The following is a 72,089-nucleotide window of genomic DNA, read 5'->3' on the forward strand; positions in this document are numbered from 1 at the left end:
CACACTGAGAAAATTGCAGGAGATATTTCCCGGGATATTGTTTGGGCTGAAGAGTTTCAGTTGTGAAGAAAGACAGGACAGAGTGGAGTGTTTGTCGCAGTGTAAAGGAGATGTAGACAAGACATGATTGAGTTAGGGTATGGACAGGGTTGACTGAACGAGTTTCCCATTGATGGAGGGATCGATTAGCAGGGGCCAGAGACTTAAGGAGAAAGACAGAAAGCTTTGAGAAGATGTGCGGAAAAGCTTTATCAGCCAGTGGGTGGTTGGAATTTGGAATACACTGTCTGCATATTTCAGAGCGGCAGAAACCCTTATAACCTGAATAAATATTCAGATATGAACTTTTGAAGCCAAGACATTTAAGGCAGTGGGGTAAGCATTGTGAAATGGGATTCAGTTAATTAGGCAGTTGTTTTTGACAAGTGTGGCCACATTTGAAGGGCCTCCTTTGACACTCTTGTCCTCAGTAGTATAATGGTTAGCTGCCCCGCCTGTCACAGGGCTCAATTTTCTGCTGGGGACAGTGTAAACGTTTTAAAACTGTCGCTCCATTCCCAAGTGCGGGTACTGATACTTGTCGTTCCATTCTCGATGGGGCATGTTACAGGAAGGACAGTGCTGCCTGAATTAGTGTGGGAAAGGGCTGCAACTCTCAGGGAGGCAGAGTGTCAGTGAACAGCCAAACACGTGACTTCTGCAAACTTCACCTTGTGACTGCGTTGGAATGAAGAACGTTTGACAGACTTGTTCCGGATTGAAGTGTTTACTAGAAGCAGGAAGCCGAGGAAGAAACAACATAAACGCATTCAAATATGAGTGCAGAAACATTTCCCGCAGCACGAATGAAATTGTAAAGGACAGATTAGCGTTTCAATACATTGAATTTGGGTTCATTTGTTTTGATGAGGCTGTAACCAGGGTATAAAGCCATTAAAAATGATACAGCATTTGCTCAGTATGATGGAACATTGTCTCAGTAATTCGCACTGCTATTCAGTGTGACGGTTAGGTTGATTGGCAAAGTTAAATTGACCTCTCGTGTCCAGGACTGAATTAAGTAAGTTAGGTGAATTAGCCACGGGGAAGGTGGGGATAAGGTCAGAAGTCACAGGACGTCAGGTTATACTCCAACAGGTTTATTTGAAATCATAAGGGGGAGGGATTCCCCTTCTTCAGGTGAAATATCAGGAAATAGGGAGGGGAGCTGGATCTGGGTGAGATGCTCTTCAGAGAGTCGACACTGGCTCGATTGACTGAAATGCTCTTTCTGCAATGTCGTATTCCATGATTCTATGAATTGATAATGACGCTATTTACTAGGGTTAGCCATTAGAGAAGATGCTGATGGAGCTGTACTGAGGATGAGATTTTATTCACTTGTCTTCTTTAAAAATTGAGAACCATTATCCCTGAACCAAGGAAGACTTAATTGGATTTATTCAGCTTCTGAAATGTTTGGACAGAGTAAATAGGTGGAAAATTCCCTCTTTCAAGTCAGTAAACATCGAGATGTCAGGCATTCAAAGCCTTTGATAAAAACCTTTGAAGGACAAAGAAATGATGAGAAATGAATCGCTGTCACTCCGAGAATCTGTTTTTCAAAATATTTGGAAAGGCACATTTGGTGACATACAAGGAATAAATTTCACAAGGAGAGAGACAGCGTGTGGCTAGGTGAAGGTGTAGGGTTGGGGTGTAGTCGGTCAGAAGTTGCAGGGAAACAATGTCTAAGTTGGTTGTCTTTAAATGTAAAGAAATTTCTTTCATGTGTGCAACTGAATAAGATTCGGTTCCAAAACTCTGCATTTTGAAAGATTTGGCATAATATTCCACCTAAAGCATTGTAAATGGAACTGAGTGGAATTTTATTTATTGTGAACGGAACATAATGCATAGGAAGTGACCAGTTGCTTGGAGATCGACTTCCTGCTTTCATCACATGCGTTAAGGATGTGAGAACAAACACCATGATGTTTGATCCATTTAATACTCAGTGAAATCTGCCAAAGCAACGAGCAACAAAACTGGTGGGTTTTCTTTTGCGCTTTAACCCTTTGTTTTTCTAAGCAGTATTTTCCTTAAGCTGAAATAAAGTCAGAGCAAATTTGAATACAACATTAATCGTTCCAATGAGATATATCTAATTAACTTCTGATAATTACAACGAACATTGTGAGAATTCAGCAAAATTAAAATGAAATGAACAAATCAGCATTTCTTGCGATTTAATCCAATTCATGTTCAGCCATATGAGAAAGGCCATTGAGCGACAACATCGCCTTTATTTCACTCACCATGGCTGCTTCTTCACCTGAGAGAGAAAGTGACTGAAGTAATTATGAGTCAAATGTAAGTGTAAATATGACGGAAAATTCTTGTCCTGTTTCATTCTGACACAGTTCTGACTCAATGTATTAATGACAGCTATTCATTCTGATCAGCATGGCTATTTATTGGAATTTGCTGTTATTATAATTCTCGTGAAAGCAGTAACACAATGGTGTGGATTCGACTCCGCTCTGGAACTTTCTCATCCATGACTTTCAGCACATGTAACCTGATGAGGTCACATGTCACCCCATTACAAAATGTGCAGAGGAGACTGTGAGATTACGGTGCTGGGTTATTATACCGCTGTACTCCACATTCATGGGTTCGAGTCACACTCTGGTTGCTAACTTTACGCATCGCGGTTTTCCTTTGCACCTCCCACGTCTGGTATACACTGGATCGAGAATCTTGTTCTTGCCCTTCACTGCAAAGGAGATTCACAAATAATCGACACCACATGAATGTCGAAATGAAGAGTAAGAGCAGTCATTCTATTCAATTGTAGATGAAATTGGTGTAATGAGAAGGAAAGCATTTTTCTTTCCGCCCGACATTCCATCGTGTCTTTCTATGATTATACATCGAAACAAAGAGAAAAAAATAACAAGAGATCGGGAGCACAAGTTTATCCAGTGGGGTTGTTCATGAGTATTTTAACCTGATACTTCACACAAAAATCTGATCAGTATTTCAAACAGTCACTCGGAATTGGAACCGCAGAAAATTTCTCCAATGAAACGAACCTTTCATTCTTTCACAAATTTCTGCTGTGTGTGAATCATACAACGATCCATCATCCAGCGTGATCATTGACGTTGCCAACTATATAAGATCGAGCAACTTCCTTCAGCAATCACAGCTTCTGTACACAGCCACCTGTGCTGTGCCCAGTATCATTTGTTGCCCCCAGGTCGCAGCACATTTTTTCTTCCTGAGTTTATGAGCTTTGTTCCTGATCTGTCTGATCTGTTTAATAAACCTTTTCTGTCACTTCATCCCATCCCCTCACACTTCTGAACTTATGAATAAAATAAGGCGTTAGACGAAAAGTTAAACCAAATGGAAGTATGCTATTCAGCCCAAGGAGTCTGCCCCACCATTCAACGAACTCGTGGATGATCTGATTTGGAGATGCCAGTGTTGGACTGGGGTGTTCAAAGTTAAAAATCACACAACACCAGGTTATAGTCCAACAGGTTTAATTGGAAGCACTAGCTTTCGGAGCGATGCTCCTTCATCAGGTGATAGTCACCTGACTATCACCTGATGAAGGAGCGTCGCTCGGAAAGCTCGTGTGCTTCCAATTAAACCTGTTGGACTATAACCTGGTGTTGTGTGATTTTTAACATAGTTGCTCTGCTAGTCTTGAATCCCTTTCTGCTCACTTAGCTCGACAAAGTTTCATCATCTTTCTGATTAACTATCTGGCACAGTTTGAAAATACCCAACCACACAGTCTCAACAGCGGTTATTGGAAAATGCCACAGATTCTTTGACCCCTGAACGAAGGAATTACTCCTCAGTTCTGAATTGAATGGGCAATATCTAATTCTGAGATTATGACCTCTGGTGCTCTCCTCAGAGCACAGAGCAAGCCACCTGCCCGTATCTACCCTGTCAAGGTCCCATTTATAATTGTTATTATGTGATTATAAAGTTCCCCTCCTCGTCCTTTGTTTGAAGGAGAATAATCCCAGCCTCACCAATCATTTCACGAAGTTCTACTGTATACAGAGTTAGCAACATGTTAGTAAGTCTGTGCTGTACCTTACATATTATTAAGACAGGTGGAGAAATTTCGGCGAGGAAACGGGTTGATATTTCAGGCGCCGACGGGAATTGGAACTTGAAATCAGAAAGTGATTAGAATTGGATTGACCCACAGGACCAAATACAGCGAAGATAACTCTGACAAATGAGAATCTAATCATATTTGATTGACATTCAATGGCTTCAATGTAACTGAATTCCTCCGTGTTATCGTCCTGGAAGCTAGTATTTAGGAGAAATGGAACCTGACCGCCCATACAAAGAAGTTGAAGACAAAAACCTGTCCGTGGGTCGACTTTGTTTGATTATTAACTCAACTCTTGTCTCCGTGAAGCCTACATCGTCTGCAACACACAAATTAGATGTTGAACAGAACTCTCTCCATTTGCCGAGGGGCGTGTAGCTTCAATACCACTGAAGGAACTGGGCACCCTCCACGACAATGCAGTCACTGAACTGTATATTGTTCAACACCTGAATATTTCATCCATTAACTGCTAAGGCACAATTGTAGCAGAGTGCACCACATAGAAGATTCACTGGAGTAAGTCATCTAGGCTTTATTGACAGAACCTTCAAAGCTCAAATGTTGTACTGACTATAAGGACAAGGTTGAAGATGCACTGAACCTTCACCATTTGCAAATTACCCTCTAAGGTACATACCAGCATGACCTGGAGAGGAATGAGTGGTAAATTCATTGAGTGGTGCAGTAGTTTGATGGGCAAAGATTGATACTTCAGCCCTCTATCTTTCATCTTTCAATGTTTAAAAATGTAGATTATTGCATGGACCAGACTTGTGCTCGTTCCTTTAGTTGCTTCCTAAACTGGCAGTTGCTAAAGATCGAATATCATCCACAGTCTGTGGTCAACAGCAGAAAATATCCAAAAAACATCCCTAACAACTTATCTCCCTGTCTAACATTCTTCAGGGATCTGTGAATGTCCACTCCAAGATCTCGTTGTTCCTGTACACCACTCAGAATCCTCACTGTTATTGTTACAACTCCCCAAATTCACTACCACTCATTGGTCTGGATTCAATTCCATTCACTATTTTTCCTTTCCACCTGATGGATACATCCCTGCGGCCCCTGACATTACCCATCATAGTCAACTACACGACTATGTATCATCAGTAAACGTCTAAATCATTACTCCCAAAAAACAGTTTGAATGATTGATCTACATCAGGAAACAGTGGTACTTCACTGGGAACAAGCATCCAAACATGGTTCCTTGCTGCATGGGATGAACAACTGCCATGTTCCAATCTCCAAGGGTTGCTAGCCCAGTATCTCACCACTACATTTGCAGATGACACAAAGATTGGTGGAGTAGCCAGAAAACAGAGGGGACTGTCAAAGAATGAAGGGGAATATAGATAAACAGAAGAGTTGAGCGGAGAAGTGGTAAATGGCGTTCCATCCAAGCAAATGTGAGGTGATGATTTTGGGAAGTCAAATTCCAGAGCCAGGTATACGATAAACGGAAGAGCCTTGGGTAAACTTGATGATAAGGAAGATCTGGGAGTTCAGTTCCTTTGTACCCTGAAGGTGACTGCACAGGTGGATAGAGTGGTCAAGAAGGCATATGGCATGCTTGCCTTCACCGGATAGGGCATTGAGTATAAGAGGAGGCAAGTCCTGCTAAAATTGTACAAGAGTTTGGTTCGGTCGCGTTTAGAATACTCTGTACCGTTCTGGTCGCCAAATTACCAAAATTATTTGGACGTTTAGGAGAGAATGCGGAGAAGGTTTATGCAGATGTCGCCAGGTATGGAAGATGCAAGCTCTGAAGAGAGGTTGAGTAGGTTACTTCTGTTTCATTAGAAACAACGAGATTGAGGGGACCTGATTGAGGTCTACAATATCATGAAGGGTGAGAGAGATAAGCACAGACAGGATGGATAGAGATAAGCTTTTTCCCAAGATGAAGGATTCAATAATGAGGGGTCAAGCATTCAATGAGAGAGTTGAAACGTTTAAGGGAGATAGACATGGAAATTATTTTACACAGAGGGTGGTAGGTGCTGGAATGCATTGCCAGCAGAGGTAGTAGAGGCAGACATGGTAGATTCATTTCAGGTGCGCCTGGACAGATGCACAAGTAAGTGAGGAGCAGAGGGATATGGATGCTTAGAAATTGGACGACATGTTTAGATAGTTTATTTGGATTGGCTCAGGCTTGGCCGTCCAAAGGGCCTATTGCTGGGCTGCACATTTTCTGTATTCTTTGTTATTCTTTGTTCACTACACGACCAACTGTGCATTACAGGTGAAGTATTGTTACTTCTGCAATCATAATTACTTATGCAAGGTAAATGAATTCACAGCAGTGCACAATTGTTTCAATCAAGAGCTGAGTCCACAAGAATGATACCTATGTGAAGGAAATATATAATTGTTTTCATATTAGCTAAAATGTGCATACAAGAATGAAAGGTGCCTGCAAACAATGGTAGATGGTACAGACAAATAGTTAAGGTGCCGTGAGGATATAGGTTAAGCCAGATATGCTTGTACAAGCAGTAGTTACAAGCATTTGTTTCCCATTTCTGCAAAAACAGAAAACAAACCCCAATTAAAAAGTCGTAAGATTCAATATGTTTGGGGAAAGGGAGGAAATGTCACAAGTGGGTGAAATAGATCGCAGTGAATGAGGATATACCTAACAGTAGACCACAGCCAGGATGTGGTGAAAAGGCCAAGTAAAACCTGTACTTTGTTATGCACAACGCCGGATAAGGCAAGAGAGAAGCAATAGTAATGGGCACCGGGTTTGGAGTAGTGACTCCTATGTACTTGCTAAACTCTGCGTGTCTATTTCAGGCACCACGATTGCAAGCATATAATAAACATACTGATTGCTTCAGATCTTGTCTCGCACTGAGATTATTGAAGTTTCTCACAACTGGGGGATTGTCCGGGATATTCTTCCATCCCCGGGAGGAGTGGCTGGCCCTGGACACTGGGAAGATGCCCACCATTCACAATTGAGGAGCAGTTTCTGGTCCCGGTTTTGTCCGCTCCCTTGGGCGACTGGTACGAATCGCACAAGAGAGATATCTGAATCAGACAGTGAAAGGAGGTCGATAAAAAAACTTGAGAAAAAAGGGGCCAGGCAACTCTGTGCACAGACAACGTCAGAAAACTGACTTTTAAGTATTGCCTTGGTGGCCGGGAAAAGGGGTATTTAATCGCTGAGGGACTGGTGAGGGCCCCGGGAAATGGGGGGTAGACAGAGTAAGTCGAACTGTCACGGAGTAAAGGAAGAAAACGTCCCTGGTAACATTCCTCCTGAAAGTCCGTTGGGGAGGATGTTGCGGGAATGGACAAGTAAGACTTGTACAAGGGAAAAAGATAAAAAGAAAATGATTAAATATTTTTGTTTAGTATGGACCAAAGAACCAATTCTTCATCCGGCTGTCTTCTGGCCAAAGTATATTCGGATGACGATTGTGTATTTCAGAATTTAGATTTGCATGCGAATAAAAAACAAACTTTTAGTCAAGAGGAGGCGGACTATGTGTCCTGTTGGAAGGGCAGTTTGGGAATGATGGTAGTAAAGACAAAGGATTCCCCCTCTGCCCCACCCAGTCCCTGGGATCCATTTGCCTGCTTGCACTCTCCCCCTCCCCGCCCCCCCACGTACCATAAAATCAGATGAGGTGAAAATGGGGGAGGAGGAGAGACAGACCGACAGGGACAGGTAATGGATGACCCTCAAGAGGAGGACGAAGGGGCGGTGGACGGGGATGTTGTTTTTCCCGACCCTCAATCCTCAGCAAAAGAAAGGGAAGATAAAGTAGATGTAGAGAAGGCCTCTGGAGTATCTGAACCAAAGCCTAAGGGGGAAAAACAAAAGCAAAAAAAAGGGGAAGAACGGGAGGTACCAATAGGGTACAAAGAGGTTGGGTTTGTAAGTGCCCCCTTCACCAGTGGGGAGGTCAGAACGTTTAAAAAGGAGATGAAGGTCCTGGTTGAGTATCCGGTCAGGTTGCCTGAAAAAATTGATCAATTCTTGGGGCCCTGTCTGTATACGTGGACTGAGTTAATGTCTATTTTGAATATACTATTTACTGGGGAAGAAAGGGGACTTTGCCAGGAGCAGCCATTAAAATATGGGACAGGGAACTTCCCATTGGGGATGGGGATACTGGACAGGAAGAGACGGAGTTTCCCCTCAGAGACACCCAGTGGGAAAATAAAAACCCAGAGCATAGGGAAGAAACGAGGGAATTGAAAGACCTGATGCTAAAAGGTATAAGAGTGTCAGTTCCGAAGTCACAGAATTTGAATAAAGCCTTTGAAGTTACAGAGGAGAAAGATGAGACTCCCTTAGCTTTCTTACAAAGATTAAGAGACTCAATGCAGAAATACTCTGGAATGAATCCTGAGGACCCAGTGGGTCTTTTCAAAGTACATTTTGTGACAAAGGTATGGCCAGACACAGAGAAAGACACTGAAGATAGAAGGGAGGAGCGAAACACCATTAGATGAATTGTTAAGAGAGGCACAGAAAGTGTAGATTGGATAAATTACATTTTCTATAATCAACAGAAATTTATAAATTATACAAGTGATGCAGTTGAAGGAATATCAGAACAGCTTGATGTGACAAGTAGGATGGCATGAGAAAACAGAATGGCCCTTGGTATGATTTTAGCAGAAAAAGTCTGTGTGTGTGTGATGTCAGGAAGAAGCTGTTGCAACTTTATTCCTAATAACACTACACCTGCTGGTTAAATTACTCGGGCATTAAGGGGATTGACTGCCTTAGCAGAGTAACTGGCTGAGAGTTCAGGAGTAGACACATCTCTCACGGGATGGATTGAATCATGGTTTGGAAAATGGAAGGGGGTGGTGGTTTCCATCCTTACTTCCCTGATAGCAATAGTCGGGGTATTGGTAGCCATTGGCTGTTGTATCATGCCCTGTATACGAGGACTTACCCAAAGACTGATTGAGACAGCTTTAATAAAACAAATGCCCCGAAAAGGCAAACAGGCAGAGGAACTTTGTCGATTAAATAATGAGGGATGAGTGAGACCAAGATGGATGAAATCTCCGGAATGATGCTTGTGAATTTTGGGGGCAATGCTTAAAAGAAAAGTGCAGAAGATAACAAATGGTAATTAAAGAAAAAGGGGGAAATTGTAGGATCTAGGTAAAGCAGTGTTACTTCTGCAATCATAATTATTTATGCAAGGTAAATGCACTCACACCAGTGTATAATTGTTTCAACCAAGAGCTGAATCAACAAGAATGAAAATTATGTGGAGGAAATATATAATTGTTTTAGTATTAGCTAAAATGTGCATACAAGAATGAAACGTGCCTGCAAACAATGGTAGATATTACAGACAACGAGATAAGGTGCTGGTGGGATGTAGGTTAAGCCAAATATGCTTGTACAAGCAGTAGTTATAAGCATCTGTTGCCCACTTTTGCAAAAACACAAAAGCAAACCCCAATTAAATGGTCATAAGGATCAATATGGTTGGGAAAAGGGAGGAAATGTCACAAGTGATGGATTTAGATAGAGGTGATGGAGGATATACCTAACAGTGGGCCGCAGCAGGATCCGGTGAAATGGCGAAATAAAACTTGTACATTGTTATGCACAAGGCCGGATAAGGCAAGCGAGAAACAATAGTAATGGGCACCCGATTTGGAGTAGTGAATCCTATACAAGATATGTATTTGCTAAACACTGTGTGCCTTATTCCAGGCACCACGCTTGCAAGCGTCCAATAAACATACTGATTGCTTCAGATCTGGTCTTGGACTGAAATTATTGAAGTGAGTGAGCTGTGTTTCTCACACTCTGTAATTTAACTTTACTGTGCTTTCTATTCACTCAAGTTCTCATATTAAATGCTCCTCGTTTTCTTCTTAACTTTGAGACAAATCTCAAAATTCCAGGCACAATAAAAGCGATATGAATTATAAATTATTATCTGGGCAAGAGAACCAATAAACAGCTATATTGACCTCTTGAACATCCGAGATATTTGAATGAAAAAGCAATGCCTTTCAAAAAAATCTTTGGATGTCTGTATCCTTTTTCAATTCATTAATCCTGCAAATAGCTTATAATTGTCAATTGATCTCTCTTAATGAGTATCTAATCAATGTCATTGCAAACCACCGAAAAAATTGAAACTTTTATTTGTTGAAATGAAAAGATTCATTCTCAATTCGTTATTAAAACAATAAGTGAACCATATTTTACCTGTCCACTAAGGTCAAGTGACCTATCGCCCATAATTGAACATTCTAAATATTCCTACAGCTGGAGAAATCGGAGCTAAAAAGGCCAAACTAAATCAAACATTAGACAAAATAATCAGGTCTAGAAAACTGTGGAAAGCCCAGTCAAAGAGGTCACAAAGGTTCGAGAGATCCAATCACAACCAGCCCGATAGTTGTGCTTTGGAGAGTTTGAAGCAGACTTCCTGGCACCTTGACTTGCATCCAATGTCTGAGCGTTATACACCTCGCTTGAAAATGACGACAAGTGAAGGGTGTTTTGTACGAAACCCATTGAATGCTTAGAATCCAGAATTTTGGTAAAATGTTGTGAAACATTTCCCTGATCATGGAAATCAGCTCAACATTATTGAAGTCAAAGTACTCCTAATGGTCTTCAAGACCACCTAATTACTGTTCGGTGAAAAACACTTTGTACGTGTCTAATTGTTCTCAGGTTTAATTATCACAGCAAACATCACAGTCTCACCAGATCCAAAGATATGTAAGAGAAACCTTATTATAATTTAAACACGAGATCTTTTCCAGACCCATGATGACACCTTATTTCTTCTGACTGAGGATACTACGAGTAACATTTATCGAGATGAAGCTAGTCCTGAATATAGGATTTTTTTTTCTGATAGATTTCCAATCCAAAACTTATGATAACAATGTAATTGTGGCTCATTCATTGTCAACAGATTCCCATTAAACGTATTTATCTGTTTATTCAGAGACACTATTGAAACAAATACGTTGATAAATGCTGTTGACTGTATGTTTCTGTAAAAATAAACCTTCCTTATTGACTTATTTTCTTTATAATTCTGACTCAAATGTCTAAATATTGATGATATGAAAAATTGCATGAATTAAATACAATGCAGAATTTGTTCTTGTTATATATTATAGTTCTCCAGAAGAAAAGTAGAGAAACCAAGTATAGAAATCTTGAAGATCTGAGAATTTTGAATGACAAACCATTTCTGATCAACATCCACTGAATGTCTAATGTCTTTCCATATCATCATGCCAGAATTTGCAGTCTCAGCTGACAGATTAAGAAATATCTAGTCAACATCAAAGCAAATCCATTTAGCAATATTGAATCATTTACTTTGCCAAAGTTCTAAAATTAATTATCAATTCATTGTCATTCCAAAAATCACACAGCAATTCAGTTTAGGTTTTGTAACAAACATCGTCAAATTCACATTTTAATTTATTCCAGTATTTCTTAGTGTCAATATTAAAAAAAAGGATAGTAGTTCCCTTATTCCAGGATAACACAAACACAACCTAATTAATGATTCCCTATCCAACACTCAAAGATAATATCTGGTCCCTTCTCATTTGAATGTTCACAGAAATTATTGGATTAATATTCGTCCTTACATATTAAGAGACGTCTGATTATTTTACACTCCAACAAATGCTGTTCATTTTTACACATGACGGGCAGCTATATGAGATTTCTAATCATTTTTAAGTTTGCTATGAAATGTTTCTAAGATTAATTGTTGCTTATATCTAATATTTAAGAATTGATCAATTCCAGTATATCCAGCTTTAAGTGTGAAATTAAGGCTCAGTAACGTAAACGTATTGCATTGTACAGAAACCAATGATAGCGAATGGTGATTTTTATTTCAATACTTGAATCTTAGTTAATTTGCTGTCCTGGGCATGGCTTGCCCCAACCTGGAATAGAATGGTCCATATTGGCTCATACAAAATGCCTGACAATCAAAAACAGGCAGCCTACCTTAGAACTAAAATACAAGGTGTCAGGGGGTGATAAACGACACTAACATTCTGTTCCAGCCTTAAATTAAAAGAAAGCACACTACCAATTGACCTACTCCAACGCCAGGACTACAGCATTCCAGACATTTCTTAATAAGAGCATGCCGACATGCAGACAAATGACCAATCCTGATCTTCATAAATGAAAGGATTATTGTCGCAGGAAATGAATACACAGCAGCTGCAGGGTACAGCCCAGTTACCTCACTAAGCAGCTATCATGACAACAGAAAAGTTCATTTGTCAGATATAGTTATTATTTTACAGTTACTCAGAATATTAAACAAAGGTTCTAATTACAGATTCTTGAGTATAATAGGGGAAATTTGCAACATAAGTTTGATACATGTAACCAATGCCTACTAAAAACATTATAGAAAAGCATTTAGACTGAGATTTGAAGTTAGCTAGTTTTAGGAATTAACTTCACGGTATGATGTTGACTGCCCATTAATTATAAAGTCCTGACAGAAAGAGTAGCTGTATAATTTTGCACAATATAACGAACTTTATAACATAAGTCATATTACTAATCTTATGGCAAGTAAGCTAAAATTAACTGTCTTTTCTATTTGTTTGTACATATATAATTAAGACAGTGAACAATATGAGGAGTAATTGGCTTTCATAAAATAAAATATGATGAATAGCAGAATTCAAAATGTCCCAACTGATAAGGTATCCTGAGAGGCGCGAGGGAGTTCAGGAATAACTTTGGAATCTAAGTTAATAAGATGCATGGAAAGATCCCAATAGGAATCTGGGGATGTCCATTAGAATGCCCATCTGCGATTATGTATTTCAATTGGGTGGCTGGATGAGGAGAGAAGGGCTGTAACCACATTGCATGTGGCCTTTGTGATGCAGAAAGTGCATAAAAATGCTGCTTTTTTACTGTGCATGTTACAGTGTGTTATGGATCTCCCTTCCGAGAATGGCCTCGGGGGATGATCCCTTCATTAACTAGTTGCTGCATGAGTAAACATCTTCCACATGCCTGAGCTCAGCCTGCCTCCTGAGTCCTCATTCTCTGTCAGGGAAAGCACTTCTACACTATGATGACATTTCAATTCAATACAAACTTTTATTGTGTGTGAAATGATTACATTCAGAGTGATTTAATTTTCATGATAAAATTGCTTTACATTTACTTTGTTTGGTGTACAAGAAAACGTTTTGATTATATCCATTTGTTCTTTTGTTCAACCAACACTAAGTTTTAAATTATTGTAAAGACTACAATGGGGGAAACGGGAACGAGTCTTCAGCTCAAATGTCATATGAAATGACTGTTTCCTTTTTTCAAACAATGTGCCCTCCAAAATGATTTTTATTTTCATTATAAGAAAAAATTGCTTGGACAATTGTTGACAATTTTCCTTTTCCTCCCATATTAGATGTCAATGAACAATAATCACAAAATTATGAGAATTCCTTTCTGTATCAAATGTCAGTGACTCTATATTTTGTTCACAATAATAGTCACTTTTATGGCCTAATTCTTTTCCTCCTAATTCTGAAATAAATATCGAAGCATTTATTGTGGTAAAAATTACATCAACAAAATTGGCATGACTCTTCAAGAAAACCATTGGAAGCATATAAATCTTGCATTGCCTGCATTTTTAAATAAAATCATTTTTTTTTCAATTGTTGCTGAATTATTTTTTTACATCATACAGCTAAGTGTTATGCTTTAATTTTCGGTTTCTTAATCTTAATGAATATCCAATCAACATCAAATCAAAGTGTTTTCAAAATATTAAGTCAATTAATCTGTCAGGATTCTAAAATCAATTTATCAATTACAATAATTGCACAGAAATTTAACATAGACTTTGTAAAAATGCAGTTTTTTAAAAAATTTCATTCATTATTTTTTATTAATACCAATATGTTCAGGCCCATGTACATACCAAACTACCAATAATATCCCTTGCAAAATTCTTTGTAAATGTCTGATTTTTGCTCAGGTGAAATATAACAATTATCTCAGCTTTTGAAATTCAGAGAGCTCCAATTGCTTTTCCCTGCAATATTACTCTTCATTTCTACATATTACTCAGTCTAATATCAAGATGGGATATCTCATTATTCTCAAATTCACGTATATGATTTTTAAAATCCGTTTGTTGCTAATATATCTTATATCTAATAATTGTGCAATCCAGTAAGGGCTACAAATGTGGAATTATGCTTCAGTACAATAAATACTGCAAGGTCATTACAAAGTACAATCTCTCAATCATTGTGAAAATTGTATTTATTTTAAACTTGCAAACATTTTTTAAATGATTTGATTATAATTTATTTCGATGCTGACACTTACTGTATATACAATCACAATATCAGTAGATTATTTGGAGGTATCATCGTCCATTCCAATAATCACAGTATCTGCTATATACTTTCTTCTGGTCACTCATAGCAAAATGTATCTAATTCCACTCAATCAATATGCCTCAGAAAATATTTGAGAATGTTGTGGTCATAAAGCTGAAATATACAAAGTCACGATAGTCATTAATTTTCTCTTGTTCTGTAGATCTTAGTTAAAACAACACAGAATTTTATGTTCCAGTGCTATAAATATGAGAAAAGATCACTTACATATCAGTAAAGTAAACAAATGTCACTTGCTATTATTTATCAATTAATAATTATTGGTCAGTTTATGAATTGTGTGAGATTTAATTTTAGTTTTCCAGTCATCTATTTACATTGAATGTGATATTGAAATGGTGAGAAAATATCAGGGTTTGTTCATTTGAAAGTTCAATTTGCATATCTCTCACTTATCCCGTTGATTGCATGATGGTTTAAGAACGTTTCACTCAGCAATCCTCGAAAAAATCAAAAACTGTCTGATTTTAAATCAGATCATTTGCACCCAATTATCACTTTGTTCTTAATTCATACAAATACCTCAATTTTATCGAACCCAATGTTAACACTATACAATACACACAAAGCAACACAAAGACTTCCATCGCCATCTGATTATTTTTCAGTAGAATAACCTGAGTAAGTACCTTATTGCTCCTGAAACCAATGACAACAGTAAACATTTGTTTACTATTCCATGCAACAAGTGCAATTGATATCTTCTATTTCAGTTCAGTAGTTAAAGATGATTTATGTTGCTTAAAACAATGCTTCTACTTTATTACGGATATTGACTGTAATACAATCATGCAAACAACAAACGTTTGTCATTCTAAAAATCTTTAAGTTTACTTATTTTAAATTTGTTTGCAAGAGATATTTCAAATTACAACCATTGTTGTTGCATAATTCAGCAATCCTAAATTTGAATTTGGGAAAGTCTTCATTTTTGCAAAACGGAAGTAGTTTTCAGTTTATATAACACATTAAATAACAGTTTTTTTTTCCAAATCACGCGCTCTGCAAAATGATTATTGGTTTCATTTAATTGTAAGAAAATAACTGTTTTGAACATGTCGATTCTTTTTGTCTTTTCTATACCAACACTATTCATCACTGTACAATAATGAACAATTATGATAATTCCTTTATGTACCAAATGTCATTGACTGCATCATTTGTTCACTTTCATGCTCACTTTCATTATCTATTAACTTGCTTCCAAATTCTAACACAAATGTCTGAACTCTGATCATAACATTAATCATCTAAATTAAAATAATATGTCTGTATGATGAAACCATTTGATAGAAATTCATATTTCTTGTGTTACCTTCATTTTTTAGCAATGAAAGAAAAAAAGTTTCCATAATCACTGAATGGCTCATTTTTTCTTCAATTCATAAAGCTAGTTACTATATTTAATTCCACAATTTACCAATTTTAATAAATATCCTATCAACATAACAGCAAAGTGTTTTTGATATAATGAATCATTTTAATTGCTCATATAACAACATTATCAAGTCATTGTCATAATAATAATTGCACAATTGTTTGAGAAAATCTTTTGAACAAGTAAAGTGAGATTCACATTTTAATTTGACCAATTGTTTCTAAGTACCAACACTGCAATATGAAACTTTATTTTCAGGTCAAGTTTCCCACAATGGATCCAATGACTTCTCATCCAACATTAATTGTGAATGCCTAATGTTTGCTTATTTGAATGATCTCCGTAACCACAGACTTTAAATTCACAAACCTGCAATTACTTTTCATTGCAATAATTCCGGTTTGTTTGCACATATTCCTCAGTCACATAGCAAAACGAGATTTCTCATTGTTTCTAAATTCATTTGTCAAATTTTATAATTCAGTTGTTGCTCAAACCTAAAAATTATTCAATCCAGTACATGCTATGAATGTGGAATTATGGTTCTTTACATGAATAACTATTGTAAGGTGCAATCTCTCAATCATTGTTAATAGTAATTCTTATTTTACCTGCGGAAACATAGCTGAATTCATTTAAATATATTTCACTTTGATGCGAACATTTACTATATTTCTAACCATAATAAGATTTAAGTATTTTTCATGACACAATATCATGTAAAATTCCTGCGTTTTGTTAAGTCAAATGAAAAAGAATTAACATTTCTATTTTGTTTCATTCGCAATGACAATGCATTTTGCATTTTTCGAAGTTGAGCATTTTTGCAAAGAATGGATATTGCCTTCAGCTGAATAATAACATTGAATGACTAATTCACAGAATCTGCTGTTTATTCTCTTCGAGTTCCCAAGCAACCAAATTAATTAATTCTGCTGGTTCTAAATTCCTGGAAAGTATTTGATATTGTTGCAGTCTTAAAGCTGAAGAAGTCAATCTAATTTTATTGATTTTTTTAATTGGAAAAAGCTAATTCAAACATTTCAGGCACATCAATTTCTATTGTGCAGTGTTACAAAGATGAAAAGCAAGTAAATCTCTTCATCAGTGAAATAAACAAATGTCAATTTCCATTATTCTAAGTTAGCTAATTCCCAAATTTTTAATTAAACAATGCAATTCACGTAAATATTGTTGTGCCCGTTGATCACATTAATTTTCTCATTATTGTACATTAATGCTTTGTCAGGGGTTTTTATTTTTTGTTTTCCATTCACCTATTCATATTGAATGCAAGATTGATATGCTTTGGCAACATCAGAGAGTGTTCATTTGAAATTTGACTTTGCACGTCTCTCACTTAACTCACTTCTTGCATGGGGTTGGGCATTGAGAACAGAGGATCAGTGGTTAGTACGCCTGTCTTACAGTGTTATGCACTTAGGTTTGATTCCATCCTCGGCCACATGTTTGCGTGGAGTTTGCATGTTCTGGTTTTCTCCCACAATCCAAAGATATGCAGGTTAGGTACATTGGCCATGCTAAGCTGCACGTTCTGTTCAGGGATGTGTAGGTTAGGTACATTAGTCAGGGGTAAATGTCCAGTAATCTGAGAGCAGAATGGTGCTGAGTGGATTATTCTTTGGAACGTCAGTGTAGACTTGTTGGGCCAAATGGCCTGTTTCCACACAGTAGGGATTCCATATAATTAGAATTGTGTTTTGCTAAACAAAACTGACAATTTTTTGAAATGTTGCATTTAAAACTTATCTTTAACTGTCACTTGTCAATCTTGTAAAATATCTCAATGTTACTGAAATCAATGTTCAAACAAAACACTGCACATAAAGCCACACAAAGATCTTCACGACCATCTAATTACTGTTCAGTGGAATAATCACAGTAAAATTTTATTGTTACTGAGATCAATCCCCACTATCACAGTAAGGATCTGGTTATCATTCCCTTCAATAAATGTAATAGTTGTCCTCTGGTATTTCAGTTCAGTCGTTATACACTATACTGGTTGTTCAAAGCATGGTTATTCTTTATTATGAATGGCCAAGGGTTCTAACGGCAAGAGATGTTGTTCGACCTGATTTGTTGCATGTTCTCAAACAAGTTTTCACGATAAATATTATAAAAAAATTTGCATTTATTTGGTCTTGTTCAACTGCTGATGCTAACATTTTCAGTTCATGTTCATTAAGCATATTTGGAGAAAGTGAGGAAAGCTGTGGTGTTGGAAAAGTGCAGGCACATTCAAAGAGCAGGAGTATCGAAAAGATTCCTGATGAAGGACTTATGCCCAAAACGTCGATTCTGCTTCTCCTTGAATGCTGCCTGACCTGCTGTGCTTTACCGGCACAATGCTCGTGCCATTAGAAATATTTGACTGAATATTCAGAGACAATACTAAAAGTTACCTCTGTCAATTTAATTTACTGTGCTTTCTATTCACTGAAGTTTTCATGTTAATTGCACCTCTTTTTCTTCTTAAATCTGATACAAATTTTAAAATACAGAACACATTAAAATTCACATGAATTATAAATTTACATTCTCGACAACAAAACCAATGGAAGGCGTGAAAGAATGCTTGAACAGCCTACATATTTGAATGAAAAAGCAATTCCTTCTAAAAAATGTTTCCACGTCTGTATCTTTTTCTCAATTCAATAATCCTGCAAGTAGTTTATAATTGTCAGTTGATCTCTCTGAATGAGTACCTAATCAATGTCAATGTAACAGCTGAAACATTAACAACAGATGGATAACTGGATGTTAAAGACCTTATTTGAAGCCAACAAATGTTTGGTCTTTACTAGAATTCCACCAGAAAACATTCTTGAATCATAATAAAAGAAGTGAGATATGTGAGAGATGTGCAAACCTTATTTTTAAATGAACAAACTCCAATATTTTCAAAGCATTTCAATCTTACGGTCAAAATGAACAGGTGAATGGGAAAATAAAAACAAGTTTCTGACAATTCATAAACTGAACAACAATTACAAATTCACTTTGATCAAAGGACAGAGTAATATTTAGATGAATCACAACATTTAGTTACAAAGTAGATAATCAGCTGACTGACAAGTAATAGGTGGTAGCATTCGTTAGTTTACTGAAGAAGATATCAACTTTATTTCAAATTTATAGCACAAGAGAATAATGTTTAAAGTGTTTCAATTGTTTGGACTTGCCCCTTTGCAACAAAAAAAGATCAATCTCATTACTTAGACATTGTAATCTTTAATTCTGCAGCATTTTCAAATACTCTCCAGGAACTTATAAGCGACAGAATTAGATACAGGTCTCCCCACTATCCGAAAGTAGAGTGTTATTATGAAACCTTACACAAACTGAAAAGGGGTAAATCGAAGAAGCATTAATTTATATGAGAAACACCTCCCCTTTTATCGTAAAAGTGAAAATCCTCTTCAGATTTATTTCAGTTAGAGAAAACAGGGACAGATGTAAGTCTTTTGTAAAAGCAAAGTGGCTAAAACGAATTTTCCAACACATATTTCTTGGTAACCTGGTAATCTGATAAGTATCAGATTTTGTGATTATTGATATAATAGATAAAAGCAGATCTAATGGTGGATTGAAAAGCAGTTCAGTCTGTGCTCAGGTACTCTCTCATCAACATTCAGATAGCTCTTGGTATATTTGTGGTGAAGGTGTGATTTGAAACCTTCCCTCGGGTCTAGTAATAGAGACACTGCCACAGCTCCACAGGCTCCTTTCATAATGTTCCCACTCAGGACGGTCAGAACTGCAATATTATGTTTAATGTGGTTACACAAATGAAAACTAATCAGCTGTTTATTGTAGTAATTCGATTGGGAATTAATTCGTTGGTTTCTGTGTGTAATGGACTGGAAATTAAACAATATTTTACAATAACAATAGAATAAATGAATGATAGTCTTAAATAAAGAGGAATCTCATGGCAATTCTTTGAAAGACAAATTGACAAAACTGCATGATCATTGTACTTTAATTTTAAATATACATCAGTCATTCAATGTGAATATTCAGCTGACGACAAGTTCCCTTCCTTTCAACAATGTACAACTTCCACAATTTCAAAATGAACAGTCATTGATAAAGGAAGGAACAAGGAGATGTTAATTCTATTTTCTTCACATAAACGTGTGATTAATTTAAGTAAGTTTCATATATGTAAAAAGGAAACTCTTATTGTTGTCCTAAATGCAATAAATGTTAGCATGAAGTGAAATATAATCAAATGAATTCAACTGTGTTTTCTCAGTTAAAATACCGTTCAATATTCAAAGTAGTCGAGTGATTGTACACTGCAATATCTTTACAGTAATTCAGTGCTGAGACATAATTCCACATTTATACGCATCATAGTGAAGCAAACTTGTGCCAGGAGTCTGAGCAGGTTGGTGAGATCTTTAATGAGTACTTTGCTTCTGTATTCACGAGTGAGTGGGACCTTTTTCCTTGTGAGGACAACATGAAACAGGCTGATATGGTCGAACAGGTTGATGTAAAGACAGAGAATGTGCTGAAAACATTTAAAAATAATGGGGATAGATACGTCCCCTGGGCCATAGTTTGTTATGAGAAGGGAGGCAAGTGATTGCTGTGTTTTGGCAATGATCTTTGCATCCTCACTGTCCACTGGAGTCATAACAGATGATTGGAGGGTGGGAAAAGTTATTCCCTTATTCAAGAAAGGAAATTGAGATAATCCTGGGAATGATTGATGAGTCAGTCTTACATCAGTTGTGGGCAAATATATGGAGAGAATTCAGAGAGACAGGATTATGATTCTTTGGAAAAGCTTAGATTGATTAGAGATAGTCAGCATGGCTTTGTGAGTGGCAGGTTATGCCTCACAAGGCTCATTGAATTATTTGATGTTGTGGCAAACACATTGGTGAGGACAGAGTAGTGGGTGTGGTGTATAAGGATTTTAGCAAGGTGTTTGATAAGGTACCCCATGGTAGGCTCATTTAGAAAGTAATGAGGCATGGGATATAGGGAAACCTGCCTGGTTAGATAATAAATTGGCTGACCCATAGAAGACAGGGTGAGATTGCATAGATAGTTTTCAGCTTGGAGCACGGTGACCAATGGTGTTCTGAAGGAATTAGTTCTGGGATCTCTGCTCTTCGTGATTTTTACAAATGACTTGGATGAGGAAGTGGAAGGGTGTGTTCGGAAGTTTGCCAATGACACGAGGGTTGGTGGAGTTGTGGATAGTGTGGAAGGCTTTTGTACGTTGCTGGAGGACATTGACTATGCAGAACTGGGCTGAGAAGTGGCAGATGGAGTTCAACCTGGGAAAATGTGAAGTTATTCATTTTCGAATTTCAAATTTGAATGCAAATTTTCAGATTATTTGCAGGATTTTTGACAATGTGGAGGAACAGAGGGATCGTGGGGTGCACGTCCATACATCCCTCATAGCTGACATCCAAGGTGATAGGGTTATTATGACGGTGCATAGGGTGTTGGCTTTCATTAGTGGCGAGATTGAGTTTAATAGCCACGAGGTTATGCTGCAGCTCCGTGGATCCCTGATGAGACTACACTTGGAATATTGTGTTCTGTTCTGATCACCTCATAAGACATAGGATGCGGAAGCTTTAGAGAAGGTGCAGATGATATTTATCAAGATGTTGCCTGGACTGGAAGGCATGTCTCATGAATAAAGATTGACAGAGCTGGGGCTTTGGTCATTGCAATGAAAGAGGATGATAGTTTACTTGATAGCTTTGTGTAAGATGATGAGAGGCATAGATAGAGTGGATAATGAAAGACGTTTCCCCACAAAGTGGCATAATTTTAAGATGAATGGGGGAAGTTGTGGGGAGATGTCAGAGATAGTTTCTTTATAGATAGTGGTGAGTGTGTGGAATGCACTGCCAGTGGTGGTAGTACGTTCAGATTCATCAGGGACATCTAAGCGACTCTTGGATAGGCACATGGATGATAGTAAATGAAGGGCATGTTGGTTAGTTTGATATTAGAGTATGATAAAAGGTCTGAACTACATCGTGGCCAAAGGGCTGTGCTGTACTGTTCTATAGTCTATGGATTGAAATGAACAATTATTATATATTAGCAACATAGAGATTTTCAAAATTCTACTGGCATACTTAAGAATAATGATAAATTTCATCTTGCTATTTGACTGTGCTATCTGCAAAAAAATGAACAGGAATTGTTGCAGGGAAAAGTAAATAGGATTTTCTAAATTTATAAGGCTGGGATTACACAGATCATTCAAATGAGCAAAAGTCATATTTTGAACAGTGCGCATTGCATCAGAAATAATGGATTCTTTTGTAGGTGTGTTGATTGGAAATAAAATGGAGTTTTATATTACTATATAGGTACTATGGAAGATTGGATTAAATTCAAATATAAACATCACTGTAGTTGTTAGCAAAACTAAACTAAAGCATACTATAATTATTGTCGTACAAATGCCTTAACAATTACTGTTAGAATCCTGAAAAAAGGATATATTGTACCAATTTTCAAACAATCAATAAATTAAATTGTAAACCTCAGTATACTTGTTACCCAGACCAATTATTCTGCAATTGTTGTAATTGTAATGACGTTATAACTAATGCTAAAACCTAAACAGATAAATTGTTTCAATACTTTGTCAGCATGTTGCTCTGAAATTGATTGGATATTTATTAAGATCGGTAAACTGAGGGACAAAATATAATAGCTCACTTGATAGAATTGAAGGAAAAAATGAGACAGTGTTTATTGAACACAATGGATTTTGTTTAAAAATGCAGTTGATGCAAGAATAATATGTTTTCCTCGATTGGTTTTCTAATAGAGACATGTTTTTTTTAAAAAAAATTGTCATGATTGTCAGAGTCTGCAAAGGGGAGAGTGAGAGAGAATGAAATTCTAAAAAAACAAAAAGGAAAGGAATTGGCGAGCAGAGGATCTCCAACTGTACTGTCTCACCCTGCCAACATCTTCTTGGGTGAGCTGGAACGCAGACAAGTCAAGCAACAAGCCGACACAGTCATACGCACAGAATCATAGCTTACAATGTCCTAGACACCATCGTCACCATCCCTGTATGTCCTGTCCCACCGGCAGGACATGGATGTCACTGAAATACTGGAACATGCAGGGTAATGGACTAAGATGTGCAGAATGTGATCAATGTGATTTATTTGACATTTCTCCAGAAATTTAAACTCCAGTCCAAATTGAAAAGTTACTAGCGTCATCAGACTTGAACTACAAATGCCAGAAAAAAAATTATCAGAAAATGACAGCACACTTGGCCAATCCTGGGTAAGTGTTGGCTGAAATACAACTCCCCAGGCGTTACAGCTTTTTTACTCATCATTGAGAGCAAAGATTTCAGACTGAACTCTGCCCTCTATGCTTTTATAATCTGTTTTTTAACATATTCCTTTGGCAGCTGCACACCTTATTTCCTTGTTTCTTTCCCAGCTCTAACTCCATTCTCCATGGCCTTGAGGGACGACCATTTCTGCTGTTGAACCTCTCCTGCCTTCCCCCGTGTGACAGACTGTCTTTGTGTCCTTGTCTCACCCCCACCTTGCTCACAACCTCTTACATTTCTGATGGTTCCGAGACCTCTGTAACTTTCACTGCGCCCCCTGGGTCAGTGGCGTGAGTTTTGAATTCTCTTCCTCCTAAGAAAATCAGAACTTTTTCCGGTTGCAGTGTCCCCCAGATTTTATTTTGAAAAGCAGAGCATTTGTGTCAGAGTCTAGTATTTGTGAGCCATCTTCCACAATTCTCAGCATTTGTATGTAATTTGTGACCTTCCCACAGATGTGTAACGTCACTGGATTGGCCATGCTAACATGGTCGCAGTGTGCAATTTAGGTGGGTTGAGCTAGCCATGGTTAATGTGGGGTTATGCGGGTAGGGTAGGTGAGCAGGTCATTGCAGACTCGATGGGCAGAATAAACTCTTTCTGCACCCACGGGATTCTGTGATTCTAACTAGTTTTGATTGTTGTTCATTCAACTCAGATACATATGATTCCTTTATGATTCTGTGGGTGCTCACTCACTCATTTCCTTCAGTTTTACATCAATTTCACACTGTATGTGAGGGTGGGAATGGATTTGTAAATATAAATACTCCAATCAAAACCCCTCACAGGTCAGGAACTGTTTCTGCTACTTTCATCACTCACAAGGAAGAGGAAAATAAAGGTTCAGTCACAAATCTCACAGGAACATAGCGATTATAATCACCAGGAAAGGCTGAACAGGTCGAAACGCTTTTCACAAGAAAAGAGGAGCCTCAGAGACAGCCTGGTACAAACAGAAAGCATTGTGTCTGTGTTTTCAGAGTTTTGAGGTTGAAATCTTTGGGTTGGAAGCATGTTTCATTGCCCCAGATCATCAAAGGTGATATCTAAATGTGCATCTTTCTTTCTATCTGTCTGAGTTAACAATCAGTTGGACAGGTCAATGTCTGAGTGTCTTACCAAATCCCTGATTGAAACTGTCTCCGCCCACAAACTCAGCTGCCTCACCACTCACTAGGTCATGGAGAAACTCTGCTGTTACAATGAGAACTGTCTTTGCTGTCACCGCTCCTCATGCTTCCGCTTAATCCCCACTTCCCTTCATTAAATCCCAGCTACCTCTAGTCCACCCATGTGGACATGTTGAAGAGCATGACAGGAGATTGGATTGAAACCAAGAGTTCAATAGCCCGAATGAAATAGGAAGAAGTCAATAAAAGGTGATTGTGGATCCTAGGGGATACAGACTCCAGGATTAGTCTTTGTGGGCATTCCCGCAGTAATACACGACAGTATTCCATGATGAGAGTTAAACCCGGGTGGTAGGAGAGGGAGCCACTGAACATTAGTAAGTTTATTTCAAACACAGGAGGTTTGTTCAGTCAGTAACAGTGTGTTCGACATGGAGGGGAAGTGAGCAGTGACGGGAAATGTTACCACAAGCTGAAAATGGAAAACTTTCCTTGGAACAGGAGGAGGCCATTCAGCCCCTCGACTTTGCTCTGCCATTCATGATGATCATAGCTGATGTGTGACATAACGTACAATTTTCAAAACCCTCTAATTTCATCAATAAACTCCTCTGCAACAGACAAGATGAGAATTGGAAAACTAAACATCTGCACATGCTGGGAAAAACTAAAAAAAATAAAAGAAATTGCTGGAAAAATTCAGCAGATCTGGCAGCATTTGTGGAGAGTGAACCTTTCAGGACCAGTGACAAGTCAGGTGACCAGCCGCAGCTGACCATTCTGCCTGTTCTGGAACACTCTCTGGAACAAGTTCTGGTGTGAGATTGTCAATGATAATTGAGAGAAATAGGAGGACGGGCTCAATCAGAATAAGGAATTCACTTCACCCGAACAGTGGGACACTCACGGACACAGTCACACTGCAGAGAGGCATTTCACCTGCCCCACGTATGAGAAGGGATTTACTCGACCTCACAATCTACTGAGGCAGATCTCATTCAGATGCTCAGTGAAGAGAAGGGATTCAGTTATTCATCCCACCCCCTGAGACTCCAGCGTGTTCACACTGGGTAGGAGCTGTTCACCCCTCTGTGTGACAAGAGATTTGCTGCGTCTTCAACACGATTGAGAGCCCAGTGAGTGCTCACAGGGAAGTGGTCATCCCCCTGCTCCATGTGGACTGCAGGACTCTGATTCTGATGTTACTGTCCATCAGAGTCAGGAGTGGACCTTGTACATGATGACACTGTTGCAGTATTGATGTTGTTGTTAACCACATTAACTGGGCTGGAGGTGACTGAACTTACATTGCCACTTTCTGAACCTCAGGATGTCTCTCTGGGCAGTAAGTCCCCACAAACAGCAATGTGACAATGAGCAGGGATCATCTGTTTTGATTTAAATTGTGATTGTAGCACAGCTGCTTCACAGCATCAGGTACAAAGTTGGAGTCCAGCCTTGTCCAACGGCCTGTGTGGAGTTCCCACATTCTCTCCATGATAGTGTGGGTCCCCTCCAGGTGTTCTGGTTTCCTCCCACAGTCCAAAGATGTGCAGGTTAGGTGGATCAGTCGTGCTAAATTGTCCACAGGATCCAGAATTGTACAGACTAGGTGGATCAGCCATGGGAAATGCAGTGTTACAGTGATGGAGTGCTCTGGGCGTGATGTTCTTCAGATGGTCGGTGGGGTTTGATGGGCCAATGCTCTCCTTCCACACTGTAGGAATTCTATTCTATGATTGAGGATAAATGCTACACAGAAGGGTGTCCTTGGAAAAGGAGCATGTGGTGTGGATCAATGCTCTCGATGCCTTTAGATAGAAGTGGGCACCGCAGGGGATATAGTGCTTTATCTCCATCGCTGCCCCCTCCCCACAACTCTACTTTGATTTAGTCGCTTCTCATTCTGACACTTGTAATGGTTTGCTTGGCCCGAAATGGGCTTTGTTTGGAAATATTCAATTGGTTACACAAATGGTTGACTGCTGGTGATTATATGTCTAGATTAGAGTGGTGTTGGAAAAGCACAGCAGGTCAGGCAGGATCTGAGGAGCCGGAAAATCAACATTTCAGCAAAAGGCCTTTTCCAGCATCCCTCTAATCTAGGCTCTTGTTTCCAGCATCTGCAGTCCTCACATTTGCACTGCTGGTGATTATATGTTAACCAAAAGCAAAATGGCGTACTGATGATTTTGATGGTGGGTAGATTGCTGTGCTCACATTTCTGGGTCGGAGAAATGGGGAAAAAGAATGCTTCACAGCTAACAGAACGAGAACTGAAAAGCAGTTAAATCAAACCAAAGGTTCAGACAGGGAGGGAATATTTCCCTGGAGTTTGAGTAGCTGGAAAGTGATTGTGTCCAGGAATAGACAGGATTTTGTTTTACAAGGGTTGAAAGTTTTAAAACTGTTATATTCAGACAGTTTACGTTATTTTCTTTAATTTTATTTGCTGTGCAAAATAACTTTTACAACATTTTAAAACCAAAATTTACAAACCTTTTGTTAAAGATAAATGTTAAATAAAATCCATCAAACCATCCCTCACTGAAAACTGTTGTGGAAGTGCAATCTCCTGGAGAATCCCTGCGAACTCCTTCCTGCCCAGGCTCCATGACTATATACAGACCTGGGGGATAGCAGCAGGAGCAGACCATTCAGCCTTTCAATCCTGCTCCACCATTCAATGGGAAACAGCTGACCATCCAGCTCAGTCTCCTGCTGTGTTCCAATCCCTTTTCATGACTTTACCTTGAAGAACTATATCTAAGTCCTCCTTTGGCTTCACTGCCTTTTGTTCCAGTGATGTTGCTGTGTTACTGTGTGGTTGTAGGCAGGGGTAATGTGATGGTGCTACCTCCTGGAGGATGCACTCAGCGTCCCTCATCATCCTGCAGGAACATCAATTGGGGTTCAGCAACTAGAGATAGAAACCATTTCCAGGATATGGGCATCACGGTCTCAGCCAGCATTTATTCCCCATCTCTAGTTACCCTTGAGAAGATGGTGGGGAGCTGCTGTCTTGTACAATTCACAGTCCATTTGGTGCAGAGAGATCGAAAATGCTGCGATGAGAGTGTTGCAGGATTTTGGCTGAGTGATTCTCTGTCTTTGCTTCTTCAAATGCTGGTTAACTTAATCATGATCTGCACATGACTTTGAGATTTCAGTCTGCAAATCTTCACCATCTAGCACCCTGTATAAAGGAATATGTACATGTTAGAAATTCAGAGCAGACAATTCTACTTACTCTTTTTCCCTTTCTTCCCTCAAAGCTGTAACCCTCCAGCCCACTTACTCTCTCCCACCATTCTGACTCTGCTACCCCCTAATGTACACCCTCCCCATTCCCATGGAGTAACTGATAAACAGATCCATGCCACCACTTCCCGTCCCTGGTTAGACTCTGCACCCTTTCTGGGTTCACTTCCTTTCCCTTCAGTTGCTGCAAGTGAATAATGTAACAGCAGAATGAAACAAAAGGAAAGAAAGGGAGGTGGCAGATCCTGGACAGAAGAGGAACCTTCAATCTGGGAGAATGGATCAGATCCTTCTTCGTTCCCCATTAGTTGATTCCGACCATTACAATGAATTGGGGATGGAGAGTGGTCCTACATGGATGTAGTGATACTTTGACCCCCTCCCCCAACAGATCAATACTATGAGTAAATACGTTCCTCCTCCAGCCAATCACAGTGTGAAAAACTTTCCGTAAAGCATATTTACCCAAAGCACATGCTCCAAAACCCGCACACATTTTGTACATGTACAGTGCCGTGTTTCCCCACACACGTGTGGTCCCTGCCTCAGGGATTGTGGGAGTTGTAGTCCCCATGACGCCATTGGAGCCCTGTCTCTGGAAAGTCAACGAAAAGTGTAGACTGGAGGGTGTTGTGTATCTGATCCCTATTCAGACACACATAACATTTGGATTGTCACTGGGTTTTATTGAAACATCTGCTTCCACAACCTGATTTTCTGATGTAAGGAATATAGATTCAGCCAACTGGGGTGTGGCGAGAATAATAGGAGCAGGAGATTTTAAGCAGAGGTGACTCAATGGTTAGCATTGCTGACTCACAGCGTCAGAGACCTGGATTTGGTTCCAGCCTTAGGCAACTGTGTGGAGTTTACACGTGCTCCCTGCGTCACTGCAGGTTTCCTCTGGGTGCTCGAGTTTCATCCCACAGTCCAAAGATGTGCAGGTAAAGTGGATTGGCTATGCGAAATTCCCAGTGCCCATACCTGTGCAGGTTAAGCCATTAACCATGGGAAATACAGGGAATGGGTGAGTGTGAATGGGATGCTCATGATAGGGTTGGTGTGGACTCCATGGACGATTACCCTATTTCTGCACGGTAGGGCTCCTATTCCATTCTCATATAGAAGAATGTACCTATCTCAATGTGCTGTGTATCTGTGGAATTCCCTATTCAAAATGCGGTAGATGCTAGGACAATGAGCAAATTTACTGAAGAAATACAGATGTTGAATTTGCAATGAATTGAAGGGTAAGAGAGAGCAGGCAGGAAAATCCAGCTGAGACCGAGGTGAGCTCAATCAGCATGGTATTAAATGGTGGAGCTGCATTGCCTCTCCTGTGCCCAGTGCTTATCTTCTTGCGGTAATAACGGAAAAGCTGAATCCAAAACTCACCACCTTCACCAAAGGAGATTTTTGGAAAAAGCAGGATAGTCAGGTGGATTAGCGTTTCAAACTTCGAAAGTAAGGAAGCATGTGGGAGAAAATGATTTTTCAATTTTAAACTGAGGTGAGTTAGACCGGTTATAGTCCAACTTATTTAATTGGATCATGATGAAGGAGCAACGCTCCGAAATCCAGTGTGCTTCCAATTAAACCTGAGGGACTATAACCCGGTGTTGTGAGATTTTTAACTTTGTACACCCCAGTCCAACACCGGCATCTCCAGATCATGTAAACTGAGGGGAGACAGTGATTTATGGTTTTAGACTGTTCAGTACATTCACACCGTCCAGAATACTCTGTTTTGAACATCTATCCTGTACTTTATTACAAAGCCAAGGTCTCTGACAATGAAAACCAAAACATCCAGGTAACATGGCCTCACCTCGTAATCTGATAAAAGACTTGTGATAAATCTGGTTGAATTTAGAATACAGTTGGAAAGCGGGAAGATTAAATCCAATCCCAAGATCCTGTGTTTAAACAAAGGAGACTACAATAGGATGAGGCAGGAGTTGGCTAATGTAGACTGGAAACAAAGACTTTAGGGTGGGACAGTTGACGGACAGTGCGGGAATATCAAATAATCTTTCAAACTGCTCAGCAAAATTATATATCAGTGAAAAGGGAGGACTGTAGGAAATGGAATAATCTGCCGTGGGTGGATAAGGAAATAAGGGAGTCTATCAAACTGAAATAGAAAGCATTCAAATTGGCAAAGACCAAGAAGAAACTAGGAGATTAGAAAAACTTTAAAGATCAACAGAAAGCTGGATGGGATTGGGGGAGAAAAGTGATGAGTAGCTATCCCCAGGGCTGGAATAGCAGTTTACACTGCTAGAGGGGAACCTATTATTTGGGGAACATATGGCCTCTGTAATTGTTGAAGCACTTAACTGTTACCATAGAGATAATCCTGATCAAGTGCAAAATCTCAGCACACTCCAAAAGCTTGTACTTCCAAATAAACCTGTTGGACTATAACTTGGTGATGTGTGGCTTTTAACTTTGCCCACCCCACTCCAACACCAGTTCTTCCACATCAGAATCCTGATAGACAGCCCCACGGAAACTGAAGTGCCGGTCAGATACCTGACTGAGCCACAGGGCCGTGAGGGAGGGGTATGTGGTTTAACCACAAAGTGCTGAGCTGAACTCGACTTTTTTAACTGCCATTGCCATGGAGATAATATTGAGAGACAGCGTCCATTCAAAACACAAACCACAAAGGTATAAGAATGGGAGCGGCACATCGGACAGGCGGGGAGTTACCTGATGCTGCCTGGAGGTGTTCTGCATGAACACTATCCAGAGAGCTGCCAGGTTTCATCAATAAAGACTCAAAGAAGACCTCTCAGAGTTCTGTGCCCAGTTATTCCTATCCAGCAGGGTTCAGGAATATGAGCACACAACAGTCAGTCTTCACAGTGGAGGATACGAAGAACATGCCAGTAATTGAGAAGGAGACTGAGGAAGGTGAAGACCAAGGAACAACCATTATCACGAAAGTGTTAGAGCTGGGTAAGCTAATGGAGCTAAAGGTAGACATGTCTCTTTGCCAGGATGGAATACATCCCAGGGTACTACCAGAGGTGGCGGGAGAAATAGAAAATATATTTGGAGTCAGAGTCCTACAGCAGAGACAGGCCCTTTGGCCCAATCTGGCCCATGCCGGCCAATATGTCCATCCACGCGAACCCATTTCCCTGCACTTGGCCCATCTGCATCTGACCCTTTGCTATCCATGTATTTGTCCAAATGTCTTTTACATGTTGTTAATGTACCCACCTCAACCACTTCCACTGGCAGCTCAGTCCATATACATACCACCTTCTATGTAAAACAGTTGCCCCTCAGGTTCCCTTTCATAATTTCTCCTCTCACCTTAAACTGATGCCCTCTACTCCTTGATTTCCTGGGAAAAAGACTGAGTGCATTCACCTTACCCAAGCCTGTCACAATATTATACACTGCCAGAAATAGATCTCCCCTCTGTTTCCTCTGCTCTAAACAAAAAAGAATCCTCGCTTGTCCAACCTCTCCCTCTAACTCAGACCCCTGAGCCCATTTCTTCTGCACCTTATCCAGTTGAATAACCGAAATCTTCACTGCATTCATCACATTTCCAGTGTCTCCCCACGGCGCTGGAACAGACGTGACATCGCCAACGGATTACAAGCCATGATCGAAAATTAACCCCATTACAACAATCCCGTTTTCATTGTATTTTCCATGGTGCAGGTATCCTTCTGTCTTTCTGGTTGCATGGTTAATTAAAAACTTGTCCTCATACAAAACAAATCTGTAACTTCATTATTCCTGGGAAATGTGACATGTATTTTCAGACTTTTAAAAACAAATGAAAGCTCTCTCCACATTCACCACGCTGACATGGACTTGGCTGTGTCTCAGTAATTTTTCCAGTCACATTGACACTTGAAATATTCGCCCACGGACAGAATACACACCTTTCTTTCCACATGAAAAGGCCAATGATATTCAGATCGGCACGGATTAAGTAACTGTCAAAACTGAACATGAAGTTCAATCTGAATTTCTCATTCACAAATCTGCCCTTTCAGTACCCTACAACAGAGAAAACAAGTCACCACCATTAACACAGGATGGAAATTCATAAGACAATTATAGTATTAAATTGTAGTTTCTTTGTTCCCCCAAAGCTTTAATTCTCAGTCTCACAATTTCTCCCTTCTGTGAACTGAAATCCAAACCAATCTCCTCACCCCTTTCCTCCACACCCAGTTCTAATGCTCTCTCCTCTCGTTGAATTCAGCTTCTTAGCTCCTGCCTGCAGACTAAGGACCAAAACAAAGGTGTGGCACGATGGCACTGCTGCCTCACAGCGTCCGTGTGGAATTTGCATGTTCTCTCCGTGTCTGCGTGGGTTTTCTCCGGGTGCGCCGGTTTTCTCCCACAATCCAAAGATGCATTGGTCAGGTGAATCGGCTAGGCTAAATTGCCCATAGTGTTATGTGCATTAGTCAGAGGGAAATGGGTCTGGGTGGGCTACACTTCCGAGGGTCGGTGTGGACTGGCTGGGCCGAAGGGCATGTTTCCACACTGCAGGAAGTCTAATCTAATCAAATCAATGAATCTGACTCGGAGTCTCCTGGGTGTTGGTGAATCCTCCCCCCACCTCCCAAGGTTTCCTAGTCAGACCAACATTGATTTTTTTTTTCCAATCTGGAACCTCTTATTTATTTCCTCCACACCAACCATTTGATAAGAACCATCCTGCACACACTGGACAAATCACATCTGGTTGAACTAAAATGAACCAAATTAGAACTTTAATTGCAGGCCTACATTTGTTCCTTTCCATAACATTCCTGAATCTTCACCTGAGTTCTGATAACTTTCTGCAAAATGCTCCCCCCACCGATACGCCGACCACTTGTCACGATACCAGGGCAGGGACCAGTCCACTGGGTCCTGTTCTCAGAGGGAGGAAGGGAGGGAGCAGCCAATGACAGATTAATCCCACACATCCAAAGCCTCCCTCACTGGCACTGACCCATACTGCACATACGCCAACAATTGGCCAGCACTGCGCCCGTGCACAGGTCTCCCCTCCTACAGAGCATGCTCCAGATCACACAGGTGCCTGGGTGATTGACAGCAGCTGTGCCCAATAGAGTGGAGGGGGAGGGGCTGCAGGACTGGAACAATGGGATTGTAAACAACGAATGAATGTGGAGGACACTTGGGGATGGACAGGTCAGTGAGGGACAGGAGCAGTGCAGCAGCAGGAGGGGATCCTGGACAAACTGAGCAATGGGAGAGCCTGACAGGAGAGAAACGACAGGATGGTTCTGTTTGGAGACTCAGGCAGGGACAGCTGGGAGACAGTATGGCCTGGTGGCTTGGGCATGATTTCCAATCAGCCTCTTCAAAGCCGCTGTTACCAAACTCTGAACCCGATTCTCTTGGTCCAGAGGTAAGGACACTACCGCCATTTCTTGGTGGGCTAGTGGAAAGAAGGGAAGATTTTCTCAATCTCACTCACATGGAAACTCCATGAGCTCCTCCCACTTACTGTCTACGGTGGGAATGGAGGAGACAGAGCAACTGGAAGGGGGTTCGGGATATAGGGACTGCCTTTCAAAAGGAACTCATCTGTGTTGGTGTTATTAACAAGACTCAGTACACAGTCACCAACACAAAGCTGGTGTATGTGAAATTTATCCAGAATATTAACACCCATAACTGGGTGACGCAGACCCCAATGTACAGAGTTAAGTCCGGGATATTAATAACGGCTTTGTGTGTGAGAAATCACGTCTCATGAACTTGATTCAATTTTTTTGAAGTAACAACAAAGAGGATTGATGACGGCAAAGCGGTAGAAATAATCTACATGGACTTCAGTAAGGCATTCAACAAGGTTCCCCATGGGAGACTGGTTAGCAAGGTTAGATCTCATGGAATACAGAGACAACTAGCCATTTGGATACAAAACTTGTTCAAAGGGAGAAGACAGAGGGTGGTGGTGGAAGGTTGCTTTTCAGATTGGAGACCTGTGACCAGTGGGATGTCACAATGTATCGGTGCTGGATCCTGAAATGTTCATAATTTATATAAATGATTTGGATGTGAATATAGGAAGTAATGTTCGTAAGATGACCCCAAAATTGGAGGTGTAGTGGACAGTGAACAGGATTACCTCAGATTATAATGGGATCTTGATCAGATGGTTGAATGTGCTGAGGACTGGCAGATGGAGTTTAATTTAGATAAATGTGAGGTGCTGCATTTTGGAAAAGCAAATATTAGCAGGGTGAATACACTTAATGATAAGGTCCTCGGGATTGCTGCTGAGAAAGAGACTTTGGAGTACAGGTTCATAGCTCCTTGAAATGCAGAATCACAGGTAGATAGGATAGTTAAGAAGGTGTTTAGTATATTTTCCTTTATTGGTCAGAGCACTGAGTATAGGAGGTGGGAAGTCATATTGCGGCTGTACAGGGCCTTGGTTAGGTCATGCTTGGAATATTGCATGCAATTCTGATCTCTTTCCTATCAAAACAATATTGTGAAACTTGAAAGGGGTCAGCAAAGTATTACAAGCATGTTGCTAGGGTTGGAGGATTTGAACCAAAGGGAGCGGATGAATACACTGTTTTCCCTGGAGCGTCAGATGCTGATGGGTGACCTTATAGAGGTTTATCAAATCAGTAGGGGCATGGATAGGGAAAATACACAAGATCTTTTCCCTGCGGTGGGGAGGAGGCATGATGGGGGATGGGAGACAGAGGGGAGACACCGAGAGGGGGAGGTTGACCGTTATTTTGTAGATTACAACAAAACCCTGTTCCTGTTCTCTCCCTATCCCCTTCAATCCCTCTGAAGGGCTCAGAACAAGTGTACAGTCCCTGGAAAGTAGAGCTTCAGGGTGATCAAGTGCTGAAGGTCAGCTGCCTGACCTGCTGTGCTTTTCCAGCGCCACACTTTAACACAAGCTGGAAGAACAACACCTCATTTTCTACTTGGACATCCTGAACACCTCTATCAAATTCAATAATTTTAGGCCCTGAACTCTCCAATGTCCTAGCGCCCTAGCCTCTTAACCCACACACCAGTCCTTGTTATCATAGAGCATGCCATTACACACTACCTATGGTTCGCCACTAACAGTCCTCATAAACAGCTATTCACCCTCCCCCAGCCAGTTCGTTATCCACTCCGTTGTCCAACTGCTCCCATCTCTTTCTTTGGACTCTATCCCCACCTATCATGTACTCCTTAACCCCTACCTTCTGCATAAAAAGCGACATTTCTTTTCAGTCACATCGGCTCTGAGGAAGGCTCAGCGAATCCAAAATGTTAATTCTGATTTCTCTTCTCAGATGCTGCCAGACCTGCTGAGCTTTTCCAGTACCTTTTGGTTATTGTGAGATTTACAGCATCCGCAGCTCTTTTGGTTCTAATTTACCAGGAATTTCTAATTCAGGTCTAGCCACCTAAAACCGTGTGTTTATCAACATTCCCAGTCCATACAAACTCAATTTCTCTCCCAATCTCTGCTGTCTCTCTCATTCCCTTCACACTCACGGAGTACACCCGCACCATAGTGACAGTGCACCTGCACAGTTTATGGTCACATGTTGGCCCACTGGACCCACCCCTCATTCACTCCCATTGTCTGGAGGATCACATCAACTCTCCTATTGGTCTGAAGCTGCCATCAATCTCACCGGCCCCATTGTGACACGAGTTGTGCGCTCCTCCCAGGAGTATTGGAGGCTGAAGGGTGACCTTATAGAGGTTTATCAAATCATGAGGGGCATGGATAGGATAAATAGACAAGGTCCTTGCCCTGGGGTGGGGGTGTCCAGAACTAGCGGGCATAGGTTCAATGTGCGAGGGGAAATATATAAAAGGGATCAGAGGGTCAACTTTTTTCACAGCAGGTGGTGTGTGTATGGAATCTTCTGTCAGGGGAAGTGGTGGAAGTTGGTAAAACTAGACCATTTGGCATCTGGATGGGTGTATGTATTGGAAGGGTGTAGTGGGATGTGTGCCAAGTGTTGGCAAATGGGACGAGATTAAGTTCGGATATCTGGTCAGCATGGACTAGTTTGACCAAAAGGGCTGTTTTCATGCTGTATATCTCTATGGCTCTGCACTGGCATGAGCTTCAACATTCAGTGAAAGGGGGCAGTATCACAGAGTAGAGGGACTGGGGGCTATTCAGCCCATTGGGGCTGTACTCTCTCTCTCTGGAGATGGTGCCAGTCTGTCCCAACTCACCTCCCATTTGCCTGTAAGAAATCTGCTCCTAGTTGAAATCACTGCTTAACTTTCTGAGTTCCAAGGAGAATTATCCGACCTTCTGCTAACTCTCCACATAGAGAAACGTATCTTATTTTAATGTTTCAGTGTTATCGAGATGTACATCACAGAAACCAACCGTTTGGTCCAACTTGTCCATGCCGATCAGATATTCTAAATTAATCTCGTCCCATTTGACAACACTTGGCCCATAACCTTCTAAACCTTTCCTAATCACTTACCCAATCTTTTAAATGTTGCAATTGTTCCAGCCACCACACTTTCTCTGGCAGCTCATTCCATACACATAGCACGTTCAGCTTGAAAACAATGCCCCTCAGATCCCTTATAAATTGTTTTCCTCACTCCTTAAGCCTGTGCCCCATAGATTTGGACACACCTAACCTGTGAATAAGATCCTGGTTGATCACCCTATCCATGTCCCTCACAATTGTATCAACCACTGAGGTCATCTGTCAGCATCCGATGCTCCAGGGCAAACAGCCCCAGCCTATTCAGCCCATCCCTATATAGCTGAAACCCTCAACCCTAGTAACATCTTTGCACATCTTTTCTGAACCCTCTCAAGTTTCACAATATCATTCCGATAGCGGGGAAAACAGGACTGAAAACAAAATTTCAGAAGTGGCTGAATCAATGTGCTGAACAGCCACAAAATGCCGTCACAACTCGTGTACTCAATCCACTAACCAGTAAAGGCAAGGATACTAAACGCCTTCTTCACTACCCTGCCTATCTATGACTCCACTTTCAGGAACTATGAACCTGCACTCCAAGATCTTTGTTCAGCAACGCTCCTCAGGACCTTTCCATTAAGTGTATTAGTCCTGCCCTGATTTGATTTTCCAAAATGGAGCACCTCACATTTTTCTGAATTAAACTCCATCTGCCACTCCTTAGCCCATTTGTTTGAAGTCCCATTGTAATCTGAGGTAACCTTCTTCCCTGTCCACTGCACCTCCAATTTTGGTATCTATGTAAAGTCACTGACCATGCCTCCTATATTCACATAGAAAACATTTACATAAATGAAGAAAAGCAGTGGACCCAGAAACGATCCTTACAGCATATTGCTCATAGAACATAGAACATTAAAACACAGTACAGGCTCTTCGGCCCTCAATGTCGCGCCGACCTGTCATACCAATCTGAAGCCCATTTAACCAACACTATTCCATGTACGTCCATTTGCTTGTCCAATAACGACTTAAATGTACTTAAAGTTGGTGAATCTACTACCGTTGCAGGCAAAGCATTCCATACACGGACTACTCTCTGAGTAAAGAAATTACCTCTGACATCTGTCCTATATCTATCACCCCTCAATTTAAAGCTATATCTCCTCGTGCTCGCCGTCACCATTCTTGGAAAAAGGTTCTCCCTGTCCACCCTATCTAACCATCTGATTATCTTGTATGTCTCTATTAAGTAACGTATCAACCTTCTTCTCTAACGAAAACAGCCTCAAGTCCCTCAGCCTTTCCTTGTAAGACCTTCCCACCATACCAGGCAACATCCTAGTAAATCTCCTCTGCACCCTTTCAAAGCTTCCACATCCTCCTTATAATGTGGGGAACAGAACTGTACACAATACTCTAAGTGCAGCCTCACTAGAGTTTTGTACAGCTGTAGCATAACATCATGGTTCCGGATTTCGATCCCCCTGTTAATAAAAGCTAAAACCCTGTATGCCTTCTAAACAACCCCGTCAACCTGGTGGCAACTTTCAAGGAAATGTGTACCTGGACACTGAGATCTCTCTGCTCATCTACACTACCAAGAATCATACCATTAGCCCAGTACTTTGCATTCCAGTTACTCTGACCAAAGTGAATCACCTCACACTTGTCCGCATTAAACTCCATTTGCCACCTCTCAGCCCAGTTCTGCAGCTTATCTAAGTCTCTCTGTAACGTACAACATCCTTCGTCACTATCCACAACTCCACCAACCTTCGTGTTGTCTGCAAATTTACTAATCCATCCTTCTACGCCCTCATCCAGGTAGTTTATGAAAATGACGAACAACAGTGGACCCAACGCCGACCCTTGCGGTACACTACTGGCAACTGGACTCCAGGATGAACGTTTCCCATCAATCACCACTGTCTGCTTTCAGCGAGCCAATTACTGATCCAAACTGCTTTATCTCCCACAATCCCATCCTTCCGCATTTTGTACAATAGTCTACTGTGGGGAACCTTATCGAACGCGTTGCTGAAATCCATATACACCACATCAACCGGTTTACTCTCACCTATCTGTTTGGTCACCTTCTCAAAGAACTCAATAAGGTTTGTGAGGCACGACCTACCCTTCACAAAACCGTGCTGACTATCCCTAATCAAATTATTCTTTTCTGGATCATATCTCTTATAACCTTTTCCAACACTTTACCAACAACTGATGTAAGGCTCACTAGTCTATAATTACCAGGGTTGTCTCTACTCCCCTTCTTGAACAGGGGAACCACATGTGCTATCCTCCAGTCTTCTGGCACTATTCCTGTAGACAATGATGATTTAAAGATCAATGCCAAGGCTCGGCAATCTCTACCTTGGCTTCCCAGAGGATCCTGGGATAAGTTCACTGGGCCAAATGGGTTTTATCTATTTTCACACTCTGCAAGATTTCTAATACCTCTTCCTCATGAGCCTTAATCCCACCTAGTCTAGTAGCCTGTATCTCAGTAATCTCAACAACATTGTCATTTTCTAAAGGGAATACTGTTGAAAAATATTCATTTAGTGCTTCCCCTATCTCCTCTGACTCTACACACAACTCCCCACTACTATCCTTGATTGGCCCTAATCTTATTCGTCATTCTTTAAATACCTATAGAAAGCCTTAGGGTTTACCCTGTTTCTATCCGCCAACAATTTCTCATGTGTCCTCCTGGCACTTCTGAGCTCTTTCTTTAGGACTTTGCTGGCTATTTTGTAACCCTCAAGCGCCCTAACAGACGCTTCACATCTCATCCTAACATAAGCCGCCTTCTTCCTTTTGAAGAGAGATTCCATTTCCTTTGTAAACCACAGCTCCTGCACTCTACAGCTTCCGCCCTGCCTGACAGGTATATACTTATCTCGGACAAATAGGACCTTTTTCTTGATCTTTGAGGGTCCCTATTCTCTGCCTGCTTACTCGTTTATCCTTAGTGTATTTCTGGAATCTCTGGGAACCTATTTCCCAAAGCTCTCTCATGTCCCGTTTTTGCTCTCCTGGTTTCCCTCGAGGAGACTCCGACTGCCCCTATACTCCTCCAGGAATTTACACAAACCCAGCTGTCTGCACCTGCCGTATCGCTCCTTCATTTTCTTGACGAGACTCTCAATTTCTCTCGACAGGCAGCATTCCCTACACTACCTATTAAGGCCTTAACAGGAACATACTGTCTGTGTACTCTCGTTGTTGCAGGCCTATGGACGCAATGGCAGATGAGGACAAAGAAGCAATCATTCTCAGTAAAGAGGTGGTGTTGGGAAAGATAACAGCCGAAAGGTAGATGGGTCTCCTGGCCGTGATGGAGTGCATCCCAGGGGACGTTAACAGATGGCAGTGGGTAAATAGCAAATGCACTCGTGATAATTCACTAAAATTTGCTGGACTCTGGGACAGCTCTGACAGATTGGCAAGCTACAAATGTGATGCGAATATTTTAAAATGGACCTGTTAGCATAACTTCTTTGGTGGGGAAAATGCCCGATCTCTTAAGGAAGAAATAGTGAGCTATGTGGATAGAAATTATCTCATTGAGCAGACACAGCATCGATTCATGAAAGGTAGACTTCACTAAGATGAGTGGTAGAGCAATGTGTGCCGAGGCCACTGTAAGTCTGCACAGGGATACAGATAGGCTATGTGAGTGGGTAAGGATCTGGCAGATGAAGGACAAGATTGGGAAACGTGAAGTCATCCATTTTGGTCAGACTAACAGCAAACTGATGATGAAATGGTGAAAACTTGCAGCATGCTGCTGTGCAGAGGGAGCTGGGTGTCCTTATGCACGAATCACAGCAAGTTGGTTTTCAGGTACAGCAGGTAATTAAGACAGTGAAGGGAATATTGTCCTTCATTGCTAGAGGGATGGTTATGCTGCAGCTGTACAGGGTGCTGGGGAGGCTACACCTGGAGTACTGTGTACAGGTTTGGTCCCCTTACATTCGCAAAGATGTACTGACACAGGAGGGTGTGTAGAGGAGGGTCACTAGTTTCAGTCAGGATTTCAGAGGGTTGGCGGATGCAGAGAGATTGAGGAAACTGGTAGTATGCTCATTGGAATTTCGAAATATGGGAGGTTGGATGGGAAAAAAAATAAAATTATGAACGGAGTAGATAAGATAGAAGCAGGGAGGTGATTTCCGCTAGGGGTCGCTTAAACTAGGGAGCAGAGCATCAAAATAAGGGGGTATCAGATTTAGGACTGAGTTCAGGATGGACTTCTTCAGCTAAATCTGTGAATCTGTGGAATTTGCTGCTGAGTGCAGCAGTTTAGGTTATCGACTTGACTATCGTTAGGTCAAAAGGTAGATTTGTGAACAGGAAAGGAATTAAGGGTTATGGTGAGAGAACAGGAAAGTGGAGCAGAGGCCATGAAAAGATCAGCCCTGATCTTATTAAATGGAAGAGCAGGCTTGAGGGGCCATGTAGCCTACTCCTGCTCCTCTTTCTTATGTTCTTATGTTCCCACTTTCCAGCCTGGGAATAGCAAAGGAATACCTTGTACTGTCAAAATTCGCCTTTGTCCAATTTAGAACACCATTTAGATCTGGTCTATTATTTTCTGTAACTATTTTAAAACTAGTAGAATTATCAAAGAACCCTGACAGCGTGGAAGTAGGCCATTCAGCTCATCACAACCACACGGACCCTCAGAGACTCCTACCTTACCACTGCATTCCCCATGGCTAATCCACCTAGCGTGCACATCCCTGAACAATATGGGCAATTCAGCCTGGAATATCCACACAACCTGCATATCTTTAGATAATGGGAGGAAACCAGAGCAAATAGACGAAACCCACGCAGATAGTAACAACAAGGTGATGATCCCTTTCTTATTTCCCAGTTCCACCAAAATAACTTCACTGGACGTACTCCCAGGAATATCCTCCCTCAGCACAACTGTAATGCTACCTCTAAACAAAAAGGCCACTCCGCCTCCTCTCATGTCCCCCTTCCTATCCTTCCTCTTGCATCGATACCCTGGAACATTACGCTGCCAGTCCAACCCATCTCTGAGTAACGTTTCTGTAATACCCATGATATCCCAGTGCCACGTTCAAAACCATACCCTGAGCCCATCTGCTTTCCCTGTCAGGCCTCTTGCATTGAAGTAAATGCAGTGTAACTTGTCAGTTCCACCTGGTTCTGTGCCTTGCCCTTGCCTGTCTTGACTGTCTGACTTCTGAACTGTACCAGCCTCAGACTTACCTCTTTTCTCACTATCTCTTTGGGTTTACCCTCACTGGATTAATGCCACCTGAGTAACACTAGCAAATCTCCCTGCCTGGATATTAGACACTTTCCAATTCAGGTACAATCCATCCTTCTTATGCAGGTCAACTCTACTCCAGAGGAGCTTACAATGATCAAAAGATGTGAATCCTTCTGCCCTACACCAGCTCCTTAGCCAATCATTCATCTCCTCCATCCTGCTATTCCTACTCTCACTAGCATGTAGCACCAGAAGTAATGCAGATATTATGGTCGAGGACCTACTTTTTTATATTCCAGGCTAATTTGCTATATTCTCTCATCAGGACTTCATCTCTTCCCCTTCCTATGTCATTGGTACCAATGTACAATGACCTCTCACTGGTCATTCTTCCCTTTGAGAATATTCTGCTACCTGTCCGAAACATCCTTGATCCTGGCACCAGGGAGGTACCACCCCATTCTGATGTCTGTCAGCTACAGAAAGGGCAGTCTGTGCCCAACTACAGAGTCCCTTATCATCCTTGAGCGTTTGGAATCTGATATACCTCTCATTATAGTCGAGCCAGTCTCAGTAGCAGTAACTTGGCTGTCAGTGCAAAATTCCCCTGAGAGTCTATGACCACCTACATTATCCATAATAGTATACTTGTTTCAGATGGGGATAGCCACAGGAGACTCCTTCTCTACCTACCTCCCTCTCCTACCTTTCCGAGAGGTAACCCATCTACCTGACTGTATCGGCAGTTTTTCGGCCTGAAACTGCCACCTATCACACATCCTGACTTTTGTAAATTCTTCATTACCATTAAGCACCGCTCCATCTGATCCATGTGATCCAAGAGGATTTGCATCACTTCCTGTAGGCTATCCTCAGGATCATTCAAACTCCCCCTACTCTCCTCCAGGAAGTGCACATCACTGTACGAATGGCCATCTCTGCACCTTAATCTGTAGACCCAGAAAAAGGCAGAGTCTTACAGCTTTACAAAAGACTACTCTCGAATACATTAGTGCCTGTATTTTACATTTAAAACATTCAACCAAAAGATCATAACAGAGGCACTTAAACTAGTAAACACTCACCCTACTGAATGTTGCAGATTTGAAAAAGTAAAACAGAGTAAGATTTACCTTTGAAGAGACTGAAACCCACTGAGCTGATCCCCAGCCGTGAGTCACAGACATACAGCACGGAAACAGACCCTTCAGTCAAACTCGTCCATACCGACCAGTTTTCCGAACCTAATCTCGTCCCATTTGCCAGCACTTGGTCAATATCCCTCTAAACCCTTCCTATTCATATACTCATCCAGATGCCGAATAAATGTTGCAATTGTACCAGCCTTCACAACTCCCTCTGGCAGCTCATTCCATAAACACAACACCGTCGCATGAAAAAGTTGCCCCTTAGGTCCCTTTTATATCTTTTCCCTCACGCTAAATCTATACCCTCTAGTTCTAGACTCCCCCACTCCAGTGAAAATCCCTTGTCTATCTATCTGATCCATGCTCATGATTTTATAAACCTTTGAGATCACTCCTCAGCCTCTGACGCTCCAGGGAAAACAGCCCCAGCCTGTACAGCCTATCCCTATATCTCAAATTCTCCAACCCTAGCAACATCCTTATAAATCTTTTGTGAACCTTTCAAGTTACACAACATCTTTGTGATAGGTGGAGAACAGAATTGCGCACAATATTGCAAGAGTGGCCAAACCAATGTCCTGAACAGCCGCAACATGACCTCCCAACTCTCTTACTCAATACTCTGACTAATCAACGAAATCATACCAAACACCTTCACTATCCTATCTACCTGCACCTCTCCTTTCAAGGAGCTATGAACCTGCACAGCAAGGTCCCTTTGTTCAGCAACACTCCCCAGGACCTGACCATGATGTGTATCAGTCCTACTAAGCTTTGCTTTTCCAAAATGCAGCACCTCGCACTGATCTGAATTGAACTCCATCTGCCACTCCTCAGCCCATTTGCCCATCTGATCAAAATCCCATTGAAATCTGAGGTAACCTTCTTCACTGTCCACTACACCTCCAATTTTGGTGCCATCTACAAACTTACTAACTATACCTCCTGTGTTCATATCCAAATCATTTATATAAATGATGAGAGGTAGTGGACCCAGCACGATCCTTGTGGCACTCCACTAGTCACAGGCCTCCAATCTGAAAAATAATCATCCATCACCACCACCCTATGTCTTCTGCCTTTGAGCCAGTTCTATATCCAAATGGCTACTTCCGTGAGATCTAACCTTGCTAACCAGTCTCCCATGGGGAACCTTGTCGAACACCTTACTGAAGTCCATATAGATCGCATCTACTACTCTTCTCTCATCAATCCTCTTTGTTACTTCTTAAAAACCAGATCGAGTATGTGACACATGATTTCCCATGCAGAAAGTTATGCTGACTATCCCTAATCAGTCTGTGCTTTTCCAAATACACGCAAATCCTGTCGCTCAGGGCTCCCTCCAACACCTAGTCTAGCACAGCATCTGTAGTTCCTGGGCTTGTCCAAACTGCCTTCGTTAAATAGTAGCGCCGTATTAACCAACCCGCAGTCTTCTGGCACCTCAGCTGTGACTATCAATAATACAAAAATCTCAGCAAGAGGCCCAGAAATCACTTCCCTCGCTTCCCACAGAATTTTAGGGTACAACTGATCAAAGCCTGGGGATTGATCCACCTTTATGCGTTTCCAGACATCCCGTACTCTGTAGTATGGACATTTTTCAAGATGTCACCATTTATTTCCCCACATTCTACATCTCCCGTGTCCTTCTCCACAGTAAATACTGATGCAAAATATTGCATCTTGATAAAACAAACGAGGGCAGGACTTACACTAATTAAAAGTAAGGCTTTGAGTAGTGATATGGAACAAAGAGACTGAGAGGTACAGGTCTTCTTAGTCTGTGTCACATGTAGACAGGGTGATTAAGAAGGTGGTTAGCACACTTATCTTCATTGCTCAGACCTCTGAGTACCAGAGTTGGGAATTTAGGTTGAGGCTGTACAGGATGCTGGGGAGGCCTCTTCTAGAATACTGTGTCCAGTTCTGGTTGTGCTGTGATAGGAAGGATATTATTAAATTGGAGCGGATTCGGAAGAGACTAACCGGGATGTTGCCATGAATGGAGGGATTGTGTCACAAGGAGAAGCTGGATAGGCTGGGATGCTTTTTCACTACAGCGTAGGAGGTTGAGGGATGACCTTAAAGGATTATAAAACCATGAAGCGTGTAGATAAGGGGGAGGGGGGGATTCAAGACCTGGGTGCATACAATTTGAAAATAGAGGAGAAAGGTTTAAAAAATAAATTGGGGATTTATTTTTACCTTTACATGTGTGAAGTGAACTCCCAGAAAAAGAGGCAGCTGTGAATACAATTACAATGTTTAAAAGACATTTAGACAAGTCCATAAATAGGAAATATTTGGATGAATGTGGACCAAGCGGAGGCAGGTGCGATTAGATTAGTTGGGAATTATGGTCAACACGGACTGGTTTAACCACAGGGTCTGTCTCTGTTCTGTATCATTTTAGGACTCAAACTCTCGCTATCTCTGAATTCCTCCATGCTCACAACTCCCCAGATCACTGTCACCTCATCCAGGCTAAACTCTTCCTTATCTCTAGAAATCCTCTCTCGCCTCAGAACCATCACTATCTCTGGTATCACAAGCATCTCTGTAACATCCTCCAATTGCCTCCCATCTCATCACCCACCCTCACGATCTCTAATCTTGACAACCCCCACAAATCTGTCCTTCTCCACAGTAAACACTGATGCCACTCGTTTAGTATCCCCCCCAACAACCCCATCTCCTGTGTCTTCACACATAGGCTGCCTTGCTGATCTTTGAGGTGGCCTATTCTCTCTCTCGTGACCCATTTGCTCTTAATGTATTTGTAAAAACCCTTTCCCTATTCGCCAAAGCGGTGTCCTGTCCCCTTTTTGCCTGACTGATTTAACTCTTAAGTATACTCCTCTTGCCTCTATACTCGAAGGATGTTTGTGATTTTTGGATTGGAATAAATGCAAAATATTACATCTTGGTAAAACAAACGAAGGCTGGACTTAGACTGATTAAAAGTTGGGCCTCGGATAGTGATATGGAACAAAGAGACCGAGGGGTTCAGATCTTTGAAGTATGTGTCACATGCAGACGGGGTGGTTCAGAAGGGGTTTAGCACATTTGCCTTCATTGCTCAGATCTTTGAATATAGGCGTTGGGACATTATGTTGAGGTTGTACAGGATGTTGGGGAGGCCTCTTCTGGAATACTGTGCCCAATTCTGCTTGTGCTGTTATAGGAAGGATATTATTAAATCGGAGCAGGTTCAGAAGAGATTTACCAGGATGGTGATGGGAACGGAGGGATTGAATTATAAGCAGAGTCTGGATAGGTTGGGTCCTTTTTCACTGGAGCACAGGAGGCTGAGGGGTGAACTTATTAGAGGTTTATAAAATCCTGAAGAGTTTTGGTAATGTGAACAGCAGGTGCCCTTTCCAGGAGGGGGCGCGATTCAAGATTGGGGACATCCTTTTCTCAAATTAAAAAGTAAGGCTTTAAAAAGAAGTTCCGATGTTATTTTTTGTTTTTGCACAAGAGTGGTTCACATGTGGAATAAACTTGCAGAGGACGTGGTAGATGTGAATGCAATTACAATTTCAGGGTGGCACAGTGGCTCAACGGTTAGCACTGCTACCTCTCAGCGCCAGGGACACAGGCTCAATTCCTGTATTGGGTGAATGTCCATGAGGAGTTTGCATATTCTTCCCCATGACAGTGTGGGTTCCTCCAGGTGCTGCCGTTTCCTCCCACAATCCACAGATGTACAGGGTAGGTGACCTGACCGTGCTCAATTGCCCATAGTGTTCAGGAATGATTGGGTTGAGTGAATTAGTCGGGGTAAATGTAGAGCAAAAGGGTAGGGGAATGGGATTCTAATAGGAAAACAACATTTGGACCCGTATATCAACAGGGAATGCTAGGATGGACTTGGACCAAGTGGAGGCAGGTGCGATTAGTTCAGTTCGAATTTATGGTCGACACAGACTGGTTGGACCACAGGGTCTGTGTCGATGCTGTGTAACTTTATGACTCGTTATCTCTGTAAATTCCTCTATGTTTGGAACTCTCCCTATCAGTGCCACCCCATCCAGCCTTACAAATCCTCCACATCTCTATAATTCCACTCCAGCCTCAAAATTCAAAAACCTCTATCACAAATATCTCTATCTCTGTAACATCCTCCATCCTCACAATCCTTTCCAACTTGCATCTCCTCCAGCTTCATTATCCTCCCCATGTCTAATCCCCTCCAGTCTCTCAAAGCTCTGCTATATGTGCCTTTCTTTATTTCCAGCTTTCAGGATGCCCAATGTTTATTTCTCACTTGATGATTGCCCTTTACAATTCCTGCGCTGAGCTTCTGAATTTCCTCTTAAATCTCTGCGTCTCACTTTCCTCCCAAGAAAATCGACCAATCATGTGTCATCTATTCTAGTATCACCGTTTCTGACCTGATGTCCAATGGAGCCTGTCATATTCCTATAATAAACATCTCAGCGGTCTACAGAACAGAAAAACGCTCTGGTGGTCCATCGAATCTGAGAGAAAGAAAACTACGACTGAAAACTACCACCATACTATTATCCTCCTCTATTTTCCAGTACATGTGGAAAAGTGTCATCTATCATGGCATAGCAAGTGCACACTAAATACATCTCAAATGATTTCGGGATTTGTGTCTCCCACCCTCACAGACAGTGAGGTTTAGTGCAAGTGTTGCTCGATGATGACATCACCCACGGGAACACAGAGCAGCTGGGTCTGTGCAAACCAGAGTTTGCCCACACATTGGGAAGGATGGCAGGGTCCCTGAGAGGGGGCACAGGAGAGTTACCAGGATGGTTCAAGGAATGGGGGATTTTAGTTGCAGGGACATGGGTGTTGTTAATACATATCAAGAATATCCATCTACAATAGATGGACTCTTGTTCTCAACCTCTCCCCTTGCCTGGGCTGTGGTAACCTTCAGGTTAAACCACCACCAGACATCTCTCCCTAATGAGAGAGCAGCCCTATGGTCTGGTAGGACAATGCTGACTTTACCTTTTACACAGTGATGCCACTGTGCATCGGGGGTGGAGAGAGGGAATGCTGAAGGTGGTGGATGGGACACCACTCAGGCACAGTGCTTTGTCCTGGAGGATGTTCGCTTTCTTTAATACTGTTGAGGGCTGCACTGATGAAGGCAAGTGGAGAATGTTCCAACACGATCCTGATGTGTACCTTATAGAGAGCAAACAGACACTGGGGAATCAGGGGTTTGGGGAAACTGAGGTGTTCTCGTTGTAGCAAAGGAAATTGAGGGGAGCTGAGAGACAAGTGCTTACAAAACATATACAACAGGATGTTAAACCTTGCACTCATCAACTCATCATAAAAGGATTACTGGACACATATTTAAGATTTTGGGGAGATCTATTGACAGGACGGTTTGATTCAAAGGAGAATTTTTACGCAGAAAATGGAATTGAGCTGGAACAAAATACTCACACACAGTGCAAATATCCAGGTCCTGAGGTCCTGATGAATGGAGTAATTCAATCAGAGTTTGGCATTACAGTTACTGAGATTGCCATCTGAATATCCACCTGTAGTATCCTGTAATACAAATTTATAAAATCTGTCACTGTCAGTTCAGGTTAGAAACTCACACCATCCCCTCCTCCTGGTCCAGGATGACTGTACATATTACCCCTTGTGGAGGTCAGTAGTCAGTTCAGGGGGAAATCTGTGTGGGTTTCTATGATTTTCCAACTTGGGACTTCATGTGACTGAACAGGGCAGATCTTTGACACATGGGACAGAATGTTCCAAGAGTCAGTGAGATTTGGAGAGCAGGATTTCCTTCCTTTTCTTTCCTTCCGTTCTGCCGCTGTGCCTCATCAATAAGACATGGGGGGGGGGGGGGGTGAAAGGCTCATGCAGCTCGATGGGCAAGTTGTCTCCATTCTGACCAAAGGGCAGCAAGATCCTCCCAGTCATTCCAAAGAGTCTCTCTGAAAAGACAGCAACTCAGCATGCTTCCCACTGCCTGGTGCTCCCTGGAAAGATTTAGAAGAATGAGGGGGGAGTCTCCTAGAAAATGTAGAACAGTAAAATTCCAAAAGGATTATAAACAGTTTACAGAGATGGATTCGGAGAAGTGGACAAGTTGGTAAATGGAGCATAACTTGGGATAATGTGAAGTTGTTCATTTTGGAGGAGGTAATAAAAGAACAGAGGACTATTTAAATGGTGGAAACTGTAGAAAGCTGCAACACAAAAGGGACCCAGGGGGTAACTGTGCAGGAAACACAGAAAGCTAGCACACAGTTACAACAGGTCATCAGGAAGGGGAATGGAATATTATTCCTGATTTCAGGGGATTTGCAGTATAAGAGTTTGGAGTATATACCTGAGAGCCACTTTATATATGCGAGTGAGACCACATATGGAGTAATGAGAGAAATTTTGGTCCCTTTATTTAAGGAAATACATCACTTCATCGGAAGCATTCAGAGAAGATTTACTGGGATGATCCCTGGTTTGCAGGGACTATCTTTTAAGAAAAGGCTGAAGAAGTTGGGACTGGACTCATTGGATTTGGGGGAGAATGAGAGGCGATCTTATTGAAACATAGGCTTATTAAGGGGTATGTCAGGGTAAATACTGAGAGGATGTGTCCCATCATGAGGGATCCTAGAACCAGATTCTGGGTCAGTTGCAGAATCAAGGGTTCTGTTTTAGATTTGTCAACTTTAATGCAACACAGACATGGGTAAGGGGTTTCAGTAGCAATGGAGCTGGGGTGAGGTGGAGAAAAGCAACATTTTAGAGATTGGAATTCCAGGTGTTTGCAATTGTGTAGATGTCTGATCAGAAGGTTACCTTGGGGTCAGAACATGAGAGCAATATTGTTAAGTTCTGCCTCAGGCATTTCCCAGTAAGAGGGAGGGGCTGAGCAGTAAGGGAAAGTAATTTGTAATAGCAACTGAAGGCAATGGGTTTAACCATTGCAGTGTTTCAGTGGAGGAAATTGCAGCCAATCGAGTGGTAAGCAGTTTGATGAATGAGTAACAGTGGAGCAATAGAGAGGGATGATCGGGAGAGAGAGCTGGGCATCGTCAGTGTACATGGGAAACCGATACGATGTCACCTCCTGGCAGTGTGTAGGTGAGATACAGGAGGGGACAAAGATAGATCCTGGATGGACACCACATATGAGGAATTCAGAAAGGAACGGGAGAGTGGAGATGGAGCAGGATTTTCCAACAACCTTGAGGTCAAGTATTAGTTCTTAGCAGAATTGGAAAGAAGGACATAACCAGAAAAGACAGACAGAACAACGAAAAATATTTGTGAATTGGGGAGGGGGAGTGATGAGGAGGGGCCCGACTCCAAAACTGCTATTTCTACATCAGTGACATCACCCAACTCCACCATAGTCTCAGCCCATTTACTGAAATACTCGTCCATCCCTGTGTTATCTCCAGACTACGTTATCCAAACACAGTCCTGGCCAGCCTCCCACATTCAACTTACATATAATCCCAAGAGTATCGAAAACCCTCCTGCCCGAGTGCTCACTTGCACCAAAACTTGTTGATTCATCAAAAGGCTCCTTCCAAGCAACAATTTAAAATTCTCTCCCTTGATGTAATTCCTGGCTGTGAACATCCCTGTCTCCCTGCACCACACAACCTGAGAGACCTCGACAACTCATTTTCTTTCAGACTCCCAAAGGTGCATTTATGTATTGCTTCACCAGTCTGGCTGTTTCGACACGGTCAAGGGAACAAAGTCTGGAATTCGCACCCTGACCCTCTCAGACTTGCTTTCCTCCTTTAATGTATTCCTGAAAACCTGCTTATTTGGCAATACTTTTGATCACCTGACCTAATATCCCCATCTGTGGCCTTATGTCAGAAATTCTCAATTTCTGTGAAATTATAAAAATGATAAAAACACAAACCGTTGTTGATTTGCACACACATTGTCAACTCTTCACTGTCACTGAGTGAATAATCTGTAACATCTCTTACCCAAGTCACCACACCAACTGCAGCTGTACAAGGAAGTCAAACATCACCCTCTCCACAGGCAATGGGGCTTTGGCATTAATCACTGGTGTCTGTGGAGAGAGAAACACATAGTTGATATTTCAGGGAGTGCTAAATGCATTACAGGAAGTGAGAATGTTGCAGAATTTGATGGTCAGAAATGGAAGGAAAATGCACTCTTTTGTTGAAAAAAAGATTTATTCACTGGCAAAGATACTGTGGAAAATTTAGTCCGTTGAGAGAGCAGCACATTGTCAGGGGTTGGGCAGCAGAGGAAAATTAACTTACAAAAGGTCTGTGAAAGTAACAGTAAAACACTAAACAAGCCAAACAGCCTGTGCCCAAAGACTTTAACTCCCCTTCCCGCTCCACCAAAGATATGCAGGTCCTGGGCCACCTCCACCGCCAAATCCCAGGCATCTGATGGCTGGATGAAGAACGCCTCATCATCTGTGTTCAGATCCTCCAATCACATGGGATCAATGTGGATTTCACCAGTTTCCTCATTTCCACTCCACCCACCTTATCCCAGATCCAGCCTTCCAACTCGGCACTGCCCTTTTGACCTGACCTACGTTTCCATCTTCCTTCCCACCAATCAGCTGCTGCCTGACCTGCTGTGCTTTTCTAGCATCACACTCTTTGACATTGAAAACATCCTGACTCTGACACTGTGTAAATCCTGCCCTATCACTCCCTGCCAAGGAAGGCTGTGCATGCGTCCCCCTACAGCTTGCCCCTCTCAAAGTTGGCAGCCACACACATGTCCCGTGGATCACTGCCCCCAATAAAGATGGCGGCGATCACTCACACCTTTCACCATTTGAAGCATTTTCCCGTTTGCCACAAACACAGGCCTGGGATTTTCAAATTTGTGTTTTCCGATGTGCACTAAGTTCTGTAAAACGTCTCAGCCCGTTCCATTAAAATTTCCTTCTCTTCCTGATCAATATGTCTTTCCTTAACCATGCCCTGCACCTTCACACATTTCCAATGCCTTGATCACAACATCACAGTGCTGCCAGTGAAGCTTATCACGTGGTATCACTTTATTCCTGATGAAGGGCTTTTGCCCGAAACGTCGATTTTGCTGCTCCTTGGATGCTGCCTGAACTGCTGTGCTCTTCCAGCACCACTAATCGAGAGGCTTATCACGTGGTTGAGTGTAGCCACGCCCCTCATTCACTCAGACCAACCGGCACTACCTTGTCTTTCAGCCCCGTCCCCATCCTTTTATTGGTCCTGCACTGAGATCAATCACCAGAGGCCCTTTGTGGGCTGGAGCATGCTCAGTGCTTCCTGCTTTTGCTGCTGTTTATCAGGTATAAGAGAGAGAGTGTTCATTCCTGTTTCTCCTAATGTCAGACATTAACAACAACGACCTGCATTGTATGGAGCCTTTCACACTGACAAATCTCCTAAAGTGCTTCACGAATGCTGGAAATGTTGATTAAAGAGAACAACTTTAAGATACATCTTTGAGGAGTATAGAGGGGGTTGGGAAGGATATTTAAGAGATTTTTAGATCAGTCAAACCGTCTAAAGAGCAACCCACCCAGACCAATTCCCCTACATCTAACACGACGGGCAATTTAGCATGGCCAATTCACCTAACCTGTACATTTTTGGACTGTGGGAGGAAACCGGAGCACCCGGAGGAAACCCACGCAGACACTGGGAGAATGTGCAAACTCGACACAGACAGTTGCCTGAGGTGGGAATAGAACCCGGGTATCTGGCGCTGTGAGGCAGCAGTGCTAACCACAATGCCACCGTGCCGCCCATCTACAACTCTGTCCTCTGCAGCTCCAATCATGGAGTGATGTCTGTGGAGAACAGCTTACGACGGAGACAGTTAGTGGCTAACCGTAGTTTAGCAACCCCATGTCCTAGCCCCCCTACCCCACACACCAGTCCTTGTTCTCACAGCCTGTCATTACACACTACCTATGGTTAGCCACTAACAGCTAGTAGCCCTCCCCCAGCTAGATCGTTATCCACTCCTTTATCCAACCCTTCTTCTCGCTCTATTCCCACCTATCCTTTAATCCTTACATCCTCCCCTAAACCCTTCCCTCTGCATATAAACCAACATTTTTTTCTCTCAGTATCAGTTCTGAGGAAGGGACACCGGATCTGAAATGTTAACTCTGATTTCTCATCACAGATACTGCCAGACCTGCTGAGCTTTTCCAGAACCTCCTGGTTGTTTTTTCTGATTTACATCTTCCACAGTTTTTTGGTTCTAATTTACCGGGAGTTTGTAATTCAGGTCCAACAGCCTCTGTCCCAGTCTCTGCTGTCTCTCCCAACCCCACCCAGTGACACGGCACCTGCACAGCTCATGGACCTGTGTCATCTTGCTGGCCACACCCCTCATTCACTCCCATTGGCTGCAGGACCACACAGACTCTCCTCCCATTGGTCTGGAGCTGCCGTCAATCAGCCAGGCCCCATTGTGATGAGAGTGGAGGGCTAATCCCTCTCTCTGCCCTGGGATGAGCTTCATCATTCACAGTGAATGGGGCAGTACCACAGAGCACAGGGCCTGGGGGCTATTCAGCCCATTGGGGCTGTACTCTCTCCCTCTGGAGATGCTGCAAATCTGTCCCAAATCCCCTCCTATTTGCCCACAGCCCCCCAAATCTTTCCTTAAAAATTAAAATTCCAAGTCTCTTTCAGAATACCTGCTGAATCTGTGTCATTCAGACTGTTCCAGATGCTCAGAACTTACTGAGTACAATAATGTTCACATTTTCACTTTGTATTATTTGCCAATTACTTGAAAGTAGTTACTAAAAGTTATGACAGTGTTAACAATTCCTCTCTCTCCTCAAATTCAAGACCTTGGAACCAAATCTGCACCAGGTCAAAATCACTGTTTCACCTTCTCAGCTCCAAGGACAATTATCTGTGCTTCAGCTTGCTCTCCACAAAAGAGGAATGCATCTTAGTTTATTAACGTCATAGACATATACAGCACAGAAACAGAACTTCGGTCCAATTCATCCATGCCGACTAGGAATCCTAAACTACTGGAGTCCCATTTGCCAGCTATTGGCCTGTATCCATCAAAACCCTTCCTGTTCACGTACCCAATCGGATGCCTTTTAAATGTAGTGATTTTATCAGCCTCCACTACTTCATCTGGCAGCTCATTCCATACACACACCACACTCAGCTTGAAAACGTTGCCCTTAGATTCCTTTTAATCGTTGCCCTCTCAACCATGTGCTCCAGTTTTGGACCCATCTAACCTCAGGAAAAAGAACCCCGTCTGCTCACCTTATCCATGCCCCTCGTGATTTTATAAATCTCCATGAAGTCACCTCTCAGTCTTGGACTCTCCAGGGAAATTAACCCCAACCTATTCAGCCTCTCCCTGTAGCCCAAATCCTCCAAACCTGGCAACGTTTTTGTAAATCTTGTCCGAACCTTTTCACGTTTCACAACATCCTTCCCAGAACAGGGAAAATCAAACTGAAAACAGAATTCGAGAAGTGGCTTAATCAATGTATTTTAAATGTTGTAATTGTACTCTCCTTCACCCCTTCCCTTGGCAGCTCACTCCAAACATGCACTGCCCTCAAACTGTCCAACTCTGGCAAAGTCCTTGCAAACATTTTCTGAAATGTTTCAAGTTTCACAACATCATTCCTGGAACAGGGAGATTGGAACTGAAAACAGAATTCCAGAAGAGCCTTAATCAATGTCCTGTACAGCAACAACATGACGGAGAGCATAACAAACGCTGCATTCACTCCCTTACCTACCTGTGACTCTACTTTCAAGGAACTATGAACCTGCACTCCAAGGTCTCTTTGTTCAGCAACACTTCCCAGGACCTTACCAGTAAGTGTATAAGTCCTGCCCTGATTTGCCTTTCCAAAATCCAACAGCTAACATTTATCTAAATTTAACTCTATCTGCCATTCCTTGCTCCACTGGCCCATCTGATCAAGATCCTGTTGTATTCTGAACTAACCTTCTTCGCTGTCCACTACACCTCCAATTTTGGTGTCTTGTGTAAAGCTACTAACCATATCTCATATATTCACATCCAAGTCATTTATATAAGGACCCAATAATTGATCCTTGTAGCACACTGCTGCTCACAGTCCTCCAGTCCACAAAGCAAATCTCCATCATCACCCTCTGTCTCCTACCATCAAGCCAGTTTCGTACCCAAATGGCTTGTTCCCCTTCATTCCATGTTATGTAACCCTGCTAACCAGTCTGCTTTGTGGAATCTTGTCGAATGTCCATATAAACAACGTTCACAGCCTGGTTTAATCAATTTTCTTTGTCACTTCAAAACATTCAGTCAAGTTAGTGAGACACTATTGTGCACGTACAAAGCCACATTGAGAACAGTCAATAATTATTCCTTACTTTTCCAAATAGATGGATATCCTGTCCCTCAGAATCCTTTCCAACAACTTGCCTGCCACTGACTTCAGGCTCACTATTTTCTTGTTCCATGGCCTCTCCTTACCACCTTTTTAAAATAATGGCACCTCATCTGTCGCTATCAATGATACAAATACCTCAGGAGAGGCCCAACAATCACTTCCCTAGATTTCCAGAAAGTTCCGGGATACATCTGATCAGGTCCCAGGGCTTTATTCAACTTGATGCAATTCAAGACATCCAGTAACACCTCCACTGTAACATGGATACTTTTCAAGTTCTCTCTGTTTATTTCTCCAAACTCTCGAGCTTCCATATCTTTCTCCAGTAAAAATGACGTGAAATATTTCCATATCTTTCCCACCCCTGGTGGTTCCATAGACAGCCTCGTTAATCTTTAAGGGGTCCTATTCTCTGGTCCAGTTAATCTTTTGTCTGTGATATATTTGTTTGATCTCTTTGGATTCTACTTAAACCATTTCCTGAAGCTATTTCATGTCAAACAGCATCAGCAGCAAGCAACAGAGCTAAACGATCCCACAACCAATAGATCAGATCGGAGCTCTGCAGTTCTGCCACACCCAGTTGTGAACGGTGATGGACAATTAAATAACTCACTGGAGGAAACATCACAGATATCCCCACCCTTACCGGTGAAGGGGTCTCACACGCCCACGCACCAGATAAGATGACAGCATTTGCAGCAATCTTCAGCCAGAAGTGCAAAGTGGGATGATCCATCTCAGCCTTCTCCAGTGATTTCCAACATCACAGATGTGAGTTTTAAGCCAGTTTGATTCAGTGTGAATAACATCAAGAAATGGTTAAGTAGTGTAAAGGCTACGGGCCCTACCAATATTCTGGCAATAATACTGATGGTTTGAGCTCCAGAACTTGCCACCCACCAAGCTAAGGACCGCTCCAGCCCTGGCATCTAGCGACAATGTGGAACCTTGCCCAGGGATGTTCAGCACAAAAACACAGGGCAATGCAACCCAAGCAATTTCCATCTATCAGTCCACACTCGATCAGCAGTAAAGTGATGGAAGATGTCATCAACAGGGGTATCAAGCAGCATCTGCACAGCAATAGCCAGCTGAGTGACACTCATTTTAGGCTCCACCAGGGTCACTCAGCTCCCGATTGTGTTACGGCCCTGATTCACAACCTGACAACCAGCTGAATCCCAGAGGTGAGGTGAGGGTGACAGCCCAGTCCCACTCCAAGATCACTATTTCTAGCTGATTCTACCCTTGTCTCAGCTCATATACTGTCATCCACCTTGTGTTATCTCCAGACGTCAGTATCCAAACACACTCCTGGCCAGCTTCCCACATTCAATCTCCCTGTAATCTAAAGAAAAACTAAATCTCTGCTGCCCAAGTACTCCCTCGTACCAAAACTTGTTGATCCATCACAAGGCTCCTATTCATAATCAACAACATAGAGCCACAGAGACGTACAGAATGGAATCAGACCCTTCAATCCAACCCGTCCATGCCAACCAGATATTCCAACCCAATTCCGTCCCACCTGCCAGCATCCGGCCCACATCCCTCAATTTAAAATTCTGACCCTTGATTTAATTCCTGGTTGTGATCATCCCTAGCTTGCCGCATCACACATCCGTGAAGACCTCGTCAACCCATTCTGTTCGAGACTCCCAATGATCTATTAATTCATTACTTCACCTGTGTGGCTGCTTTTACAGTTGCCAAAGCATCATTTTCTGAAATTCGCAGCCAAAACCTCACAGGTCTGCTTTCCTCCTTTAAGACATTCCTCAAAGCCTGCTTATTTGGCAATGCTTTTGGTCACCTGACCTAATACCATCAGTCTCTGACCTTATGTCTAAAGTTCCCAATAATATTTTTGTGAAATTATAAGCATGATGATAAAACTACAAACTGTTCTTGATTTGGACATTACCTTCAAATCATCACTGTTGCTGTAATGAATACTCTGTAATATCTCTTACCTAACCACATTGTGGGAGTACCTTCACCACACAAACTGCAGCTGTACAAGAAAGTCAAACATCACCCTCTCCACAAGCAACAGGACTTTGGCATTAATCACTGGTATCTGTGGAAGGAGAAACACAGTTGATGTTTCAGGCAGTGCAAAACAGATTACAGGGAATGAAAATGGTGCAGAATTTGATAGTCCGAAATGGAAGGAAAATACACTTGCTTATTGGAAAAAAGAATTCTTGAGTGTCAAAGATTTTCCAGAAAGAAAATTAATAAGCAGCACATGGTCAGGGGCTGGGCGGCAGAGAAAAATTAACTTACAAAAATGTCTGTAAAAGTAATCGTAAAATACGAAACAGACCAAAAATACACCCATTGTTTGATACTGAGCAAGCTAGATATTGACAAAGTGCTCATAAGGGAGCCCAGAGATGAAGTAGAGCTGTAGAAGCTGTTATGATCCCACAGTCAAAGAGACGTATTGCACCGACACAGACCCTTCGGTTTAACTCATCCATGCCAACCCGGTATCCGAACCTAGTCTATTCCCATTTGCCAGCACTTGGCCCATATCCCTGTAAACGCTTCCTAATCATATCATGTGTCTATTTAGATGCCTTCAACAAGTTTTAATTGTACTAGCCTCCACCACTTCCTCTGGCAGCTCATTCCACCCACTGCATGAAAGAGTTGTTCTTTAGCCCCCTTTGAATTTTTGCCCCGTTAACCCTAAAGCAATGTCCTCTACTTTTGGACACCACTACTCCAGGGAAAACACCTTGTTCATTTACCCTGTTCATGCTCCTCATGATTGTATAAATCTCCATAACATCACCGCTCAGCCTATGGCACTCCAGGGAAAACAGCCCCAGCCTGTAGCTCAAATCCTCCAACCCTAACAACATCCTTGTAAGTCTTTTTTGAAACCTTTCAAGTTTCACAGCACCCTTCTGATAGGAGGCAGGCCAGAATTGCACACAATATTCCAAAAGTGGCCTAATGAATGTCCTGTACAGCAACATGACCTCCCACATCCTATATTCAATGCTCTAGCCAAAAAAGGAAAATACACTGAACACCTTCTTCATCATCCTATCTACCTGCAACTTGACTTGGAAGTACTGTGAACCTGCAGTCCAAGGTCTCTTTGTTCTGCAAACGTCTCCAGGGCCTTTCCATTCAGTGCATAAGTCCTGGGCTGAAAAACGTATTGCTGGAAAAGCACAGCAGGTCAGGTAGCATCCAAAGATCGGGATAATCGACATTTCGGGCATGAGCCCTTCTTCAGGAATCCTGAAGAAGGGCTCATGCCCGCAATGTCGATTCTCCTGATCTTTAGATGCTGCTTGACCTGCTGTGATTTTCCAGCAACACATTTTTGAGCTCTGATCTCCAGCATCTGCAGTCTTCACTTTCCCCTAGAGTATAAGTCCTGCCTTGACTTGCTTTTCCAAAATGCAGCACCTCACATTTATCTAAATTAATCCGTATCTGATCAGTATTTCACTGTAACCTGAGGTAACCTTCTTCCCTATGCACAATACCTCCAATTTTGATTGACCTGCAAACTCAGTTACGATAGCAAGTCCTTTAAATGAATGACGAAACAAATCCAGAAATAAACATTCACTTCTCTGAGTTTGAATGTGCTCTGTGAAAATCCTGCCCAATGACTCTGTACCAGAGAAAGGCTGCACATGCGCCTGGCTGCACCTTGCCCCCTACAAAGATGGCGGCTGCGCACGTGTCCAGTGAATCGTTGCCCCGAATAAAGATGGCGGTGCTCACTCAGGCCTGCAGCCGCGCTGAGGCAATTTCCCTTTTACTACAAACACGGGACTGGGAAGTTCAAATTTGTGTTTTCCGACGTGCACAACATGGTTGTAAAACCTCTCCCCTCATAGCAATACAGTTTTTCTCCCGTTTCCCTCTGTTTATTTGTTTCTTTCCTTACCGTATCCTTTCGCTCCATAACTTCCGGAAAATTCATTACAGCGACTCTCCGCTGCGCGCGAGGGTAACCACGTGGTTTAGTCTAGTTCTGCCCCTAGTTCACTTTGATTGGTTGGAGGACCAACCTCCCCTGGTCCTCCAGTTCCGCCCACCGTCCTTTCATTGGTCCGGTGCTGACATCAATCACCCCTGGTCCCTTTGTTGGCTCGAGCATGCACTGTGCGTCCTGCTTTCGCTGATATGTTGGATAATGTGATGGGAGAGTTCACTGAGGGGAAGGATCCCTTTGTGTGAGCTCTGCAGTAGATTTCCTTTATTCATGGAGGGAATTGCCTTCCTACTCATGACTGTATAGCTGTGATTGATGAATCAATGCCATCTGAACCAGTACATAAACACACCATTTTCACAACATCTGAGATCTTCAGCACATTGTATCACACTCTTCTTTGGAGATAAAAAAAGCATGAAATGGAGCCTCAAGGAATCAGAACAGGAGTAGGGCATTCATTCCCTTCGGCTTGTTCCCCTATTCTATCAGATCATGGCTGGGCCAACCCAGACCTCACCACCTCTTTTATGCTTGATCCGCATAGCCCTCAACTGCTCAATATTTCAAAAATCTATCTGCCCTCTTTTAGAATAATTTGAGACAGAATCATAAATTCCCTACTGTGTGGAAACAGGCCCTTCAGCCCAACAAGCCAAGCTGACCCTCTGATGACGAACCCAACCAGATCCATTCCCCTTCCACATTTAACTTTCACAATTTTTGGTGCTAGAAAATTCTAGCCATTCACTGAGAGAAAAAAATTCTTTACATTTTTTACAAAATGAATGTTCCCTTATGTAATGTTTAGTTTGAGACTTCATTGGTGCTAGAAGATCGAGTCAACATCTACCCTGTCAAGCTCCTCAGAACCTTGTTTCCATAAGATCACCCCTTATATTATGTGGGTGGCACAGTGTTTAGCACTGATATCTCACAGTGCCAAAGACCTGGGTTTAATTCCTGCCTCAGGTGACTCTCTGTGTGGAGTTTGCACGTTGTCTGCGTGGGTTTCCTCCGGGTGCTCCGGTATCCTCCCACAATCCAAAAAAAGTGCAGGTTAGGTGAATTGGCAATGCTAAATTGCCTGTAGTGTTAGGTGAAGGGGTGAATGTTGGGGAATGGATCTGGGTGGGTTGTGCTTCGTCAGATCGGTGTGGACTTGTTGGGCCAAAGTGCCTGTTTCCACACTGTATGTAATCTGTTTGTCGAGATTCTATTGAATAATGACCTAACCTGTTTAGCTATTCTTGATAGGTCAACCTTTTCATCCTTGAAGCGGCTAGCTGAATTTTTTTTGAATTGTCTCCAATACTGGTTTATCCCTTATTAAATATGGGAGCTAACATTGTGTACAGTACTCCAAGTGAGGTCTCAGCAACAGCCAGTGTGGTTAACCAATCCTCACTCCATGCAAATAGGTTACCCCTGACACAGTGAGCTCCTGTATTATGCAATTAACTTTTCTATAGCACCTTATCATATGCATTTTTTAAAACCCAAATACAGAACATCATTGGATTGCCCTTTATCAGCCCTGCTTGTTATCTCCTAAATGAACTGTTGCAAATTTGTCATAGTGTCTCTTTCACAAAACCCAGTCTACAATGTTAAATGATAAGCTTTTCTAAATGTCCTGCTATTTATTACTTTAATATTCGACTCTGCCATATTACAAACACAGACATTAAACTAACTATAGTTTCCTGATTTCTGTCTCCCTTCCCTTCTTGAACAGGTACATCAATCCACTGGATTTTTCCTGTATCCCCTGATTCTGGAATATTCCAATTGATGCCTTGAATATCTCTGCAGTCAGTTGCCCTAAAAGTGTTTGATCCAGGCCATTAGGTCCTGTCTGCCATTAGTCCTATTAGTTGGTCAATACTTTGTCCCTTGTGACAAAACTGTTATAACATTTTTCTCCCCATGATTAACTTGCTTATTTGCTCCCTTTAGGATGATAACGGTATCCTCCTTCCTGAAGATCAATGTAAAATATCGGTTTAAATTATCTGCTGTTTCCCTGTACCCATGATCAATTCCACAGTCAGAGCCTCCAAGGGTTCGATGCTGACTTTAGATACTCAATTTTTATATACCTGTACAACTCTTGTCATTCATTTTTGTTTCTTGTCAATTTAATTGCATGATCAGTTTTCTCCCTTTTTAGTCATCCGCGGCTATGTCATTCTTTTCCTTGTGGGTACTGCTCTTGACTGCCTTTGTTACCCATGGGCGGTTCACCTTTCTCTCCGAGTTCTCCTTTTTGCTTCAAATTAACTTTTGCTAAGAATTGTGTAAAACAAAACTCATCATATTACAGTGACTGAGCATGTGATTTTTTTTTAAACATTGGATGCCTTAATGTTCTCATTGGGTTTTGATGTTTCATGGAAGATCTGAGATCATCTGCAAAGGAGGTGGCAGATGATTCACTGTTAATTTACAAAATTAATTTGAATACTTGCAAAAAGAAATTATTTGCATTACTGTGAGAGCAGGGATCTAGCCAAATAGCTATTTTAAAAAGGTGGCACTGTTGTGATGGGTTGAATAGGGGCCTCTGATTTCAAAAGCACAATGTGATCCAAGTTGTCTTCTAATCTGTGCTGTACTAATTCTTTCTGATTGAGATGATTGGGTTGGCATGTGTGCAGGTTGTAGAAGGATCTCTGACTGCCACAAACCGATCTGGGGGAACAGCTTCTGTGTCAGTGACAGTGCTGTTGGACTAATAGAGGCAACAACATTCAGACTTCATGAAGCAACTGTGAACCAGAGCTGCAAACCCACAATCCGAAGAACTGCAGGTTAGGTGAATTGATCATGCTAAATTTCCCATAATGTCCAGCGATGCACAGTTTCGGTGCATTAGTCAGGGGCAAACATTGAGGAATAGGTTTGGTTGGGATACTCTTTGGAGGGTTGGTGTGAATTTGTTGGGCTGAAGGGCCTGTTTCTACAATGTAGGGATTCCATGCTCTGAGTAATTTTGGAGATCTAACAGAATCCTGGTATTCAGAGGGTTCTCTGTTAGTTAAAATAATATTGCGCACTCAGATAATGTTAACTTCTGAAGCAGTTTGAGGTAGACTGCTCTGTGCAATTTCACAACAGATGCTCTGGAACCAATCATGGAACAGCTATTTTAGACCTGATAATATGATTCATTAATGAACTCAAAGTAAAAGACCTTTTTGGTAAGATGCAATGCAGCATGATAGAATCTAGCTGTAGGGTGAGGAATTTGGTTCTTCAACGAGTATCTAAACTTAAAGGCAATCACAAGGGGATAAGGTAGTAGTTCGCTAAACTGGAATGGGACTATAGTTAGAATGTTAAAGCAGAAGAATATATTCAGTTATTTTATAATTCTCAACAATATATATTAAAGTGTAAAAGAAATGCACGATGAACAGCGGTGCATAGCTGAGGGAATTATGAGTGACATCAAATTGAAAGAAAAGATGCACAAAACTGCAAAGATGTTGGTAGACTAGAAAGTTTAAACATTTCAAACTATCGAAGGATGAACAAAACAACAGATGTAAGATATTTTGTCTCTTGTCAGAGAGACTGTAGTAACATCTTTGTTCCCATTTAATACCTTGCTTATTTCCCAGCATTAGAGTGGTAACAGTAGCTTCTGGATTAGTAAGATAATTGGGCAAATTAACCCACCAGTTACTCAGCCTAAAACACAGTGCTCTTGTGATGCTGTGGTTGTGTTTCCAACTTTGAGCCAGAAGGCCTGGAACTGTCCCACCAGTTCCAGAGGTGTCATAATGCACTGAAATTGGTTGATTGGGAAAGGAATATGAGACAAGATGGTCTCTGGGAATTCCAAACTTGACTGTTTTGTATCCTCACCTGAGGCCTGATCTCAATTAATCTGCCTCATTTAAATGGAATTGCCTTTTCTTGTGTTGAATATAATTGAAGTTTGTCCTGTCTGCATGCCCTTGTGCAAAACATGTTGCAATCTGTCAAAGAATAAGATTGAAAACTCCGATCAGCCTGTTCAAGGCCTTAAACCAGTGGCCTTTTGCACTGGGACAGTAGGCGCTTCAGAATTGATCCCATTTCCCATTAAGCTGAGACAGGTGGTGGTGAGCTTGCTGAAATGTCTTTCACTGAAACATTTTTGAATTAAAATAAATTACTTTGGTTGCGGTACAATTGAATTTAGACACTTAGTGGGGAGTATCGACTGTCATTTCTTTGTTTGTTTCATCGCAGAAGGAATGAGACCAGCCCAACGCCAGCCGGACCTGCGGAGAAACTGCCAGATATTAAAATGCGTAACTCTGCTTCATTAGCTAGTCTGACTGAGTCATCCAGACTCAAACATCATAACTGGAGGTGGGCTTTTTGTGTTCACTGTGGATGCTTTCACAGAGTTCAAAATTAATGCATAACATATTTCTTGAGAACTGAAAACAACAAATACTGAAGATCACAGGAGGGAGCTGATGGCTGAGTGATATTATTGCTAGACTGTTTATCCAAAGATCCAGGTTGCATTCTGGAGAACCAGGTTCGAATTGTGTCACAGGAAATGGTGGAATTTGAATTCAGTGAATATCTGGAATTAAGAATCTCATGACCATGAATCCTTTGTTGGGTTATGGAAAACCCATCTGGTTCACTAATGTGCTTGAAGTAAGAAGCTACCATCCTTACCTAGTTTGTCCTACATGTGACTCCAGACACACAGCAATGAGCTTGACTTTTAACTGCCCATTGGGCAATTAGGGATGAGCAATGAATGCTGCTGAGCCAATGACACCCTCATCCCTTGAACTTCTTTTTTTAAAAAAAATTGATGGAGAGAGCAAGCTAACATTTTGAGTCCAGATGATTCGACATCAGATCTCTGATCGAGTCATCGAGACACATCGTTAACTTTCTTAGTCTCCAGGGATGCTTTCTGACCTGCTGTCAGCTCCAGCATTTGCTGTTTTCAGTACAGATTCCACCATCTGTAGTAATTTCCTTCTATACTTCTTCATTATGTTGTTTATTAAATGTCCACTAAATTGCTGCTACGACTCAACACCTTACCTACAGAGTACTGTGGCCCTGGTGTCAAAAGCCTCCATTAACTTGTTCAATTACACCATAGTTTAGGACAATTGCAAAATGCCACTGTGGCTGAAAAGAATAGAATCATAGTCACCAACATGGAAATGAACCCTTCGGTTCAACTCATCCATGTCAACCAAATTTCCCAAACTATGCCAGTGCAGTTTGCCAGCATTTGGCTTATATTCCTCAACCTATCCTATTCATGTACCTCCCCAAATGTCTTTTAAATGTTATTACTGTACTTGCATTTACCACTTCCACTGGCCGTTCATCCCGTGTCCCAACCAATCTCTTTGTGAAAACGTTAGCAACTCATAGTTTCACTGTTGACTACGGTGTGCGAATCGCTGGGGATGATTGTTCATTCAGGACCACCCCCATCTGAGCACGGCTTGAATGTAGCTTATGCCTTCTTGTGGGTTACCACATGCTGCTCAAGGCTTTGTGTTTGCGCAGCACAGCTGTCTATGGGTGGGGGTGTTGTGGAAGGAAGGAGGAGGAATGAAGGAATTAATGAATTTATGGAATATGGGTGTCACTGGCTGTGCGAACATTTATTCCCTCATTCTAATGCCCTTGAGAAGGTGGTTGTGAGCTCTCTTTTTGAATCATTGCAGTCCGTGTGGTTTATAGACCTATTGGTAGTGCTGTTGGGAGGGGATTCCAGAATTTTGGCTCAATGACACTTCAGGACTGCTGAAAGATTTTCAACTCCAGATGGTAGTGGCTTGGAAGGGAACCTGCAAGAGGTGATGTTCCCATGAAACTGCTTCCCTTTTCCTTTTGTTTGGTATTGGTCATAGGTTTGGAAGATGCTATTGAAGTGTTATGAATTGATGTAATGTATCTTGTAGATAGTACATAGTGCTGCTCTGGGCATCAGTGGAGGAGGGAGTGAATGTGGTGCCAATCAAGCAGTCTGCTTTTTCCTGACACTGTCAAGCTTCTTGAGTGTTCTTGGAGCTGCACCCAAACCTAGCCAAGTAGTGAATATCCTATTGCACTCCGGAGTTGATTCTTGTCGATGGTGGACAGACTTCAGAGATTTGGAGGGTGGTTTCCTTCCCATAGTTATATGGAAAGTCCACTTCAATTTCTAGTCAATAGTAAACCCCCAGAATATTGATGGTGGGGGATTCGGTGATGGTGGGTTTGAAGAAAGAGGCTGCAAGGTTTTTGGTGAAGGGGCTTCAGGTTGAAAGCTAGGGAGGGGGGAATAAGGTAGAGGCTAGAAATGGATGGGTGGGGAAAGATGCTGCAAAGGAGACATCATGGTCTTTTCTCTGTGCTGGGCCCAGCTGGTCTGCTGACACTACTGTAGAGATATTGTGCCTCACCTCACCAAATCAAACAGCCTCTCACCATAGTCTTTCCAATACCATGCCCATTAAACACCTTGTATTAGTCCATTCCTCTTACTTCCTCCTTTTGATATAAGAACATAAGAGCATCAGAATTAGGAGCAGGATTATTAATCCAGCCCCTTGTACCTGCTCTGCCATTTGATACAGACATGGTTAATATCATCTTGGCCTGAACACCACTTTCCTGACAGCTCTCCTTAACTCTTCAACCCATTACTAATTAAAAACCTGTGTGTCTCTTATTTAAATTTACTTCATGTCCCAGAATCCACATTGTTCTGAGGTAGTGAATTCCCAAGATCCACCATCCTCTGAGAGAAGTAATTCCTCCAACTTTCCCTTTATTGTAAACTTACGACAACTCATTGTAGATTGAATCATCTTCTCTGCATCTACTTGGTCAATCCCTTGACCATTTTATAGACCCTCAATGGTACCACCTCTCATTCTTGGGCTCCAATGAATATGAATGCAAATAGTGGTTGGAGTTCAGCTTGTGACATTTTAATAACTGTGGCAGAGGATGTTGGTTCAAAACTGAGCTGGACAGTTAGTGCTTTTCAAATAAGAAATAGTTGATGAGATTAAGTACGTTAATATATTGGAGTTTTGTTTTTAGGAAGATTTACTGTTGGGAAGATTTGGTTAAGGGAATATTGCAGTCAAAGCTGTGGAAGATTAACCTCCACCCATGTGTGAGGTTGTACACTGTGGTCAAAAGACTAAAGAGACCACTTCCTCTTTGGAAATATGTCCTTAAATAGGGCAGAGGGATCTGGAGATAGGAATGAGTCACTGGCAGCAAATGGCACCGGTTTGTGAGGTTAGATCGAGAAGTAGATCATGGGTTTATTTCTGGGGCGACAGAATGGAAATGTGTTCGATATGTGTAGGATCATGGACAGGTCACCCTTGGGGCACTGCACACAGTTCGGATCGGGGAAGGTAAAGAATAGTTACTGGAATTATATCCAAACTGAGTTTGAATTCATCAAGTAAGATTGGGCAGTCTTGTCTCATTGAAAAAGAGTGACATGGTCCAGTTACGTTTGATCGGGTAGACATGGAAAAGATGTTTCTGTTTGCGAATGACAGAATCCACTGGATCTGGGGATATAATTGTAATCACTATTAAATCTAATGGGGAATTTGCAGAGGGCAACAAAGTCTTTACCCAGAAAGGGGTTTGAATGTAGAACTTACTTCATCAGGAATAATTGAATCAAATAACAGATGAATTCAAGGAGGAGCTTGGAATACAAGAAATCGAAGAAAACTATGTTGATGGGTTTAGGTTGGGAAGGAAGCCTGTATAAATCACAAATACTGAGAACCTGTTTTTGTGTCCTGAAACTACGCATCTGTGTTGTTCTGTGACATTTCTATAGGAGCAGCAGCGGCAGCAGTAAATAAGGCAGCTCACCCTTACCATTCTTGGAGAAAAGCAGAACCTCTGGCCACACAAAAGGGAAATAGCTCTATTGAGGAGGTGGTTCAAACAGTGGTCTACGTCTCGATCCGCAGAGACAGTGTGCCTTCATTACCTGGTGAGAAAGGTGAATTCTTTTACCAGAAATGATGTTTTGTCCTTCCACTGATCTCATGACTTAAGCAGGGAAATGTGTCTCTTCAGTTCGATGATTTGAATCAATCAAATCTTTTGCTACGTTAGCACTCCTTCCCTACCCAAACGATATGTGGGTCAAATAGGCACATGTCCTGCACTAATTTATTTCAAGATTCCTTTATTCAGTCATGTGCTTAAGCTATTCAATCCAACTTCCTTGTGTTTCCCTTGGATCTGTGGTTGTGCATAAGGAAATTTAAACAATGTGTGATTCAATATCAAAGTTGTGTTGAATCAATAATTGTAGCCCCACTCTGCTCCTTGAGCCGATAATTAACCCAAGGATTCTAGCTCAGCCCCTAACTTCAAGTTCAAGTTCTAAGCCTTTCAGTGAGCAATGGAAAATAACAAAGAACAATGTCAATCATTTATTGTCCCTCCAGACTCTGCTTCTGTTGCCACTGAGTACTGCCATGAGTTCGACAAGTCAATGACGAAAGATGAGATTGAAGAGAAATCCATCCATTCCCTTCTGCCACCAGAGAGCCATCACCGCTTTAATATGGGGAAGAAACGCAGCCAGCAGGATGATTCAGATGAGGACATACTGCGGGACCAATCAGCTTCTCCTATGGATTAGGGTGAGTGGTGGTACCAATTACTGGGATCTCAGTGCTTGGAATAGTTGCTCCTCTCCATGTTCGAGGTATGTTGTCATGAGATTCAGATGGAGAGGACGAGGACCATATGGTGTAACGAGTGTGAGCCAACAGTTGGGCAGGGTCTGTGTTTTTGAAATAAAAGCGAGTACCACTTGGTAACAATGTGCCCAGAGTTTATCATTCATGCAGGAGAATAAATATTTCACATTGATAATCTTTGTGATTGTGTTTCCATGTGTTGAAGACAAAGATTAATATTTAATGGGATTAATTGCTCCCCCAATCAGATAAACACAAGGCAAATTTGACTGCGAAGAATGTCCCTGAATTTACACCTTTCTACTGTCCTTAAAGGCAATAAGATGCAAAAGATGTCCTTGCAGAGGAACTTGATTTGAACAAGAGATATTTGTGTAGATAACAAGAGATATTCTCATTGGAAGGGGATATGGTTAGTGATATCCTGCATGGATCGGTGTTGGAGCCCTAATTATTCACTATTCATAATGAAAGGAAAGCCACATTCAAAATTTGGGGCCACTCTGCAGATTACTGCGATTCCAAGTGTAGGTAAATGGAAGCATAGCATTAAAAAGCAATCTTGATAGATTCAGTGAAATGAAAAATAAGCGACAGATGAGTTTGTGCAGGCAAGTGAGAGGTTGGATCAAAATAGGACATTTCTTGATTGTGAAAATAGAGAGAGAGTGGACTCCAAAGAAACTTGGTGGGATTGATCCAGCTGTATAGTTTATGAAAATGTCACAGACAGGTTCAGAAAAGTGACCAAGGGGCCGGTAGAATGTTGACATTGATCTCGACAGACGACGAGATACCAAAGGATTAGAAGTCATGCTTCAGCAAATCCGAACCTAGTTAGACCAAGCTGTCAGGGCTGGGCACCACGGCTTAAGGAGAGTATCACTCTGAGTGGAAGTGCAGTGTAGATTTACTGATGTGATACTTGGATTCCAAGGTTTAATTTAAGAAGATTAAACAGATAAACTGTTAGAGTCAGAACATTGAGGTGTGATATCGGGGAACACATTTATACACAGAAATGGATAAAGTTGGATAAAGTTCCACAAACAGCGATTGACTGGAAATCATTTGCAAATTTTAAATCTGAGATTGGTAGATTTTGAATGAAAATGCTGAAGGATTATGGGACAAAGACAGGGATTTGTCATGATGAGGAAGATTACCATGATTTAGGTAAATGGTGGAATCGGCTCACGGAGCTCAAAAGCCTCCTCGTGCTCTGATGTTGATGTAACCATGGCACTCTTATTGTCTGCAAGTGCAACTCCTGTTGTGCTTTTGGTTATTTATCAGAACCTGGCAGCAAGTTAGTGACTGGAGTCCTAACCAGAAAATCATCAGCATGAGGGACTTCGCTGGTCTTAATGTGTTTCACTTCTGATGAAATGACATAGCCAGCAACTCTCCTTCCATCCCTTCCCCACTCTCTACCCCACACTCTCCCCCGCTCCTGGCAACCCCCTCTTAACACCCCACCCTTCTCCCCACCACCTCTACTCCATCGCGCCCCCCTCTCGCCTCCCCTCTCACGCCCCCCGCACCCCCTCTCGCCCCCCCGGACCCCGGCCCACCCTTTCGCCCCCCCATTTGCCACCCCCTCACACCCCTTCTCCCCCCTCCTCCACTCTCACCCACCCCATCGCCCCTGCCTCTCGTCGCCCCTCTCTCGCTGCCCCTCCTCCCTTTTGCCCCACTTCTCACCCCCCCACCCTCCTGCCCCCTCACACCCATTCTCCCCCTCCCTCTATCCCCCACCCCCTCCCTCTACCGCCCCTCCCTCTACCCCCTCCCTCTACATCCCCTACCCATCCTCCCTCTCTCCCCCTCCTTTTACCCCCCTCCCTCTACCATCTCCCTCTACCCCCCTCCCTCTACCCCCTCTGTACTCCCTCCCCATCTCTCTCTCTTTCTTTCTTTCTTGCCTCTCCCTCACTGCCACTCTGCCACTCTCGCTCGTTCTCGCTCCCTCACTCCCTCGTTCCCATGCTCCCACTCTGCCAATCTCGCTCTTTCCTTTCACTCTCTCGCTCTCTCTTTATCTGCCCTGTCTCTCTCTTGCTCTTTCTTGCAGCTGTTCCTCGCGCTCTCTCTCTTGATCATGCTCCCTCTCTCTTTCAGCCCTCCCTCCCTCTCTCACAACCCTCTGTCTCTCATCCCTCTCTCTCTCTTACTCGCCCCCTCTTTCTCTCGCCCTCTCGCTCTCCCCATCTCTCTCTCTCGCTCCTTCTCTCTCTCGCTCTCCTTTCCTCCCTCTCTTTCATATCCCCTTTCTCCCCCCCCTCTCTCTTTTGCGCATGGCCCTCTCTCTCTCTTACACCCACTTTCGCCCCTCTCTCTCTCGATATATCTCTCTTTGTTCCTCCTGTCACCATCGCTCTCACCTCTCTCGCTCTCTCTCTATCACCTCTCCCTCTTCCTCCTCTCACTCTCTCGTTCTCTCTGTCGCCGCTCTCTAACCCCTTCCTTGCTCTTTCTCGATCACTCTCTCCCTCACCCTCTCTCCCACACCCTCTCTCCCTCTCTCTTTCCGTCACTCTCTCACTCTCACTCTCTCTCTCCTATTTGCCCCCTCTTTCCCTCATTCTTGCAACTCTCTCCCTCTTTGTCTCATTCTCTCTCACTCGTTCTCTCTCTCTCACTAACTCTCGGTCACTCTCTCCCTCTCTCTCGCCCCCTACCCCCCTCTCTCTGGCCCCCTCCCTCTCTGTTTTGCCCCTTTCTCTCTCTCGCCTCCCCTCCCTCTCTCTCTCACCCTGCTCCCTCTCTCTCTCGCCCCCTGCCCTCTCTCTCTCGCCCCCTCCCTCGCTCTCTCTCTCTCTCTCTCGCCCTCCTCCTCTCTCTTGCCCCCCCTTTCTCGTCCCCCCTCTCTTGTCCTCTCTCTCTCGCCCCCCTCCCTCTCTCTCTTGGACCCCCCTCCCACCCATTCTCGTAGCCATTTCTCTTTTTCTCTTGCCCCCTCCCCTCTCTTTCTCTCTCGCCCCGTCCCTCTCTCACTCACATCCCCCCTCCTCACTCACACCCCCTCCATCTCTCTCTCTCAGCCTCCTCCCCCTCTCTCTCTCTCTCGCCCTCTCCCTCTCTCTCTCCCTCCTTCTCTCGCTCTTGCCCCCCTCCCTCTCTCTCTCCCCCTCTCTCTCGCTCTCGCCCCCCCTCTCTCGCTCACCCCCTCTCTCTCTCGCTCGCCCCCCTCTCTCTCTCGCTCGGACCCCTCCCTCACTCGCTCGTCTGTCCCCTCCCTGTCTCACCCCCCTCCCTCCCACTCTCGCCCCCCCTCCCTCTCTCACCGCCCCTCATTCCCTCTCTCGCCCCCCCTCCCTCCCTTGCACCCCTCTCTCTCTCTCTCGCGCCCCTCTCTCTCTCTCTCGCCCCCTCTCTTTCCCTATGTCTCTCCTGCCCCCTCTCTCTCTCGCTCTCGCCCCCCTCTCTCTCTCTCTCGCCCCCTCTCTTTCCCTATGTCTCTCCTGCCCCCTCTCTCTCTGTCTCTCGCCCCCCTCTCTCACCCCCCTCTCTACCCTTCTCCTCTCGCCCTCCCCCTCTCTCGCCCCCCCACTCTCTCTCTCGCCCCCCTTTCTCGCCCCTCTCTCTCTCGCCTCCTCTCTCGCCCCTCTCTCTCTCTCTCTCCCCTCTCTCTCTCGCCTCCCTCTCTCTCTCTTCGCCCCCCCTCTCTCTCTCACCCCCCTCTCTCGCCACTCTCTCTCTCACCCCCCTCTCTCACCCCTCTCTCTCTCTCTCTCTCTCTTTCTTCTCACCCCCCCCTCTCGCCACTCTCTCTCTCTCCCCCCTCTCTTCTCACCCCCCTCCCTCTCTCTCTCTCCCTCTCTGGCCCCCCTCGCTGTCCCTCTGTCTCTCCCGCCCCTCTCTCTCTCTCTCTCTCTCGGCCCCCTCTCTCTCTCTCTCGTCCCCCTCTGCTCTCTCTCTCGCCCCCTCTGTCTCTCTCTCTCTCTCGCCCTCCCTCTCTCTCTCGCCCCCCCACTCTCTCTCGCCCTCCTCCCTCCCCTCCTCTCTCACCGCCTCCCTCTCACTCTCGCCACCGTTTCTCTTTTTCTCTCGCCACCTCCCTCTATCTCTCTCGCTCCCTCCCTCTCTCTCTCACCCCCCACCCTCTCTCTCGCCCCATCCCTCCCTCTCTCTCTCTCGACCCCCTCCCTCTCTCTCGCCCCGTCCCTCCCTCTCTCTCTCTCGCCCCCCTCTCTCTCGCCCTCCATCCCACTCTCTCTCTCGCCCCCCCTCTCTCTCTCTCTCTCTCTCTCTCTCGCTCTCTTCCCACTCTCTCTCGCCCTCCTCCCTCTCTCTCTTCTCCTGACCCCCTCCCTCTCTCACGTCCCCTCCCTCTCTCTCTCCCCGCCCTCTCTCTCTCTCGCCCCTCTCTTTCCCTCTGTCTCTCCCGCCCCACTCTCTCTCTCTCTCTCGCGACCCCCCTCTCTCTCT

At 42.7% G+C, this 72,089-nt stretch overlaps 1 long non-coding RNA gene across 4 annotated transcripts; it reads right to left on the reverse strand.

Moving 5' to 3' along the window:
• Nucleotides 1-26,882: 26,882 nt before the first annotated feature.
• Nucleotides 26,883-58,972, reverse strand: LOC140472385 (uncharacterized). Of its 4 annotated transcripts, none has more exons than XR_011957605.1 (7): nucleotides 58,888-58,972; nucleotides 56,939-57,045; nucleotides 50,533-50,621; nucleotides 48,002-48,109; nucleotides 42,217-42,361; nucleotides 31,631-31,748; nucleotides 26,883-27,654 (listed from the first exon to the last, which is right to left on the reverse strand). It is a non-coding gene; the product is annotated as an uncharacterized lncRNA (long non-coding RNA). The 4 variants fall into 4 exon arrangements; XR_011957606.1 differs by lacking the exon at nucleotides 42,217-42,361 and adding an exon at nucleotides 44,771-44,809; XR_011957604.1 differs by lacking the exon at nucleotides 42,217-42,361 and adding an exon at nucleotides 47,555-47,734.
• Nucleotides 58,973-72,089: the final 13,117 nt, after the last annotated feature.

This window comes from Chiloscyllium punctatum, unplaced genomic scaffold (assembly GCF_047496795.1).
Source record: "Chiloscyllium punctatum isolate Juve2018m unplaced genomic scaffold, sChiPun1.3 scaffold_307, whole genome shotgun sequence".
Classification (NCBI taxonomy): domain Eukaryota; kingdom Metazoa; phylum Chordata; class Chondrichthyes; order Orectolobiformes; family Hemiscylliidae; genus Chiloscyllium; species Chiloscyllium punctatum.